We start from the raw sequence: 72,089 nt of genomic DNA, 5'->3' as shown, positions 1-72,089 counted from the left end.
TCGCTTAGGGCCCCCAAAAGCCTAGAGTCTTTTGCAATTGACTGCATATGTGGGTATGGATGTGGATATGCAGACCGAGTTCAGATTTTTTGTGGCCCCCATCCCCATCAAAGTTGCCCATACCTGGTTTAAACCAATTTGAGTAAAAAAAAATGTTTACAGGCTGTTTCTTTTACATTGGCAAAAGACTGTATTCTTAAGGATTGCAAAATAGTCACAATGCAGGCCTACATTTCTAGTCAGGACTATATCTGGCTTTAAATGGATTCCTTTGATTACTCATATATGTCATAATCTGTTAGTTTAATTTGGACAGACAGAGAGCCTCTACTAGACCTCTGTGGCCTCACACCTTCGGGTCACGAGAGCGTACCCACAGACCCTCTCACAAGGGGATGACATGCAAGACCACTGACTGTGGAAAACAGGATACAGAGACCGTCGCAACAGGAAATGTTGCACTCTTTGTCTATTATTTGACCAAAATTTCTCCAGATCAATGTCCACACTGTGCTGGTTTTGACAGCATTTACGTAATCATCCTCTGACAAACTCTCTTGAACAACTAGTGTAATTTAGCTTGAATAGTTGGAAACATGTTATAGCCCAGTAAAACATTGGATAACACTTTATTTGGATAGTGAGTTGGAAAATCTGGACTATGTTGATAAGCAACTGCTTGCTAAGGTTATGGTTAGGGTTAGGTTTAGAATAAGGGTTAGGATAATGGTTAGGATTAAAGCTAAGGTTAGTAGATAGTTGAAATGTTACTGATAGTGTCTGTAAAGCATCTATAGATGAACTATCCAAATAGTGTTACCAAACATTCTTCATTCCATTTATTATTTAAAGAGTCCTGTTATTAGTTTTGATGTGCTGACAACATATTCTAAAACAAGTAATTACATTTAGAAGAAACAAATTAAGACCAATGTGGATACAAAGTATTAGCTGCCAGTGATGACCATAGGTTTACTGCCTAGATAAATATATCTTTTAAAGGTACATTTTTACTCTTGATGTAAACCATTGACTCTGTCAAAGATAAAATATACTATTAACGATCAACAAGGGTAAATTAGCATTTATTTTTCAACAACTTATAACGCAAGACTATCAAATCAAATAATGGATAAGGATATAATGCAAACTGTAACCTAGTGATCTAGAAAGGCCAAATTGCCTCTCAAATTACCTCTTTACTCCATTCAATAAAAAGTAGCAAGAATACCAATACTAGTAATACAGATATATCTCTGAGTTGAAACCAGCATAAAAACATATTTCATAACATTACAATCTGTATCAAAGGATGCTCATGGGAAGAAACGCCTCCTGTCTCTCTCAGTCCAGCCAGCCTCACTCTTACCGTCCCTCTCATAAGTCTTCCAGGAGCAGCATCTATAGTAGCACGCTCTCTGTGAATGCAGGAGAATCTCACTGAGTCAGTTAAGCAAATTGCCACAGAGAGCAAGAAATCTGAGATTTCTATAACTTAACTAGGGAACTAAAAACTTCCTTAAATGTTTACCAATTTAACCTGGAACTCAAAAGATTTTCTTCTCCTTCTCCTTCTTCCTTAAACCAGATGGTAACTAAACAGCTTGCCACAAAGAAAAGCTTGATTAGAGGTAGTGGTCGAGGTAGTCATCTGTGATCTGATTTCTGCTCCCTCTGTGGAGCCACTTGCTCCTTCCAGGCCTTATACTGCAGGTGCAATTCAGTAGTATGCCATAGACTCCATTAGATTACCATATGATGAACTGAACACCAAGGGCCCTTATTGATTTGGATGTATATCAGAGAGTTGTTTATAGTTATCACGAATCAAGGTAAGACCCAGATGCAGACACTTCGAATTGACAATGGTTTAATATGCCAACAGGGGCAGGCAATAGACAGGCCAAGGCAGGCAGTGGTCAGTGAACAAGAGGTGGGGCAACGGTACCGAATGGCAGGCAGGCTCAGGGTAGGCAAAGGTCAAACAATACAGAGGTGGGGCAAAGGTACAGGTCGGCAGGCAGGCTCAGGCAGAGTGGTAAGGCAGGTGGGCTCAGAGTCAGGACAGGCAAGGGTCAAAACCAGGAGGGCGAGAAAAAGAGAGACTGGGAAAAGCAGGCGATGTGAACAAAAACGCTGGTTGACATGACAAACAGGCAACGGACAAACAGAGAACACAGGTATAAATATACAGGGGATAATGGGGAAGATGGGCGACACCTGGAGGGGGGTGGAGACAATCACAGGGACAGGTGAAACAGATCAGGGTGTGACAATAATTGAACGGAGTGGGGACACACTGCTATGGGAGTGGGTTATCCAAATGTAAGTCATAGCTATTTGTTTTGTCTACTGTCTACACAGATAATAAAGATGTATGTATGCATATATGTTGGAGGATAATCAGAATATCAGAAAAAACATTCTCGAAAAAGGGAGCAACTGTCAGGAAAATTATGGTTTTGAGGGCATGGCCTGTATAGACAGGCTGTAGAGAGGACCCTGACCCTGGTTTCCTGCCTGACTGACACCAGCAGTTTCGTTGGCCATCATCTCTTTCACAATGACATGGAGCCTCCCCTGACAGGCGTACAAGGGGACATCCAGATTTCTCACTTCTTATTCCCGATTCCTCATTTTCCCCAATGCACTCAGCTTGTCAAGATCCAACCATCAGACAAGGCTTGGATAGAAGACAAAGTTAAATCACATGGCCCATTGACAAGCACACACACACACACATGCATGCACACGCACACACTATGTTTTCCACAAACTCTGCTTCATGGGCCCTTGTCCCACCAACCATAAGTTCCTCTTTCTATATGCATTGCTCAAGTCAGCCAGGGATGACTCATAGTGCGGACATTATTCATGTTTTCTGTTATCTTAACCACTCACAAACAATCTGCATGTGTTCTCAAGGCCCTCGTGTGTCCATAGTGTTGCACAAAAAAAGTGTTGTTTTTTTCAAGATGGTAGGGATAAAAACAATGAACAGAGGACTTAGAAGGCACAGTATGTGGGTATATGCGGTGTATTGTGGTGGAAGGTGGGGTGTGTATTTTTGTGTTTGTAAAAGTCGGGTTAAATGAGTAAAAAAGGGAAATGGTTGCAAATGCCAGAGCCCATGTGTGTCTGCAAGCAGGAGTTATGACAGAGAGAGTTTCCAATTTTGTGCAGATATTGGATATACATTTTAAAATGATTTATACATATTGTCTGATCGTGATGAAGAGGTCCCCAACCCTGTACCCTAGACACCCACCTGAACGACCCTCACACGAAGGAGAAATCCTTATCTGTTTCATCAACGTACTGCAAATAGCCTATATCCAGCCAAGACAGAAAAATAAAGGTGGTCAGTGACCCACTAAAGCAGCACTGCCCCCTCAAGTGTCTGAGCTCGCCTGGCAGGGTTGGTCCAATAAAGCCAAAGCCCCCAGATGGCTGAGCATAATATACAAGGAATTTCTCAAAGCTGCTAATGAGAACCTTGATAACCTTTTACCTAGTAGGTGGGGATTACGGTGGGGTATCCCCACCCATGTAGTGGCAGTGCTAGCAACACTAGCTGCAGTAACCCATGGGGAGGGGGTCATACTTGGACAATCAGAGCAATCAGGACAAATTATTGTGGCCAGGGTGGCACAAAATAATGAAAAGGTCTGACTGCACAGAGATGCTTGGGAAAATGTTCACAACGGGGGACCAGTGTTTGTGTGTTTCAGAGTAGGGGGGGTGTATTTGAGCGCCATCAGCTAGGACTTGATATTGGTTAATCATATCTCCCCATTCTTGCTCAATTTTGCATGCCTTCCCAAACAGCTACAATTGTATATGCATGTGTGTGTGTGTGTGTGCCTGATGTCTGTTGCAATGATGTTAGGGACAATACAGGATGAATCACAATAATTGTTTGTCAAACTAATAAATACTTGCCAAAAATTACATTTTTGTAATGCCAATCCTGGTTGTAGGTAACAATCCTTCATATGAACTGACAACATTATTGCTCATATTATTTGTTAATTGTGGAAATAAATTAAGATATGCAAGATTTTTTAATATACAGTATATTTACCTCAAAAATATGGGGAATTGGAAATGATGCAGTCAATTACATTGATAGAAGCCACAATCTATCTGCAATATCAAAGCTGATCTACCCCTAAAAACATGTCTGCATCATAAAAAAGAATAGAATAAAAGAGTAGAAACGGTGTTATAGATTAATGTCATACCTTTTCTTGATACAAGTTTTGATTCTGAACACACAATCAGGCAGCTATTTGAAAGAGGCCTCTGCGCAATACTCATCCTTGGACAGGTGCTGTCTAAAGAAGTCATTGGCAGTGTCATGACGTTGGCCTCTTTGGGTATAGCAAGCCTCATCCTCCTCTCCCTGCCTGGCCCTTTCCTCCTTCAACTAAGTTGCTGTGGTCAGAGAGACGTCGTAAATTCCTGAGGATCTCCTCATGGACACACAGTACAGAGAGAGTACATTTTTATAGAGAACAAAGCAATTCCTTCCACCTCACAAAACTTGAGGTAGAACAAATTTCATGTTCCGGAGAAAGTATAAAAGAACGGTGAAGAATCCAGCTATGAACTGGTCCATTTGTCACAACTTGGGGAAGCTCATGGGAGACGGTGTGGCCACATTACCATAACGCTGTTTATATAATAGCCTCAGATATGAGGTTTACATCTAATTGTTGTAGAAGATGAATGAGTAAGTATGATACTGTTTCTATAATTGTGTCATATGATTTTGGACTGTTTAATGAAGGAAAATACAATTCCCTTTTGATTTGAACTAAATCAGAGGACCGCCCCTGAGCCCAGTTAGGGTCAGACATCCTGGGACAGCCCTTTTCGGCCCTTCCGAATAAAACCCCCACTCGGATTTTCGATCAGCAGACCGAGCTTACCTCAATTACGAGATGGCTAAAGGTTGCGGACCATGTTTTTCTCTATTAGGGGAGACAAAGGTTGTAGACCATTGCTGAATCTTTTAACCATACCACGTGGTTAAACTCTTAGACTATCGATACCGACAGAATAAGAACAAGTCTTTGATATTAAGGGAAAGAGAGTCTCTTTACGTTGGACGTTACTTCGAAAATTGAATGACAGGAAATTCAACGAGATAAGCGTTCACAAAATGTTTTGTGTTAGGCTAAAAAAAATGGATTTAACCGAACAAAAGACAATTCATTGTGTAACAATGAGCTTTGGGATTGCAACCAGAGCAAGATCTTCAAAGGTAAACTATTTATTTCAATGCAATCTGTGATTTTGTTACACAAGTGCTGGTTGAATAAGTAGTTTGATATGGGGGTCTGTGCTCAGATAATCGCAGCATATTCTTTCGCAATAAATATTTTTTTTTAATATGACAACGCAGTTGGATTAGCAAGATTCTAGGCTTTTGAAGCATGTGAGACACTTGTATTTTCAGTAATGTTTAATATGACTATTTGTGGCGAACACCGTATGTTGTCGAATTCAAACCCGTATCCGGGATCGGTAGATCAGAGAGGTTAAAGAAGAAGTTACAGGTCTGTGAGAGCCAGAAATCTTGCTTGTTCGTAGGTGACCAAATACTTTTTTCCACCATAATTTGCAAATAAATTCATAAAATAATCCTATAATGTGATTTTCTGGATTTTGTTTCTCATTTTGTCTGTCATAGTTGAAGTGTACCTATGATGAAAATTACAGGCCTCTCTCATCTTTTAAGTGGGAGAACTTGCACAATTGGTGGCTGACTAAATACTTTTTTGCCCCACTGCACCTTTCTAGGTTCTTCTAATTAAATGAGACACCTTAAACTTTGCAATAGTAACCCAGATGAACCAACTACCCAGGTTAATTTAAAGTTTAATACCCAGATAGCCTATCCAGGTATGATTAATCATTATCATTGATTAATTCAATTTGCTTTTGTAAATTCATTCACGTCCAACTCCCATAGTACTGTCCAGTACTGATGGTTCATTAACGTCTATAAATAGATTAAAATTGTCTTTGCAGCTCCCAATATATTCCAAAACCAAACTTTGGAAAATTAGGAAAACATTTTTTCCTTTCAAAATGTTCTAATAATGTGCAAGCTATCAGAGGGTGTAGTCCCCACTCGCCCGCTAATTAGTGAACCTCCACCCGCAAATGGATTGATCTCTGACCTCAGCAGCAATACCAACCCTAATTATGCCATTAGTGGAAAATCAGACAACAACGCTTTCCAAAATCAACCATCAGGTGGAGGCCTCGTAAAGGTTCTCTCCAGTCTAGCACTGATGACTTGTCTGTCCAATACCGCAGTGCACAGCTGAAGCACGAGCAGGTAATGGGAGACATAAAGGGACAGAGGGAGAGAACTGGGAAACCAATGACAAATGCAGAAAAGGGAAAATTCTGCTAGCTAAGGAACTGCGCTTTAAAACTGAACAATTAAATGTTGGTAATTGCAAAAACGTATGACGATGAACAAGCACAAGCTCTTCAACAAAATCGTCTTCTACAGGAACAACTCGATTTAGCCAAAACTAAATACGATGATGTTCACGCCAAACTAGATAAATCTGAAGAGTTATCTACAAACAGGCGCGCTCAACTTGATAATATGCATGCAGTTTTGTTGAACGTTACTCAGAGTAACACGGTTCCACTCAAAACGCTGCAGACCAAAGACGATCAGTTAATGAACACAATGACAAAGTTGGATGACAAATCAGCAGAACTCATTGAAGTCACTGACCAAATCAATGATGAGAGAACTCAGGTGATGAAGATGTAAATATTGATTTCTAAGCAAGTGGAGGAAATCTTATCACTAAATCTCTCGCTCCGTACTCAAGACCTCTATCTTCAAACCATGACAGATAAGTTTGAGACCGAAAGGAGCAGGTGTGACACTCACGTGTCCAAAAACAGTGCTCTAAGTGCTCAAGTGGACTCTGCAATGCAGCAGAATACCACCCTTAGGTACCATCTGGAGGAAGTCCAGAATGGTCACGCTCTACAGCGTGACTACCAATCCAAGCAACCGGAGCCCTGTACTCACAGGAGTAAAGACGATAGGTTTCAGACCTTGCCTCCCTCATGTGTCCCTCAGTCTTCTCCTCTTGGCCATTCGGCACTGAGTAAAATTGCACCTCTTGGCCAACAACAGCAACAAGGCTTGGCTTCTCCTCTTGGCCTTTCGGTCCCAATCTCTCCACAGGATGAAGCCAACCCTCTCCGCCCGCTTGGCACGGAATACCTTGATAAACTCATCAAGAATTTCCCCACCTTTGACCCCGTTCCAGGTCAGCCAAACAATACTGAGAAGTTCATAGCTGACATAGAGGACGCGTTGGATGGCTACCCGAACGCTAGTTTCTGACAGGGTTTACCTGTTGAAGCGAACATCGAATAGACACGTGACAAGGTTCATTCGTCTACAACAGCAACACATGCTAAATGACTATGCTAAACTTGCCACAGCTTTGAAAGTAGAATTCAGTGGTTCTACGACTCGCAAACACGATAGCTCGCTGGCTAACACAGTCAAACAAGCTCGGAACAAACACCCACAAGCTTACTATCATAGGCTTCGTTCTGCTTACTTTGGCCTACTCACTGAAACAGGCATGGAAGACCTGTTACCTTTTAAACAAATGTTCCTGTCAAACATGTATCCTACCTTCATTACCTACTTGGGCACTGTCGCCCACGTCTTACAACTCAGAGAGTTTGCAGCACAGCTTTTTAGGCATCAAAAGTTCACAACGCTAAGAGCCCTGACCACTCGGTTTTGAAGTTTGACCAGGAGCACTCACTCCAGTTAGAGGGTGCATTATCAGGTATTGGAGCATTGAGAGATGACGCAAACAACAGTTTCTACCACGAAACCATGATTCCAATAACCTCCGCGGTCTAAATAACTGTAAAGTACGTCGCCATCAACATGACTACCGCTACAATCGACCTGTTCGCTACGTTCCTGCACCCCAACCCACAAAAAATGTCAGAGCACAACGGTAACAAAGGGTTGAAGGACGATCAAAGCGTAGACCAATGTTCTCCAGAAGTTCCACTACGGGAAGAACTAAAGAGAGAACAACTTGGGAAAATGGTAAAAGATAAGTCACAAGGACGAGACGAGGAATTACCGGACACCAGGTCCGCAGGAATTAACACCCATAGCAAGGACGTTAAAATTCAAATTTCTCCCGCTCTCATTCAAGACCCTATCCAGGGCCCGCTTGATCAAGAAACTTTGTCTATAGACTCTGATACAAAGGTTGCGAAGAAAAAGGTCAAACTCTTCGTTAAAGCCAAGCCCACTCAAAATCGGAAAAGTCCATCTGCTTCCACCTTGAACAGAAATGGCACATCACGTCATTGAGAACGACCACTCCACTTTGTGGGGAGTATGTCCACTAACCATGAATCTAAATGGCCATACCTGGAAACAGTCTCGGAGGACTGCTTAACTTGTCATGCGCTAATTGATTTGGGTGCGACAATATCACTCACCTCTCAAACATTGTTTGATGATCTTAAAAGGGCTTTGAAGCCAACTAAACGTTGGTTAAAAGTGGAACGATGCGACACTACACTTCGAGGGGTCACTCAGACTACCTCGCCTCTCACATTGAGAGTCATGCTGAAACTACACTTCAAGGACGTATCGCTCGTTCACCCTGTATATGTTACCAGCCTCGAAACTGTAACCCTGCTACTTGGAACAGGCTTGATGGATCGGTTACTCCCATTGATGGGTTGGAAAACCAACCAGGTATGGTCACAGGCCACCGTGCCTCCTCCACTGACCACACTGTCTTCCCCTAACGCTAGCTGCAACGCAGTCATTCACGAGGGGTATCTGTCGAAAGCACCGCTTGGGAAAAAGATGTTTAAAAACCTCTTGTGGCAGAATCCAATTCAAGAAGATATTACGATATCTTGACACATTCCATCAGCCAACCTGATTGACCATTATTTTCATGATTTCGAGCCAGCTGTCTCTGTGAATAAGCAACTTTCCTCCTCCTTGCAGTCATGCAATATGGTAGTTGAGATGAAATCTTCTTGCCCTTCGGACACTTCCGCAAGCACTGCGGCGGTATCAGCAAGAAAAACATTGATGCGCAGAGTATACTCTGCTTCCGATGATACCCTTTCCGTTTTTTTAGGGATTGTCATTCCTTACAATGACACTAATGTCGTCAGTCCAGCAACTGACCCGATGACTCCCACTGGTGAAACACTTTGCGATATCACAGACTGATATCCTCGTCTCAGTTCGCAGGTACTGAAGAGGTTGCCACACGCGGACGTGGTGGTGACTGACATGCCTCTACAGCCACTGAGAGTTTTGAAGCACAAACACCAGGAGATTTGGTTGAAAGGTTACAGCCATTCTCATAACAACGCAGCCGCTGACAACTCGTACATAGGGTCCGACCTTTCCGTTTGCGCCCCCCACCCGCGGGGGAATATTAGCCCAGGCCCATGATGAGCCTCATCGAGGCCGCGGGGGGGGGGATCGAGACTACGGACAACACCGTACGAGGCCGCCAGAGTATAAATCAAATCTAGTTGTAAACTCCCCTATGAGAACAGTGAGAGGCAGGCAGGCCCCTAGACGGGGATTATCTTAGAACACATCTAAGATAGTACTGAGGTGTACCACACTGGTCGTAAAGGAAATCCAGTGGACTTGTCCACCTCCAAAACAAATGGCAACAATAATCATTCCTTGCCATGTGTAGGTTCAACTACAATACAATTAGTAAAATGCTCCAATCATGTGTTCCGGTAGTATAATATTTCAGAATAAATCGGTAGGATAACTGGTCCCTTTGAGCACCAGTACCAATACCAGCAACAGTCAGTGCAGCTACAATCAGTAAGAAGGTTAGAGACCTAATCAATCAAATTACCCTTGACAACAGCGACATAGGAGTCACTCCGAGTGCAACACGTGAAAGGGAATCTCTAGTGCACTCTTCCAATGGTTAACACACATGCCACTAATAAATATAATCCTCCATTTAGGAGGAAAATTATTAGAATCATTAACCACGATCACACCACGTACGACTGGTCTAATACTTAGAGTACTTTGGTCGTGAGGTTAGCTCCTCCGTGGATAACATAGCTATGAAATAGACTTCATACCTATCACCTCTGCAATAGTGGAAGACACAGTGACTTGTAGTAAAAACTACTACAGACTCCCTCGACACCAATTCTGACTGACCTCCAGGCATTGACCTGAAAATTACCTGACTACGTCAGACGCATTCTGAAAAAGTTGTAATCTGCCAGGATACTTGGTTTTCTTCCCTTGACATACGCGCTTGTGTAAGCATAAACGCACATGCACAACGGAACCGCACATGCACAACGGAACATCCAATTAGGATTTATGCTAGGATCACTTAAGGGTCCAAGCAAAATACCAGCCTTAGTAAAGTTGAACATTTACTTCTAGGCCTTTGACTCTACAGAACTCACCAGTTTTCTTCCCAGAAGTCCATAGGTCATCCCTGTAGACTGCCCAAAACTAGTGCCTTACAGCTGTAAACTTATCATATAGTTATCAACTTAGGATAGTGCCTAAGCAACACACCAAGTAGGAAAACCCTAGATATGGCATTAGAGAAAATGCCATGATAGTCATTTTGCCAGAGCATTGGACGTTTATAGAATACAGTCCAATTAGATGATTTTTGTGTGAGAACTATATTTTGTATATCTTTTGTTTATGCTTTCATTCCTTTTCGGTTTAGTTCCTTTGACACTTAGGAAGTGATAGAGCCATAAACAAAGTCCCCATACAACCATCACTTAGTGATTGGGAGTCCCATAGGGTGGCGTCCAACATCGTCCTAGTTTGGTCCCGGGTAGGCTGTCATTATGAATAATAATTTATTCTTAACTGACTTGCCTAGTTAAATAAATAAATACAATATTTTGAGATTACCTCATAGGCTACTACTTAAGGCAGAGGTCTAAAGTAACTAATTACAAATATATTCTCGTTACTGTAAATGAGTACTTGGACTTTTTAGATTTTTTTTCAGTCATTAATTGTACTTCTACTATCGTGAACCTTTCACAAATGAAACAGAAGCATTGCAGGCAAATGCCAAATCTGGGGTGTAATCATTGCAGCGTTGGGCGGCAGATAGTCTAGTGGTTAGCGCGTTGTGCCAGTAACTGAAAGGTTGCTGGATCGAATCCCCGAGCTGACAAGGTAAAAATGTGTCGTTCTTCCTCTGACTTGCCTAACTCAATTACAAAAAAATTACGTTTCGTCTGTTGCAAAACGTTTGGAAACAGCCACCGTTTACTCTAAACGGCAAAAGTGAGTTTCTATTGGGTAGGTCCGTCCCGTTTAAACGGTTTCCCTGATGAATAGACCCCATAAACCTAAACTACATTTCATCCCTCTCATCCAAATCCGGGCCATGCTGTCAGGAATAAAAATACACTTCCGGTGACGTGGCTCCTCTGGAAAAGTGGAAGCCGTGGCAGGAATGTTGGCTGGAGCAAACAAGTAGTTATCTGCAGCATCAGCTGGAGAGTGGAACAACGGCTCTATCTAGCCTGCCTCACGGAGCTGGATGGCAGGGACACACTGGTGCAAGAACTTCAGGAATCACAACAGGGTAAAATATATTATCGTTTTTTTATTATGTCACATAACTTATGTAGTTTTTCTTCTAATATGACTGCGTGATTATGGCAATCCAAACTAGTTTGACTTCAACTTTCAAGGCTTGAAATGCTAGGCTTGGCTAGTTAAGCTTGTTATAGAGTTTGTTTGTATAAAGCCAGAACTTTCCAAGTAGCAGGGCGAATTAAATATAACTGCTAGGCTACTGTTTTTTGGCAAAGTAAAAACAAAATTCACCTAACTAGCTAAATACATGCATATCTAACGCAGCAGATACAGCAGTTGCTACAGTGAGTACATTAACTAATGTTAGCTGGCCTACAAATTGTTACAATTCTTCAATGTTAAAATGTTTGGGCCTTTCCGGAACTTGTGCAACATTCGCTTGTGCTATGTCATAACTTTTACTGCGCGAGCATCATACAACAAGATATCAGCATCCTATATTTATCGTTGAAGTAAACATGCATTTAACTTGTTTCTGCAAGCCATGTTTGCGAAGTCTCCACAACAGCTTCCAACTTTTTAGTGTTGTCTTTCTCCCTTAAATGTGAGTTTCGTCGACGGTGAACAGCGCTCTGATGGACACATTCAAAATGCGACGCTGGCGTGTAGACAGGGTATCACACACAACCATATAAAGTTAATATAATAATATTTTTGATATTTGGTATAGTTCAAGACAAATTGCTGTGACATAGGGCCCCTTAGACACGTTTTCTTAGATATTAGCAGACCTAAGCAGTTGCTCGTGGAGCACTTTTTCCATCGTTTTTGTGGAATGACTACCCTACCAAGGGATGCATTTTGTCCTGTCCATTTTGAATCTATCGTCACCCATTAAATGTCTATACAAACTGCTTGGCAGTGAATGTGCATACAATTTGTTTGAGAAAGCATCTATGTTGAGTTAAGACAACATGCATTCTTATCTACATTCTATGATGACCTCTCCATCTTGCAACATTGTCCTTGTTGGTTGCAGGTGCTCTCTGGAACGAGGGACGGATGAAATCAGGAGGTGGTAGGCCCAGCTGGGCGTTGGCTGCACTGTTCACTGGTGTTGCCCTGCTGGTCGTCTCATCCAGAGGGGCATCCAGTGGTAAGAAGATGTCCCAGGCAGCCATGGCTCATGCCACAGCCACAGCTGCTGGATCAGGCCCAGGGCTTCCAGATGAGCTCCTAGGCTTCCGGGCCTTAGCCGACTTCTTTGCAAGTGAACGTGCCGATGTCTGGCTCTGCTCTCTGGTTGGGTCTGTTGCTATAGGCCTCACTGGGATTTTCCCCCTTCTTGTTATTCCTATTGAGGCAGGAGAGGCCCTCAAGACAGTGGGTAAGTTGTGACCTAAACTGATATGTGAGCCTTGCTGTTAGCCAGACTAATGTAGGCCTTCTCTTTCTTCTGAAAATGAGCCACACTGGATAGTCCTCGATCACCACACGCATAATTAAACAGTCACTGTAGGCTACCTCAGGGTGACTTACCATTAGGCAGAAGAGGCAAATGCCTCACATTATCAAGGGGCCCTTGTGAGCTGGACATAAATTTATCATAAAATATATTTTAAATAGTTATGCATCTTTTTTCTGAAGAGCCATTTAAATGTAGAGCAATAGCCCCTCTATTTTTCCCTGGTAAGGAAACTGCTGCTAATGAGATGAACCATGTGGTTTTGAACTCTGCATGACCACACCCTTTTAAACACAGCCTATATCGTGGCCACAGTCACTACCTCCAAAGCTGTGTTGCTGATTTCTTTTTTCTTTCTTGTTGCCTTGAGTATTTAACCATGTGAGATACCGGTACTATTTATGTGCATATAGTGTTAAAAACTGTTAAATTATGGTCAAATCTCACTGATTCATTTGCCCTGTTGGATTATCCTTTTGGCTCACCCAAATCCTGCTGTTTGTTTTAGGACAAGTTTGTATTAAATCAGTATTTTTATTTTTTTGTTACCTACAGAATTACTTTCTCTGGTATCACTGACATAAGCCTAGACGGACAAATGTGTCAATGGAAATGGTGCTGAATTGGGTGTGTCCTCATTGCCATGCTGTATTCTAAACTCTCAAAGAAGAGAAACCAGGCCTCTGTATTGCATTTCAACACATCTCAGAAAACACAATTAACGTTGAAGGGCACTGGCTTTTGCCTGTCCTGGTCCTTTGTGCTTATTAGTATTGGTAAGGATAGAGAAGTCAAATCACTAATGACATCTTGTAATATAATTGCAATGGCAATTGCATTCTCTGAAGCTGTTCGTTCAGAAGTTTGAATATATTGGATCTATTTTTTTCTATCGAGAAATTACCCAGTAGGCCTATTTCTTTAATTCAGTCATAGTCATCATTAAGTCATACTTCATGCAAAGATGAAAATGTTTAAATAGACAAACATGCAATGGCTCTTAATTTGAAAGTTAAAGTAGAAAATCACTTATTCCGTAGGTTTATTTAAATGAAGCCTGTAAATGTTTTAGCTCAAACAGGAAAGAACCAGCACTTTGTATGTCATGGATGATACAGCCTACCTCAACTAAACTTTTCATAATTACCATCTCTTGTTACACTCTCTTTCCAGCTGGCTGTCGGAAGCTAAAGCAGCTTCTGAGCTTTGCCATTGGTGGTCTGTTGGGTGACGTGTTCCTCCACCTGCTCCCGGAGGCTTGGGCACATTCCCACTCCTGCAGCCCAGGTGGGTCAACTTTCTCTCAGGCACCCTCCTGTTCTTTCTATCCCCATCCTTATCCCTCCTGGAGACATCCCCATTCAAATTGCCTGTGCTTATTTCCCCCCACCAGTATACCTCTTCTGAACCTTCACACAGACCAGTGGAATTCCTGTGTGTACATAGGCTTGCATATCACTTTTCTGACATGTCAGCAATATTGTGTAGATAGGGTGTTTGCGAAAACCGTTGATTTCGACACTTTTCAAGCTGACAGAGCCAGACAGGGAATGACAGCTAACATTCCCAGGGTACCACATTTATTTTTTTGAATAAGTGAATGTTGGAAGTGCAGAAATTCTCGTCAATTTAAAAAAAAATAGTCAAATATAGCATTTTACAATGACTCTTCAAAGCAGTTTTAGTGCAAACATATAAACTAAACTAAAATATAAATGCAACACTTTCAAATACTTTACTGAGTTACAGTTGATTTAAAATAATTATAATAATCTATAGATTTCACATTACTAGGAATACAGATGTGCAGTTATTTGTCACATCCATCTTTAAAAAAAAAGTTAAGGGAATGAGTCAGAAAACCAGTTAGTATCTGGTGTGATACTAACCATTTACCGATTGCAGTGCGAAACATCTCCGCATAGAGTTGATCAGGCTGTTGATTGTGGCCTATGGAATGTTGTCCCACTCCTCTTCAATGGCTGCGCTAAGTTGCTGGATATTGGCAGGAACTGGAACAACGTGTTGTAAACATTGATCCAGAGCATCCTAAACATGCTTAAAGGATGACATGTCTGGGGGTATGCAGGCCATGGAAGAATTGGGACATGTTCAGCGTCCAGGGATTGTGTACAGGTCCTTGCAACATGGGGCTGTGCCTTTTCATGCTGAAACATGAGGTGATGGCACATGATGAATGGCACGATAATGGGCCTCAGGATCTCATCACGGTATCTCTGCATTTAAATTGCCATCGATAAAATGCAATTGGGTTAGTTGTCCGTAGCTTATTGCTGCCCATACCATAACCCCACCGCCACCATGGGGCACTGAAGGTGAGCATTTTCCCATTGAAGTCTGTTACGACTGAAAACTGCACTCGGGTCAAGACCTTTTGTGAGGACAACGAGCATGCAGATGAGCTTCCCTGAGACGGATTGTGCAGAAATTCTACTATTGTGCAAAACCACAGTTTCATCCGGTGGCTGGTCTCAGACGATCCCACAGGTGAAGAAGCCGGATGTGGAGGTCCTGTGCTGCTGTGCTTACACGTATTCTGCATTTGTGATCATTTGGACATACAGCCACATTCTCTAAAATGATGTTGGAGTGTTGGCTTATGGTAGTGAAATTATTAAATTCTCTGGCAACAGCTCTGGTGGACTTTCCTGCTGTCAACATGCCAATTGCACACTCCCTGAACTTGGACTGTGGCATTGTTATGACAAAACTGATGATTTTAGTGGCCTTTTATTGTCCCAGCACAAGGTGCACCTGTGTCATGATATGTAAACAGACATGCCACTCTGTCATCTAGAGCACTGTTTCCAAACTCCAGTACCCCAACAATATATTTTTTATTGTAACCCTGGAAAAGTACACCTGAGTTAACTTGTTAACTAATCATCAAACCCTCAATGATATAAATATGGTGTGCTTGTCTGGGGCTACAACAAAAATGTGTACTTTTGGGGGTACTGGAGTTGAGAAACACTGATGTAAATAGTAAGGAATCATGTCAGCTCTATTCATGGCATTTCTATCTACAACGTTTGGCAACTTGATGTGGCCCAGGATTAAGTTTCCCTAACCCGAGGTCCTCTGGTTGTCATGTAGAAATACACTTTAAAATGCTTTGCTGACTTGTGATATCCTCAGTGGTGATGATGAGCAAACCTAAGCCATGCCTGAATTCCACTGATCCATGTGGAAGGGGGTCACCATGCAATCCTAGAGAAAGTTTTCCAATTAGATTGTCATCCCTGTTAGTGTGAGAGAGGCTCCATTTTTATGTCTCTTCCATCCTCCCTGTGTTCAGATGAGAGCCAGCTCCACTACAGGACCCAGGGCCTGTGGGTTATCATGGGCATGCTGTCCTTCCTTCTCCTGGAGAATATGTTCCCAGATGAGAACAACCAGGAGGACTCCATTGGTAACAGCCAGCATGTCCCTGTGAGTAGTTCAATGCTGTTGTATTATCCATGTTGTCTGCATGAAATGAAGCGCAACAGAGTGAAGTCAACTCTTTAATAGCCCAAAATTATTTAAAGATAGTGGGCATGTCTTTCCAAAGAAGGTGAATGTCAGGCATGTAATTACACACCTCATCTTATATGCTGAAACCCTCATATTTGTTTAGGTGTGTCCAGTGCACCAATGCTCTTTAATCCCTTCACTGGTACCAAAGTGGCACTGCTCTTCCATGTGGTGGGGTGGCTAGTGGATCAGTTGGCTCTATCTAGGGCTTTCTGTTTGATCTGAGCTGGTCTTCAGTGGATAACTCTGATCTAAACTTAAACAAGGAACATTAGATCATCTTGTTTGATAATGTTGTGGCTGAATAAACCACAATCAGTTTTTATTCTACTCTTCAGTGATGAATCATTAGCATTTTAACTTCAACAATCTTGAGGTAATGAATAAACAGTGCTGTATTGACACATTCTGGCTGAATGGAAATCTCCCAGAATGGTCTTGTTTATAACTTTATAAGTGGAGTTTGAGTCCAAATGGAAAATAAGTGAGTCAAACAAATGTCATAAGCTAGGTTTCCATCCAATTTGTGACAGATGTTCATGTGAATATTATAAAATATGCATTTAAAATAGTTTATTTTTCACATTTTCCCTCCAGAGGTTTGTTTCTATCAAACGGTTGTGTTGTGGATAAAAGGCTGTGATGCAGTGTACATAGAAACCCCTTTGGTGCTAAAGTTTGTCATGTACCGACTAAAAAAACAACTTTAACTAGGAATGGAATGTCAGTTAAGAACAAATTCTTATTTACAGTGACGGCCAAACCCGGACGACGCTGAGCCAATTGTGTGCTGCCCTATGGGACTCCCAATCAATTGGCAGCTAAACACAGATAATCTCACTAGCATACAAAATAATATCCTCAATATTTATTGGAAAGGAGCATTAGCCTCATGACTGTGCACTACCCTATGAAGTTCATAACTTCTTTCATCTGAAGCCTAATAAACTGGGCAAGCTTTTTCTAGTTGTAGTAGGAGGACCATTCAACATAGCATTGCGTGACTTCAAATTTACCTCGACATTATGGTAATTCTCTCAACAATTACTCAAGAAATTGTTTCCACCGCAATTTGAGTAATTCATTTTACCGACACAAAAAGATCCCCACCTTGTCGAACAAGCAATAATGAAATTGTACCGACACTTCCTGTTTCCATCCCAGCTGTCATTATTATTTTTTGTATACAGTATAACTTTAATCTGGATGGAAACGTGGTTACTGATGCAGTGACCCATTGTGCCATAGCCCTGAGTGTCTATCTGCTAGACACGCTTGGGATCAAAGCTGTATTCTCTCTCTCCCCTCCATTTCTCTAATACCAGTGAGACCCTTTTTCATATGGGATTTGGAGTGGGTATTAGTGCAGAGTATTCGCTTCGGCATTCTTTTGATGTTTTGGCATATAGGGGTATGGAGTGGTTTTGGGTGGTGCATTTTCCCTGTCTGACAGTGTGGATTTAGATAAGAGAATATGGAGATATGGGAGAGCTTCTTGTGGAGTATGTAAAACAGAGGTACACAACTGCAGTCTTTTAAAGGCCTTAATGTCTGTAGGCTTCCTTTTTTTATAAATTGTATTTCACTGATATAGTCAACTCTTAAGTTACTGATGGAAAGGTAAGGATGAAAACCAGCACTTTTAATCATACTGCATTTGTGATCCCATATGCTAAAATGTTCTGTTATACAAGAGAATTCTTAGTTTAATTTCAGGTATTTCTGTTTCTTATCCTTGTGCCCCATACATCTCACAAAAGGTGTGTGTGTGTGTGTACCACTTTCCTCTTCCTTCTCTTTTGCTCAGGAGGAGGAAGATTGGCATCCATGTCTGGGCTCATTCATTGTAGCTATTTATAGAGATGGGGAGGAAGCAGCTGCTACATCTACTTCAGAGAGGCCAGAGGAGAGTGTTCAGGGGTGGATAGTGAGACTCAGGGTAGATCAGTGCTAATTCCACAAATGGAGTCTTATCAAGCATGTTTCGATGTCTATCAAGATGCCGCAACTATTCAATTCAGAGACATGGGTCATGAATCACGATCTCACCTGGTGTCAAACTCTCTCTCTCCGATTAATTAACCAGCCCACTCACACATTAGGAGACAGATTGATATTTGAGAAGATATTTATAGTTTGACTTCTTGCTTGTGGTTCGGTTACAAAAGTGGAAAACATTTCCCAGCCACATTTAGAATACAGCAGGATATTTCCCTCATTTAATTTGACTATTAAATGCCACCGTACTGTAAATGGCTCTAAACGAGGAAGGAACAGGGAAGTCAGCCCTGAGGTAGAATAAGTTTGTTTTTTGTTTAAAGCACGCAAATTCAGTGGAAGATGTGATGACTGTGAGTGGAATTTTAGCATGTACTGTGCAGTCAGTGGTTGGAGGAAAGAAGCTATGGGTGACATAAAAGAAACACAGTACTGTGGGTTGATTCAATGGAATGTGTAGTGTACTATGTAAACCTTTGCATGCTATGGAATTTCCTGCTGATTGTGCTAATACCTGTTTGTTTTTTTGTCACCCCTTCCCCTCAGACCTCCCATAGCTCAGACTCCAGTAGTGAGGCGTTGTCCCACATCAATGGGCACCATTCTGATATGTGGAGCTCGCCCTGCAAGACAAAAAGCAGCTTGCAGCAAGTGCCAAAAAAAATAAAGGTAAGTTGGGTAAAGTTTGTCTGACGGGATATTGTTCATTTTAACAAGCCATATGTAAATGGCAAAAGGGAGAAGAATCTGGAAGTCTCCATTGCTTAAGAGCCACCAAAATGAAATCCTCTGTACTAAGTAACCCCTTTAGCTTTATGTATATGACTTCAGCGTGAGTCAGCTGTGGGATCCTTTGAATGTTAACCTGTACAGACTTGGTTCTGTGTGTCTATCTGGCAGACGAGTGGGTACCTGAACCTACTGGCCAACTGCATTGACAACTTCACCCATGGCCTGGCTGTGGCAGGGAGCTTCCTGGTCAGCAGGAAGGTGAGTTAGTCTGCAGAACAGTCTGTCCAGGTGCTCTATATTAAATAGTCACCATGTGTGGGTTTTTAATACATGCGAAATAAACCTAATAGCACTTACTAATTTCAATGCAAACATTTCAACAAAATGCAACTTGGTCATAAACAATGCATACAATATTTCAACATAGAGCCGACTCAGTACAGACTACGTACAGTATGTTATGGAAGGTGGTTATTTTGGCATTTGAGGCTCATGCCCATCTCGTGACCATGATTGAAATATGGCCTAAACCCTTTGGCAGACTTGTAGATATCTGTATCAGCTTGCACTTAGCCATAACATTCACTATTCTCAGCTCAGTCCACTATGGGTATGATACTGCACCCCTGCTTAAGAGACAAGTTTCAACAACACAATTCTATGCTTTTAATACTAATTACGGTATTGTCATTATTACAGTACAGAACATTGAGTCAGGACATTGGACACCATACCTCGCTATTTTCTGATATATAAAAATGATTACATTATCCACGGTTGTGGGGGAGAAAGTCCAGCTGGAGAGGCATAAGGCTAACAGCATGAGCCAAAGGGAGAGTTTGCCAGAGAGGAAGTAAACTAGCTAGATTTCTCTACATCGCTCACACACATGGGCATCCCACTTATTTTCGTTTCTATCTGCACTCATATTTCTATATGCAGGCGTGATGGTGTTTATAAAAGTAGAAGCTCAGTTGGATCCATGAAACAAACATTCATGTATCACACTGTAATGTAGTACAGGAGAGGCGTTATCAGTGTTTGAGTAGTTTAGAATCGGAAACATGTCTTGTACAGTATATATTTTTAGAGCCTGATCAGAGACATGTTATGTGTATTTCCTGACAGGTTGGGTGTCTCACCACCTTTGCCATCCTGCTCCATGAAATCCCCCATGAGGTAAGTTCAAACTCGCTATTTTTAGGGGATGTGACCTAATTTTTTTCAATATATTTTTTTAACATACTTCATGCCATTGAAAGCTAATTTTGACTGTTTTTTTTTTTGAGTCATGAATTGAATAAGTTCTAATTGATATCCCCATCTTTTTTTGCTTACATAATGGGCTCTGTGACACATTGCTTATATGTGAATCTGTGACGCATTGCTTACTACATGTTTGCTCATCTCTAGGTGGGCGACTTTGCCATCTTGCTGCGTGCAGGGTTTGACCGCTGGAGTGCCGCCCGCATGCAGCTATCCACCGCCCTGGGAGGGGTGCTGGGGGCCTGTTTCGCCCTGTGCGCCCAGTCTCCCAGAGGGACAGGTGAGCCACCTAGCATCCTCCATATACAAAACCGCAGCAGAGCACTGGAACTACAGCACCACACCAAGTGCTCGACTTTGACTGAAATAAGGATCCGTACTTATTTTGGGTGCCGGTACTGTTTTATATCTATGTGCAAGAGATCCACAATACTTCTGATTTAATATTCTATAGGAGGTGCAGGAGCTAAAGCAGTAGACCAGTAAGTGCTGGTACTCCGCTCCGGTGAGCTGTCCACACCCTTGGTATAGGCTATCAAGGAACCACATAGCCTTCAGTGCTCTGGCCTCCAAGCAGCATGAAAAGTTTTTTTTTAAATGAAGCCAAACCAAATGTCTCATTCATTCCACTTTATCCTGTGTAGAAAATGCAACAGCGTGGATCTTACCATTCTCCTCGGGAGGCTTCCTGTACATAGCCCTGGTCAACGTGGTGCCTGACCTTTTGGAGGAGACTAGCCTCGGGTATGTACACTGGTCAGTCTGGACAGCCACTGACCACCATGCAAATACCCACTAAGATACTAAATATGCAGAGGGGGAAACAGTGTTACACTAATATGAAAATGAATGGGCAAACACTGAAGCAAAACAATAATAAGAATCTGTTTTTCCAGACACTCCCTGTTGCAGATCCTGCTCCTGTGCTGTGGCATTGCCGTCATGGCCGTCTTGTCTGCCGTAGTGAATTGAGCTCAAAAGACATGTCTGTGTTACCAAAATATAATTGAAAACATCACAGCAACATTCACTGGACTGGGAAACAATCCCCCTTTCTATACAGTTTTAAGTCCTCAGATTGTACTCCATTGCCTTTTTTTTTATGGAACTATTTTTAATACTCCACCTAGTGCCAAAACATCCTATCATCAACATGGAAGTGATCTGGCAATCAGAACGGCACCTTGAATCATGATACTTGCTTTTTCTATCAGGACTCTAGACCAACTGTGTCCACCTTGTCTGCTGATCTCTGACTACTGTCTGTGTGGACACTAATGTGCTAAACCCAGAGACAGACATTCTGAAATTGCAGGAGAGCCAAAGAAAGCTTGTTGAAGCTTTCATGGAAGTGACTGGACTATCTGAGAGCATCAGACCATAATGGGCAGACACTGTCTCATTCTGTTCTATTCCATGTATGCACATACTCACAGGTCTTTTCAGACACATATGAGCAGCCCATGCATACTGTATAAACTTAATCTCACATGGCTTTACCATACTAAAATGCATACACATTTCCTTACATTCTTCAAATTGTATGCTCATGTGTTGCTTTTTATTTGTTTTCCTCTTTCAGGCTAATTTATATTTATTGTATCTTATTGGTTTCTGTATCTGCTTGTACTGCCTCGTATTTATTGAAGTATTTCAGAAAGTAACATGGCGCAATGTGTTTGGCAATGTCAAATTCTGTTATGATTTCCATCACACACACACCATTTGCTTTTTGTGTAGGGTTAATCTGTTACACCATATTTTTGCTTGAATATACATCAATGTATTTTCCATTGTATACAATGCTAATTTTGATGAGACACTCAGACAGATATATTTGGAACTTCTTAATTATGAGAGCTTAATTGTTAAGGAAAATATGATTTAGAAATGTAATAAAATATTTTTGTGTGGTCTTGATTTTACTATAGACAGTGCTTTCAGGAAGTATTCACACCCCTTGATTTTTTTTCACACTTTTGTTTCAAAGTAAATAAATATATATATGAAAATTAAATCACTGTCTTGATTATATAAGTATCCAATCCCTTGAGTCTGTTAAACAAATTTGGCAGCGATTTACAGCAGTCTCTGGATAAGTCTAAGCTTTGCACACCTGGATTTGCCCATTTCATTTTTTTTTTCAATCTGTCATGTTGATAATCGTTAGACAGCCATTTTCAAATCTTGTCATAGATTTTAAATTAGATTAAAGTCAACTGTAACTAGGCCACTCGAACATTCAGTGACGTCTTGGTAAGCAACTTGTGTAAACTCAGCAAAAAAAGAAACTGTCAACTGCGTTTATTTTCAGCAAACGTGTAAGTGTATGACTAAGATTCAGCAGCTGAGACAAACTGAACAAGTTCCACAGACATGACGAACAGAAGTGGAATAATGTGCACCTGAACAAGGGGGGAAATCAAAAGTAAGTCAGTATCTGGTGTGGCCACCAGCTGCTTTAAGTACTGCAGTGCATCTCCTCTTGGACTGCACCAGATTTGCCAGTTCTTGCTGTGAGCTGTTACCCTAATCTTCCACCAAGGCACCTGCAAGTTCCCGGACATTTCTGGGTGGAATGGCCCTAGCCCTCACCCTCCGATCCAACAGATCCCAGACAAGATCAATGGGATTGAGATCTGGGCTCTTCGTTGGCCATGGCAGAACACTGACAGTCCTGTCTTGCAGGAAATCATGCACAGAAAGAGCAGTGTGGCTGGGGGCATTGTCATGCTGAAGGGTCATGTCAGGATGAGCCTGCAGGAAGGGTACCACATGAGGGATGAGAATGTCTTCCCTGTAACGCACAGTGTTGAGATTGCCTTCAATGACCACAAGCTCAGTCCGATGATGCTGTGACACACCGCCCCAGACCATGACAGACCCTCCACCTCCAAATCGATCCAGCTCCAGAGTAAGGCCTATATGTAACGCTCATTCCTTTGACGATAAACGCAAATCCGACCATCACCCCTGGTGAAACAAAACCGCGACTCGTCAGTGACGAGCACTTTTTGCCAGTCCTGTCTGGTCCAGCGACGGTGGGTTTGTGCCTGTAGGTGACGTTGTTGTTGGTGATGTCTGGTGAGGACCTGCCTTACAACAAGGCCCGACAAGCCCTCAGTCCAGCCTCTCTCAGCCTATTGCGGACAGTCTGGCACTGATGGAAGGATTGTGCATTCCTGGTGTAACTCGGGCAGTTGTTGTTGCCATCCTGCACCTGTCCCGCAGGTGTGATGTTCGGATGTACCGGTCCTGTCCAGGTGTTGTTACATGTGGTCTACCATTGCGAGGATGATCAGGTGTCCATCCTGTCTCCCTGTAGCGCTGTCGTAGGCGTCTCACAGTACGCACATTGCAATTTATTGTCCTGGCCACAGCTGCAGTCCTCATGCCTCCTTGCAGCATGCCTAAGGCACATTCACGCAGATGAGCAGGGACCCTGGGCATGTTTCTTTTGTTTTTCAGAGTCAGGAGAAAGGTCTTCTTATAGTGTCCTTTGTTTTCATAACTGTGACCTTAATTGCCTACCCTCTGTAAGCTGTTAGTGTCTTAATGACCCTTCCACAGGTGCATGTTCATTAATTGTTTATGCTTCATTGAACAAGCATGGAAAACAGTGTTTAAACCCTTTACAATAAAGATCTGTGAAGTTAATTGGATTTTTACTAATTATCTTTGAAAGACAGGGTGCTAAAAAAGGGACGTTTCTTTTTTTGCTGAGTTTATATTTGTCCTTGTTTAAGGTAATCCTGCTGAAAGGTGAATTTGTCTTCCAGTGTTTGTTGGAAAGCTGACAGAACTAAGTTTTCCTCTAGGATTTTGCCTGTGCTTAACCATTCCATTTCATTTTACCCTAAAAACTCCCTATTCCTTGCCGTTGACAAGCATACAACATGATGCAATTGCCAACATGCTTGAGAATATGAAATGGTACACTGTGTTGTGTTGGATTTGGAGTAACTAAAGTACAATGTTGTTGATCCATCCTCCATTATCTCCTGTCACAGTCATTAAACTTTAAAAAAAATCACCATTAGCCCCATGGTGAAATCCCTGAATGGTTTCCTTCCTCTTCGGCAACTGAGTTGGGAAGGGTGCCTGTAGTGACTGGATGTAATGATACATCATTCTAAGTGTTAATAACTGCATCATGCTCAAAGGGATAAGTAATGTCTGCACCCCCCCCCCCCCACCCTATTATTGCGCAGATTCCATGCAGTTTACTTGACTTGTTAAGCACATGTTTACTCCTGAACTTATTTAGGCTTGGTTGAATAGTTATTGACCCAAGACATTTCAGCTTTTCATTTTTAAATCTTTTGTAAATATGTTTTTTAAAATGTTTTATTCCACTTTTACATTATGGGGTATTGTATGTACATCAGTGACACGAAAGTGTTTAATTCAGTCTGTAACACAACAAAATGTGGAAAACGTCAAAGGGTGTGAATACTTTCTAATGGCACTGTATTTACCCTTGGTATTTGCATGCTTACAAGTTATGGTAAGTGAAAGCTTTGGCGATATGGAGATTATGCATCAATATGTTATGTAATCAAAACAAAATTCCACACTAAACATAGACATTTTCTGTAAGCACATGTTCTGCAGCAAAGAGTCCGGGCTTAAAATGTAATGGGAGCCAGAGGAGGGGGGTATTGATTGTTTGTTCACTCTTGATAAGAGCCCGTTGCCATAACGACTCCCCTGCAGATTACCTTCCTTAGTCCTGTGAGAAGCCTACTGTCTGTGGGAGCCTTCCTGTGAGTTAAGACACTGAAGCTCTGTTCATACCTGGTTCTAACATGCACCATTTATCCTGATCTTGTCCACATTCCGATTGTGCCCACATCTTCAGACAGGTGTAGACGATTACAAGACGCACTGTGATCTGGTTGTGATCAGATCTTCCTGACCACCTCTGGAGGTAGTCAGGCAAACATTGGGAGAATCTCAATTGAATACTCCTCACATGCTTTTGCCTTGCCTTCTTAAAACCCATTGGATGAGAAAGCCAGAGGTCCCTCCACTCTGACATCCTCCAATGGGTTTTGAGGAGGAGGCGAGTAGAGAGGATGCAATTGAGATTCTCCCATAGTATCTGGATATCTTACAAATGTAGATGGATCTGGACAGTGAAACCATTTTTAAATCATCAGTATCAGACCTTCTAAAATCATTGACATGTGGAACCATTTACTTATGGCATGTATTTGTGTCTTAAAATAAACAAACACTATTTTAAAAGAAAGTCTGTTAAATAAGTTACATTTGGGGATTGACCAAGACATCTAGTCACAATGCGGACACGGTGGACAGATATGAGAGACATTTTAATTCCATGTGTAGAATGCGGACAAGACCAGGACAAAGGACGTATGTTAGTGCCAGGTATAAACAAGACTTGAATGACAACCTATACTGCAAAGCGAGAAAATCCATGAACTTAACACCGTTGACCTTGAACATAAATTGCCTCTCTGATCATCTATCGAAACATTTCACAACATATCTAACAGGAGATAGATAGATCTTGATCCCTCTAGGTCTTAGGAAAGACAAGTCCAGTTCAAGATCAGCAGACCTCCAAACTCAAGTCTGGCACACTTCAAACAAGGCTTATGTATCATTTGTTCAATGTAAATGTTAGATATCTTGTTGTATTTAAAGGGATCACGTATTGCACATAGTATACCCAGAGAAAATGAATGCATGTAAAGTCTTTCAAGGACATCTATTGTTGCACTATTGGCACTATTGAACAAAGTGCCAATTTCCATTGCTGTCTTTACCTCCCTTTACCTCAGATGAACAATTGAGACCCATATGTACAATTTTGAATATAGGAATATGTCCCCAAACTTCATTGGTGACACTTTACACTAAATTGCTCTTATACTTGTGTAAAAACAATGTAATTACTCTATTAACAATGTAATTATTCAGGTAATAACATTTTATTAATATTTTTATAACCTTATTGCGTTGTATTGTAAATGATAAAACCTATCCCTAAGTGGATATAGCATAACAGTGCTGAAGTACTGATTGAATGTCTCTCCAAAGTTGTGTAAAACGTTTCTTTGATGTACATTAGCAGTGTTTTTGGATCAGCTGAGCCTGAGTAAAGGAGGGATACAGTTTGATTCATCTTAAACATTGATGTTGTTATCATGTAGCCCAGGGGTCTCCAACCTTGTTCCTGGAGAGCAACCCTGCTGTTGGTTTTTACTCCAATCCCAGTTGTGACTAACCTGGTTTAGTTTATCAAGCAGCTAATTCTTAGAATCAGGTGTGCTAGATTAGGGTTGGAGTGGAAACCTACAGCTCTCCAGGAACAGGGTTGGAGAGCACTAATGTAGGCCTTGGGAATCCCTTAGTCAGTGTGTCTACATGTTGTTTTATACATTGAAACGTTCACTATATTGAAAGGCTGTGGGCTCAATTCAATCAAACCTGGATTGCGGTAGTCTGTAAACAAAGTCACCAATTATTGCTCTGGTGGGTTCAATTGAATTTCAGCTCGCACCTGTCTCAGTGCGTTTGTGTCAACTGTGCACAGAAAAGGCTTGTAATGAAATAAGTTGGGTTACAAATAGGTTTTGATCCAGCATGTGGTCCATGTGCATGTTTCTTCATGATACATAAAACATGGCCCAATATATACTGAATATGATAGTAAAACAACTGTGTCAGGTCCTTACAGTTGTAGCAGATCACAATGTCCCAAATAATAACAATAATACTACTAATAATACATATGATATAATTTTGAATACATTCGTAATGTATTCAAATTTAATCAATCATACATATATACCCCTTGTATTATTATTATGATTCTTATTATTATTGAACAACCTGCAGTAGATATATTGCCAGTGCTTAGTTTCTTCCCATCCTACTGAAACCCGAGAGGAGAGAGAGTGCATTGCATCACTACCCACTCCTCGCAGCATTGGTCGCCATCCATCCACCTCTCCTCTTTCCAGTACCAAAACAGATGGTGGAAAAATCATCACATCTGCCGGGACGCAGGACAACAATAGACAGCATCTAGCCCAAGAGAACCGGGCGCCCATCATGTTTGCTGTCAAGAGCTCCATGAGGCTGTGAGCGCCGTCGTGATTTTTGACACGGGGTACCATCACGGCAGCCGAGGATTCTTCTCGCGACTGTCTGGGCTCTCCATCGAGTGGGGAAGATGGCCGCCATGAAAATTTTAACCAGCAGTGGGCTGTTCTTAGCGTTCTGTGCGTTGGGGTTGCTAGCCATGGCAATCTGCACCGACTTTTGGTATGAGACAGATGCGCGGAGACACCGAGAAAGGTGTAAAAACTACGCCAACAAGAGAAACGACCCGGGGTACATATATATCTCAAATAGCAATCTCCCCCTCCAGATGCCCCCAAAGGGCATTGAAAGGAAAGGTAACAGTCCAAGTGCCGGAGCCCAGCCTCTTATTAGGGAAAAACGGCACTTTCTGGCTGCAGCATCAGCTATGGAGTCCCACTGCAGTCGCCAGTTCAATTCAACCATCTCTGGGCTCTGGAGAAAGTGTCATCGAGACGGATTTGACCTGGAGACAGAGGATCTCATATATAAAGGTAAGGATGCTACAGCTAATAGCTTACCAGGCCCTGGTGTGATGTGGTACTGATGCAGCTCACTGAGTGTAAGCATGATGCTCAGATCCAAGCTTAACATGATTTTATTGATACACTTGGCATGGGATTAACTGATGCTCGTAACTGTCACTGGGCCGTTGCCATAATAATATTTTACAAGAGGGGCTTTTGTTCATCATTGTAAACTTCAGTAGCAAATAAATAATCAATAAATGATTTAAATGGGAATGCCAGTTGTATACGTGACGCCGAAGACGTGAAACCTGCGTATTTTTTTTATGCTTTGTGTGTACAACGCTGTCCATGGTGCTGAATTTCTTTCTGGCTTTGCGCCCAGCCCGTTCGCCTAGCAGCAGCACGCTATGGCGGAGGAAGGGGGTTCTTCCCTTGTAAAAGCGAAACGGTTTTTGTCTCAGGTGCTATTTGGACTGCTCAATTTTGATGAGTGCATTTGGCATCTGTTACGTTAAAATAGTAGATAATGTGTTATGGGTGATGCGTCGACTGCCACGGGGGAGATCGAGAGAAGACCAACGACTGAATTATTGATAAACATCCTGGTTCGTGGGAATTTTGAGCTGCATGAGAGAAAGTCACAGTGCATGGAACTCTCGCAGAACGGCCTCGTCCGATACATAACAGCAGAGCTTTCTGTGCAATGCCATGAGGCGTTCATGCCTGACTACTCGGAGATTCTGACGAATAATGAGAGAACAACAGCATCAATTTTAGCATAAACACAGTACCTTCGTTTAAGGAAATTCAGGACACTGAACATTTTGGAGAATTTCCCACACATTATAGCGTGTTTGTTTACCAGGATTTTTTCCTTATGTATTCAATCAGATTCGAACTGTCCAGAGTAGGCCTAGAGGACAGTGAAAACATACATGTTCATGGTTTGTTCCAAGAAAATGAAGTTCCTTTTGCATCCCGTTGATATTTTAAGTAGAAATTGTGCACCAATGTTGAATTTTAAAAGCCTGTTATATTAAATGAAATGGAGAATTCAATAAATATTTACATTTGTAACAAGAATAAAGACTGTGGTGCCAATATTCAGCATTTTGACATGTCACTCTATGCACCCTCAGTGACTTCTAGGAAGATTTGAACCCACTTAACCCCAAAACGTATCCAAGTTTTCAGCATCATTGTAAAGTCCTAATTATTTTGTTGCTTTGAAAAAGTCATTTCTGAAGATTATTATTTATTTATTTAATGTGATTAGTGATTCATTTACGTCCGTCCCTCATTTTAAGGTCAAACCTGTTACGTGAACTGAGCTATTTTTTTATATGGGGAAACTATTCATATTTCTAAAGAAACACTGAACACCTAATAGATGGGTTAGCTGACAACGTCACGAAAACGATGCTCGCGATTCAATGGGGCAGAAATATGTGTTGTTATTCTGGATGGCCAACTAAGAACAATGACAAGCTGCAATGTGGGGAATCGTATGTGGCTCGTTTCAACTAGTTGTATCTTGTTCTTGATACCATGTCTTGTTTTGACTGATGTCATGTCTATGCTAATATGGCTCAAATTTGCTAGCTAGCTAACCAACAACTGTAACGATGAGACAACAAGTAAGTGCCCATTGTGCAAATGTATTTGTTTTCAGTAAATATGGGAGAGGAAATACAGTTTACATGTTGTCAACAATCTAAGCAAACCCTGTATGTTTATGCCACATAGTTGCGCATGCATCGGTTTTGTTAATCAACCAACACATCTATAGTAAAACCATAATGTAAAATCAGGTGAGTTGGTTCTCTTTTTTTTGCCTGTTTTGTGGTGGGAAACTGAGCGGGTCGAGCATAACACGTAACCCTAGAAATGTTTTAACAATGTCTTTTTGGTGGGTGAAGCTTGCATTTAATTGTCATTCTGTTTCATACAACAATCTTCCATTCCCCATGTCATAAATGGATTTACGGCTGACTTCAACCCTGTTAAGGTCAACCCTGTTACTTTATTTGGCACTTACTATAGTCATTTTTTTATTTAACTTGAGATGGAAAAATTCAGTTGAACATGTGGTCTTTATAACAGAATGTTAAAATTAGGTGAAAGCACACAAAAAATGTCAAAAGGCACTGAATTGGTGGAACGATCCTCATGCTGAGGTAAACAGTTACTGTTGTCAGAATTGTGGGAAAGTGAGCTGCTTTCTTTGATAGAATAAGGTCATCTGTAGCATATCATAAATCGACAACAAAATCCACTACATCCTCAGGTTGAATTGCATTGAGACACATAGGCCCACTGGACAACATGATATTCCCTCTAGCTGCTCCCTGGACAACGTGATATTCTCTCTAGCTGCTCCCTTGTTTATCAGAATGATGAGTTGGTCTGCATCTGCAGACACCTCACAACTCAAACCTTAAAGTGTCTCTAAAGTGAAGTTAATGAATATATGTTTGTGATTCAATGCTACATCTATGGCATGAAAACAAATGACAGATCTGGCTACCACCACACTATGTGACCAGAGCACATTGAAAGTGATTCATCTGGCCAATGCAGATTCTCCTCAGTAACTGGGACATGGACCCCAATCCAGAAATGTCTATTTCCTCTCTCAGGCTGCTATAGTTCCATATGGGGCTGTGAACTGTTGGCTCCATGTTTTAGCCTGCATACAGTACTTTTTACTTCCTTTACTTCCACGTAGTTGAATGTTTGCAGCTGAAGTTCAGGTGTTCTAAGAGTGTTCTAAGAGTGGAGCTTCACACTGTGACTTTTGACAACTCTATCACATTTGGTAGGCCAATAACAATGTGTTGGTGATATACCTGCCTCAACATTGGGTTCTCACATTTGATTACCTGTTTTTGCTGCCTTTGACCTAAAATGTATCAAATAATATTAGCAAGTAGGTAGTCAGATCTGCTACTGAGCAAGTGCTTAGTAAATTGGTCTCCATCCATTGTTCTTGGTCTTGAGACTCACACAATGTTAGATTTTGCAGAAGTAGTCATGGGACATAAATGTCTCACCGCTCATCTGGATGTATTGTGCTTCCCCAACGAACATGAGAACAATGAATTATGTATTTCTGTACTCTGAACTGAGTGAACTCAATATGAAATCCTTGTAAAACCCTTTTTTGAACATTCACACTAGTTCATCTTTTCTTTTTTGATTCTTTCTCTTGTTTATGCCAGAACCATATAGCCTTTTCCATTCATGGTGACTGACTAGGCTTCATGACAGGGGTCTTCTTCCACACTTACAAAACCACGTCATTAACATATTCCAGCATAAATCTCCCTTCTCCCTGATCTAACAAGTAACTGTTGGTAAATCAACCACAATGATTACAGTACACAACATCCAGGAATATGTGAAGATCTTTGCAATAATCATATGTCATTTGAGAATACATAGGTGGTCTATCTCATCGCAGTGATATGATGAAACAGTAATGCAAGATTCGTCTCTTCCTGTTGTTATAATTGGTCTGGATACCCACCTCGCACTGAGACATAATTAGAGGCTGGTCTACATGAATGATGCCGGATGCTGTTTCTGCTCTGAATCACAGCTAGCTGTCTCTCGCGTTGAGGCACACTGAGGATATTGCATGATGACATCATTCACAGTGACACAAAGGACTCAAAACAATTTTCCTCTTTTAAAACTACTATAGTGTCTACATGTTTAGCTGAGTCACTATATTCAGTGTGGTTGAGTTTATTGTCTGCAAAGCAGCCTGTTTTATCAAGGTCTTATCAAGACTGTGTTTCTATCATAATCATAAACTCTTTTCTTCAGGTTTGATTCAGCGGTGCATCCCAGTCAAGTATCACTACTCTTCCTCCATCCTTCCGCGCAATTTACCCATCAACATCACCAAGACCATCCGTCAGGATGAGTGGCATGCACTCCGTAAGTCTGAGCCTGTCTGTCTGTCTGTCTGTCTGTCTGTCTGTCTGTCTGTCTGTCTGTCTGTCTGTCTGTCTGTCTGTCTGTCTGTCTGTCTGTCTGTCTGTCTAATGGCTGTCTTACTGGCTGTAGAGTATGTCTGGACTCTCCCTGGGTTCAATCCTTTTCTCTCTCTCTGTCTATCTCTCTAGTTCTCTTTCTCTCTAACTGTTATCTCAGGATCAAATACATTTAAAGTGGCGGCCATTGAGAGCAATTTCAACTTCTTGTTATCGCTGTTCACCCCTCCCTGTCGCCCTCTCTAGTTCTGATATCCTTCAAAAAGATAAGGAAGATTACAAGTTTCCATGAAGGAAGTGACCGGGATTTGTAAGGGTGTATGGCTCTATTTGTGTCAGGAATATTTCAGTGTATCATATGCCGTGAATATGATTGTGCAGACATTGCATTTCTGTGATGTGCATGCTATAGATCCCACTGGGCCTCCTGCTCTGATCTCCACTGTTCTTTGTCCACTAAAATGACGGAGGTGTGTGTCTGTTGGTGCAGATCTACGCAGGATGACGGCTGGCTTTGTGGGCATGGCCGTGTCTATCATCCTGTTTGGCTGGATTATCGGAGTGCTGGGCTGCTGTCAGCAGCATGACCTAATGCAGTATGTAGCTGGACTACTCTTTCTCATGGGAGGTAAGAGCTGGCTCCTCTCTCTGTTTGGTGTGTGTGTGTGTGTGTGTGTGTGTGTGTGTGTGTGTGTGTGTGTGTGTGTGTGTGTGTGTGTGTGTGTGTGTGTGTGTGTGTGTGTGTGTGTGTGTGTGTGTGTGTGTGTGTGTGTGTGTGTGTGCGTGCGTGCGTGCGTGCGTGCGTGCGTGCGTGCGTGTCATTTTGCTGTTTGCTTGAGTAATTGGAGATGTCTTTGTTTGATGTATTGTGTAGACTACAGTAGTTGTGGGTATATGCGCTTGTGTGTGAGAGAGACCTATATGTGTGAACACATATAGGTTTATATAATAAGATGTACAAGAAACTCATGACATGGAATGTGAAGATGTTACCATTTATTGTCTGGCTGACCCACTAGGCCTACCAACATAGGAATGACATAATACTGTATATAGTTCATTGAAGTTGCTGTGAATCCCATACATTTCCGTTTGTCTCCTTGTCCTCCCTCAGGAACGTGTTGTATCATCTCCCTGTGTACATGTGTGGCGGGCATCAACTTTGAGCTGTCGCGTTACCCACGCTACATGTATGGCCTCCCAGAGGATATTAGCCATGGCTACGGCTGGTCCATGTTCTGTGCCTGGGGGGGCTTAGGCCTCACTCTGCTGGCTGGTTTCCTGTGCACCCTGGCCCCATCTCTAAGCACCCCCTCCCGTACAACCGTCCACAAGCCCAGGCAGGAGAATGGAACCGTGTGATGGGACTGTGTGACTGGCCCACGGGGGTGGCACAAATAAGCAACACCCATCCAACTTCGTCCAATGTTTTTTTCCAACCACCATCTCACCTCATCCCTCTTCCTTGTCCATACCACCCGTCATCCATCTGAATCATGAGTGTACCAGAGAAATTGTACATGGGAGAACAGAGCAAAGACAAACCACACCAAGCTGTACTCTTTACTGTACATCTAAGACACACAGAGCAATGGCCCCCAGAATACTTTGGGACATGGCAAGACCTTTTAGTTGTTAAACGTTTGACTACTAACTCTATGGAAGCCTAAAGGCGACTGTTTGTCTGTTTGTTTTTCCCAAGAGGAATTGTCTTAAAATGGTGCTCTCTTTTAACACACACAACAAAGAACAAAGTCCAAGAGCTTAGAAAGAAACAACAAGCATCTCTAAATGGAACAAACCAACAAACAAGAACATGTGGCAGAGCATTCTGTCATCATTCCTCTTTTAGTCGGGTGGTCTGTACTGTGTTTGTTATTGTTCGCAACAAAATATTATGCTGGCATAAACTGTCCATTGTTTTGAATCAGCTGACTGATGTCAAGCATTATCCCTAGGAAGGACTTTACAGTTTAAGCCTAAAACCTGCTTCATGCAGCAGAGGACCAAGTGCACAAACTGGAAATGGCAGGGGTGGAACAGCAAGATACAATTTTGAAGAGCAAATCTTTCAACGCTTCTATGATTCAGTATGTACAAATGCATCTCTAGATTCAGGTCATTGTTTGTATAAAGTAACTCTTGAATAAGAAAAAATCTTTCTGTTTGTTTCGAGGTAACAATGGCAATTTGGGTCTTCAGTGATGTTGTTTGCTGGAATAAATTGTACGCTTCATGATTAGAAGAATAAGAGTGATTGCAAGGAACATTAAATACTGTTTGAGAGTAGCTGAGGCAGTTAAAGGTCCAGTGCAGTCAAACATGTGATTTGTCTGTGTTTTATATATATTTCCACACTATGAGGTTGGAATAATACTGTGAAGTGCTGATAATGCCATTTTAGCTAAGAGCTGATCAGTTTCCCCTCCCCACTCAGACCATTCCCAGACAGTCCTAGCAAAATTCTTGCTTGAGAAATTGCTCTTTGCTAAGAAGATGTTTTAATTGAAAACAATCACAGAAAGGTACTTGATTATTACCCAGAAATGATTTGATATTGAAATAAAAACGTCTGCATTGGACCTTTAAGGATCAGTAAATATTGTATGTTGAAGGATGGGGTTCAATGAATAAAAATGTAACCTTCTGGTAACACATTCAAACTTAGAAACAATGACAGACGGTAATTTACAGTTATAAGTGACAATACCTGCCTTCTTGGATTTGGCAGGAATTGAATGGCAGACACCAGTGTTGAACTTGCATTTAATGTATTCTGTCACAAAAACCTTCACATAGCACAACACATTGTAGCAAGTATCAATGCATTGAGTGATTTGTTTTGTGTGAATTGCTGCAAAATGCAGGTATTTGCACAGCATAGATTCCCAAAGCTGATGTTAAAGTTTATCATTGAATCCATGTCTTATTTCAACACAACATTTCTGTTAATATTCTTCTGTAAGTGAAAATGGGTAATGTTGAGATTTACATTGAGAGAGAAGTAGGGCTGTGAAAAGTCATACTCAATGTCATGTTTACATCAGTAACACCACTGGTATGTTGTTTTTTCCTGTCTATCAATCCTTCTCTCCTCACGTTTAATGCAGGGGTGTCTGCTCTTGCACATAGCTGTTCTCTGTATTCTTCCTCAGTAGGGGAAAACTTGGAATCAGCTCAGGTCTCTTGGAGACAAGACCAATAATGTGGCAGCTTGTACGCAGACAACACGATGTCCTGTTAAAGCATCAACTGCATCACTTTAGTATGAAGGATCCCTTTTGAGTCGACCACTTTCCTGCAAGTGGGCTGAATGAATTGAGGGAGCTCACCATTTCTAATTTCAGTGCCACTTTTGCCCCAGGCAACAGGCAGTCATACTGGCCCTTTGCAGTTTTCTGAGTCCCCTTCGCAATTCATAGGGATCAGGAGAGGTCAAAAGGCCCTCATTTGTAACATTTGATTAATGTACTCTTTAAGTACCCAGTTCTTGCAGGACTTGAGAGGTGTAATAATGATACAAGCACACTTGTGTATTACATAAAGGGTCTGGGATGAAACTCAGGCCATGTTATTTGTGGCAGGTCTGGGTTCTCAGACAGGCTTCGGAGGCTAGCACTACACATGAATTAAGACGGAATTACAGGTAAGATGGAATTTATGTATTTTGTGAGTACAGAGTACTCAAGGAACACCGTTTTGTTACCTATATTAAAAAAAGCACACTCATTGTGACACTTTTTCAGCAGTGTTATGAGGTGAGGTGATGAGCTATAACCTTTCCAGTGAATTAGTGTTTGACTGTAGATAAAAAAACATTGCCTCAAAGTGACTACAAAGTGAAACATCCAAACATTGCTACTACATGTAGCACCACCTCAGACTTGTAAAAGAGTTGTGGATATTGGTGGTGTTCTGCTGCCATGCTGAGTTCATCCACAGTCTCCTCCAGTTTATATCAACACACATGTACAGGTTTTGCCCCTTAGATCTCTAAATTGGCCAATGGTATTGAATGCATGGAGAATTGCTACAATAAACAATACATGTATTGCAATTGCGTTGTTTGAATAATGATAAAGGTTTTGTTGCTAATCTGGTTGATAGAGAAAAATCTGATGGCCACGTAAAGAAGCATGAGAGAAGGGGTAAGCACAATATACAACTTGTATGCAAAAGTGACAGCAAAGTAGTTCTCTTATTGGGACTTCTAGTGTTTCATGAGGAACTGGAAAGTGTTCAGTGTGAGCAATGTGGGACACTGTGTACAAATGCCACAATTTCAAGTGGCACCTCTTTAAGTAGCACTGCTATGATTTTCTACACGTCATTTATACTGGTTCAACCACGAGGATGGAGAAAGACGATTAAAAGACATTATAGTCTCGCATGAGATCATTATGGTTCATTTCTTTTAATGTATTCAAACTTGTGTCCATTTTTTAATCTAATTTATTTTACTGAAATAAAATGTAATTAATATACTATTCTGAAGTCAAATGTGTCTGTATATTTCATGTATTTAAGATGTCTATGTCATCTTATGTCACAACAGAAAAACACTGAGCTTAGGTAAACCTCTTCCTGTGAACTGCCCATCTGGGCTTACATCTACACTATTTCACACTCATAGAGAGTATAATCAAATAGGCTATTATGGTTATTGCAACCACTGCAGTAAAGTTTTGGTTGGACATGTGGCACATTTTTCAGAGGAATTACACGAATGCCATGATTTGACAATAAAAAAAAGCACCATCATCCATCTCAGTTTGTCTTTCATCAGTATGTAGCACATATTCATTCTCCAAACTTAATACAGCATTTATGAGGTTTTAAAAACAATCACATGGATGTTGCCGACATCTGTCAGTTAGTGAACTGACACTGATTTAGTCCAAATGCTAGACTTACTTTAAGTGGACCTCAGTGGATGAATTCCCTGTAATAATATTAGGCTGCATTTAGACAGGCAGCCCAATTCTGATCTTCTTTTCCACCAATAGGTATTTTGACCAATCACAGCTCTTTTCAAATTAGATCATCTTAAGGCTGATTATCATAATTGTGGTGCATGTCTAAATTCAGCCATAGAGGCTAAGAAACCCTGGGCTAATTGTTACTTGTACCATCTATTGCTTATGACACAGTGCCACCTAGAGGAGAGTTGTGTATTTTCTGGCTGTGTCATCAGTCGTGTTAATTCCAAGCAACTGAGTCAAGGCTGCAAGGTAATAGCTAACCATCGAACATCTGACCACAGATAAATTGATAGTTCACATTTTTGCCCTTTTTCATGCCCATGTGATGTCATTACATGATATTCAATCAGAGTACATTCCAAAATATACATAAAATAATGAAAAATAAACATTTCATAACTGATCCCTATATCGTCTTCTCTCAGGGTTCTAACAAAAATATTTTATAATACAATAAACCAATTCTTATAGAGAAATGACTGGACAGTCTTCAGATGAGCCCTCATCCAATGTAGTAAAATACAATTCTAAATGCCATTACCTCTCAGCTATACTAGCCATTCTGAATCAACTCTTTTAAAGACTACAGGATCGATTTTTACAGGTAAGATCACTTTTTCAAACTAATCTTACATTTTTTTATTTTACTAGGCAAGTCAGTTAAGAACAAATTCTTATTTACAATGACGGCCTAGGAACAGTAGGTTATTAATAAGTGCCTTGTTCAGGCAGAACGACAGATTTTTAGCTTGTCAGCTCAGGGATTCGATCTAGCAACTTTTCGGTTACTGCCCGAAAAGTAACACCATACCCGAAAAATAACACCATACCAGGTATTTTGTTGAATTCCTTTAGATGATAAAATATACCTTTCTACATATATGTGAGCCACTAAACCCAACTTCACCAAAGATAAATCTACACACACACACACCGCTGGTCACTAGGCAATAGCTTTCATTCAAATAAATCCCCAGAAAAAAACATCATATGCTCAGCATAACCAGGAAGCTTCATTACTAGGTTGTGGTGTCAGTTATCTGTTATGGTTGAACAGATTCATGTTTTATTTCTTGGCACGGTAGTGTGCCCCCACCACCATGTAGCTGTCTGGTGACAGTGGTAAGAGGTCCTTCATGTTGGGGGACTTGCCTTTGGCCCAACAGGTCCTGACCGGGGTGACCGGTGGACTCCGGCAGGGGTCATGCTTCAGCAGGTAACATCCCAAGGTCTCCCAGCCTCCCCCGATGCGCACCATCACATGACGTTCATTCAGCATCTGCAGGAAGAACAAGATGGAGGGGATAGTCAGAAACAGCAGGTACAATAAAACCCATGACTGCTATTCCATTTCGTCCACTCCACTGCATTTGAGCAAATTAACCAATTCAACCATATCACAACAAATGTACTTGTTTGTTGCTCAGTACCTAGCTTGGTTTTGAATCCCCCTTCACCTATGTCTGATTTCAAGTATGCCAAGGCATAGTAACCTTAGAAAATGTTATGATCCACTCCCCAGACTGAAACTGCTCTTTGTATGACCCCCGACAAGAAGAGAAGATACCCTTCTAATCAAATATTGACCAGTTCCTTCTGCCTGTGTAACAGCCCTCATGAAAGTCAAATGATCTCTGATCCATAGAAAGAGACAGATTTGTCAAAATCTCATTAAGCCAAATGAAACACTGCCTCATGACACCAGCTGAGTACATGCAGTGGACTAATCCACAGACACGAACGCACGGGCGCGCACACAGAGGACACAGCATTCATAAATAGTACGTTGTTGTGAAGTCACCATGTACATAGTTACACTTAGAACACCTGTGATAGCAGGCAAACACTCTGAGATATCAGCACTCTTTAAATCAAGCCCTCTGACAACATACTGCATAGACACCTTCCTCTACACATCACCCTCTGGTCTGGTACAAACCTGACGCTACCATGGCAACAGCTCTCAAATAATACAGTCGGATTGTAAGAAAATGAAAGCAGCAAAATAGAGATCGCTGTCTCTTTACAAAGCTGTAGCTCCACACAGACGTCTAGATTCCCAAGAGGCCTTGCCTGGCGAGCCGTCCTTCTGTCAATACCGGCCCACCCCCTCCTTCCTTATCGCCCATAACCCCTTCATTATGGAACCATTAAGAATGTGATAATACAAGCAGATTTACACCCCTGCTATACGCCTCCTGTCCTCCACTATGCATACTAATGGCGAGATGGACGGTGGAGGGGTGTAAGTGAATACACACACGCACATACACAAGCAACCACGTGCACACAGACAATGCCTGGTAGTCCCATTTACCAACCAAAGAAGCCCCCGAGACGTGATCTGCCTCAGCTGTCCACCGGCAGATTAAAATGTTATTGCTGACAGCGGGGTCAAGTTTGACATAACACACGAACACAGGGTAAGAAGGAGGGAGGGGGAGCAGGAGCAGTGGAGGGAAACACCTATATGTTTTTCCCACTCATCAACATTAGGTTAGAGCTATCCATACAAATGTGGACTAAAATACAGTAGGCTAAGGATTTGTCTTATAGCCTACAGCAATACATTTCAAGAGCTCTATGAGGAAAATATATTTGGGTTACTGTATTTATTTAATTTCGTATGTAACAGAACACTAGTCAACACAGAACACTAGTCAAAATATGTTATGACTCTCAAAACTCAATATTCACATAGTGGAATTATGCAAGTAGACTTTCTCAGGAATTGTGCACACAACCCCCTGCGGCAGACATCTTCTTCTATATAATCAGATTCATTCTAACAGCCCCTGCCCCCCCACACGTGTGCCGTTACTCCAGCCCATAAGCTGACTGCTGGATTCCCCTGTGCCTTCCTTCCCTGGCAGCTCTATTGATTCTCTCTCCTCCCGTTTGTTGATGAAAGATTCATGAGAATGCTAATGGAGGAAGAGGCCTTCACCCATCATCCACTAGGGGCCATGCTTTAACCATTCCCTTCTGAGGAAAATGTATTGTGATTGCACTGGTCATTACATGAGAGATGGAGTAATTGTATTGTAGAAATGCACATATATCTCACTCTATGGGAGGATCTTGTCACATGCAAAAAGGGCAGGGCCTTTAATATAACCTAACCACCATCTCCTTCTTAAATTAAACTGCTTTTTCCTTTTAGGTGATCCCATAGAACTTTAATGATTGCTCAAATGGAGATATGTCTTCTTTTTATAGCAGTCAGACCACTGCTAAAATATAAAGCAAACCAAACAAAGCTACTATGTTTCTGATGGAAATAGGAAGTAATGGAAGTGAGATGATATTGTGAGAGGTTTTAATGTCTCCATTCTCTTCAGTGCCAGACACAGTTACCATCCCTGCTATAAAGCCTGGTGCTTAATTGGGCTTGGAGAAGAAAAGCCTTCCTTTCTTCAACAGCTGAGAATGCTGCATGGAGCCCTCCAGGGCTAGCATGATTGAAAAATCTCCAGTGGAGAGAGGTGGTGTCATACCAGGCCAGGCTTCAATGAGCTGTCTGATTAAATCACACCACTAATGACTTGGTTTTAGTAATCAATAGATTCTGCTCTTTAAAAAGGCAAGCAAACATCACAGGACTCATACAGACAGACAGCCAGACAGACAGGGGTTATCAGGGCCTGGTTAATGGGCATCACTTCACACATTCACAGGTAACATCTTTACAGGGGAGTGCATTGTAGTGTTCTATTCATACAGACAGACAGACAGACATACAGGGGTTATCAGGGCCTGGTTAATGGGCATCACTTCACACATTCACAGGTAACATCTTTACAGGGGAGTGCACTGTAGTGTTCTATTCATACAGACAGCCAGACAGACATACAGGGGTTATCAGGGCCTGGTTAACGGGCATCACTTCACACATTCACATGTAACATCTTTACAGGGGAGTGCACTGTAGTGTTCTATTCATACAGACAGCCAGACAGACAGACATACAGGGGTTATCAGGGCCTGGTTAATGGGCATCGCTTCACACATTCACAGGTAACATCTTTACAGGGGAGTGCACTGTAGTGTTCTATTCATACAGACAGACAGACAGACATACAGGGGTTATCAGGGCCTGGTTAATGGGCATCACTTCACACATTCACAGGTAACATCTTTACAGGGGAGTGCACTGTAGTGTTCTATTCATACAGACAGACAGACATACAGGGGTTATCAGGGCCTGGTTAATGGGCATCACTTCATACATTCACAGGTAACATCTTTACAGGGGAGTGCACTGTAGTGTTCTATTCATACAGACAGACAGACAGACAGACATACAGGGGTTATCAGGGCCTGGTTAATGGGCATCACTTCACACATTCACAGGTAACATCTTTACAGGGGAGTGCACTGTAGTGTTCTATTCATACAGACAGACAGACAGACAGACATACAGGGGTTATCAGGGCCTGGTTAATGGGCATCACTTCACACATTCACAGGTAACATCTTTACAGGGGAGTGCACTGTAGTGTTCTATTCATACAGACAGCCAGACAGACATACAGGGGTTATCAGGGCCTGGTTAATGGGCATCACTTCACACATTCACAGGTAACATCTTTACAGGGTAGTGCACTGTAGTGTTCTATTCATACAGAGAAGAGAAGTGTGTTTTTTAGTGATTGAGAGAAAGGACTGTGTATCCTGCAGATAGTGCTGTACAACAGGAGTCTTCAACCTTTTCTTACCCAGGAACCTCCTCCTAGGCAACTGACAACACAAGGACCCCCATCATACCTTAGGCGACATTAGAAAGAAAATATATCCTCTTTTCTGGTGTGGATGACAATAATCATATTTTCTGTTATTCACAATGTATTCATTCTGTTGTTGCTAGCAATATTCTTAAAAACGTTGAAATCATAATTTTTTTTTTTTTGAACACCTCTGTTGTACAGTAATAACAGTTAAGATGGAGATGTTGGGCACACAGACAATCTAAAGTGAAAAAGGTAATGTAGCCTGGCACAAGTCCATGCTGCTGTAATTAAATCTGTAATTAGCAGTTATTCTCAGGAAACCACAGAAGACTAAAATAAGCCAAAGTGTGTTTAGGGGAGGGCATCTGGAATATGAGGAAAATTACAGAGCTTCAACAGACAAGCGGTTCACATGCAACCGAACCCCAGTCATATGACCTTGGTTGCCGAGAAACACTGAAGGATGAAAGATAGGAAAGATACCATGAAACCGTCAGGGCATATTTCTCCACTTTGTCAATGTTCGTCCTAAACATACAGCCTCACTGAACTTGCCCATAAACCAACAACATCCCTTGGCTATCCATTTTTATGACCTCCATTTTCTTTGAAGTGGCGTAAGGGCATGTTTTCCCCATGTTAGACATTTGACTATTACTGAGAAACAGGTGTTCAGTGAGTCTAAAGCAGCCACTATATCTAAATGGGCAGTACAAATAAGGCCTCTGTTGCTCAGGGAAGAAAAATAGGAATGCAGTTGTAACTCAGCGTGTCAGCTTATTGACAAAGACAGCTAAATCACGTACTGTTATTGAGTAACACATTCTAAGCCAATGGATTTCAATAACATTAACTGAGCATTAAAACGGTCTTCTGTTGGTGACCAATTGTCCCCAAAAGATGAGAAACAACATATGGTTTGGTCTGTCAGCTCAGTGTGGACAGAAGACAGACGATGCTACAGTGTCAGTCAAGGCCATATAGGGAACGCTTCCACTGAGGAAGCAATTGATGCATTTCTGGTTCGTTGAACCCATAGAGTGCAACCCCATCCAATTGTTGATAAATGAACTATGGAATTGAATAGTCCATTTCAGAATATATTAGATATGGAGCAACTAAAGGCAAATGCACATTTTACTCAATCATAAATGTTAATTTTACATTATAGCTAAGATTTCACTTTTTGTTAAACAAAATAATATACAATAATTTATTTGTAAGACATTCAATACATATTAGGACAAATCAAGTATTACAAACCTGGGCATGTTTTAATAATAATTTTCCCCCATTAGAACTCAGTCTACTGTTGCCAAGCAACCCTGTATCCCATGGGGCTTTGCCTGGAACAAGTCCTTCTCTACAGATTCCCACTTATTGCAGCAAACACGCCCTCATTGCTCAATATTCTGAATATATGTCAATCAACATTCTTAAATATCACTTGATTAAAAAACAACCACATAAAAAAATGCAAAGAATGTAATATGTTGGTATTAAGTCAATACCAACAAATTAAATGCTTTATATTTCCTCATGTGGTTGTTGTATAGAACAATATAAATATAATCTACTTCCATGGTTTCACGCAACTGCCTGAGGTTTATTAACCCCTTACAATTAGGGTGAAGGAAGGGGTTTTGACATACTCGTACGTAGAGGATCTTCTCCCCGACACGGTAGCATCCTTTAGGATGCTTCTCCACAGGGAACTTAGTGGGGCAGCTGCATGGCGTGTCCCTGATAATGTTTCTCACCTGAAACACAAAACATCTCTCAGATAAAGCAAGCAAAGACATAACCTCCTTCTTCCCATATGCTATACCTACCCGCATTATCACCGCTAAGAATGTTTGCTAAACAATTGGAGAGGAAGTCTGGTGTGCTAGACTAGGTCAATACTTAAGATCTTTCCTACGATACAGTCAGTGGGGCAAGATGACACTGATTGGCTTCTGTACTTCTCATTATATTGATGGGTAATTCATGGTTACTTTAGGCCTATTTGAGAGGAGGTACTTACAATGTCATCCAACATGTTGCATGTGCTTGGAGTCTTCTTAGCAGATGATTTACTTGGACGACGCGCCTTGGGCTTAGGTGAGGGGGAGGGTGAGGGTTGGGATGGAGGTGACGGCAGTGGTGGAGGATGTGGAGATGGGGAGACAGGGGTCTCTGTAAGGCTCAGGGCTGAGATAGTATCTGTGGTTGGTGTTGTGGGAGGGGTCTGAGTGGAAGTTGTGACAGTGATAACAGATGAGGTTTGAGTGGAAGTTGTGCTAGTGGTGGTTGACGAGGATGAGATGGAAGTTGCAGGTGTAGGGTCTATTGGGGCTGGGGAAGGGGTGGGCTTGGACTGGGAGGTGGGGTTACAGAAGCAGGGGGTGTAGGAGCATGGATCAACGGTAAGATTAAGGGAAGAGTTGTGGGTGAGGGGAAGGCCAGAGGTGACGATGGGGTGAGAGACCCTCCCTCCTCCCTCTCTATCTCTCTCTCCAGTTTCACCAAACCTGGGGGCTCCACACCATACCTGAGAGCGAGTCAGTGAGACACCACGACTGTTAGACGGTTGGTAAAGAAAGATTCCGTGAACTGGGAAAGCGCAGTTGTGCAAGTCTGAGTGAATGATGTACACAGAGTCGTGACAACTCACCTGGCTGCAATCCTTCCCAGCTCCATAAGACAGAGACACACCTCCCGAGGCTGTTTGTGGAGCACTGCCCATAAAGCACACACAACTTATGTCATGGCTAAACAAATACTGTCATATTAATGTATTATCTTTATGTATAAAGCCTGATGACATGAACATCAGCTAAATGTGTAAATGTAAACATGAATGTCCATGACAAACCACAGTGTCAGAATGTCAGGACACACAAAAACAACCTTCATCCTGCACCAAGCTATTTGAATATGAGGATTCACACAGACAAAGTTGAATAAGGATCAAACCAATGTGTTTACATTTCAGGAACCACAAACATCACACATGCTACCGATTAACAAGGAGTATCATTCAGCTGCCAATAGAGATGCTTGCAAAGATAAAACAGGACATTCTCTATGAGGAAAATGAAAACAAGAGCAGCATTTTGAATACGGGTGAATGTCAGTGAGGACTCAGGAGGGGTTATGCTTTTCTCCAGAGTCCAGCTGTCCTTTAAGCTGAACTCAAATCCCTGCAGGCACCAGACACGTGGGTAAAGAAAACGTGGGCATGCAGGCTAAACACAGCACGCTCAATGCCTGTAATCATCAGTAGTCTTCAAAGTTAGGCTCTCCAAGGTGATTCAAATACATATCAAAACATATCTTGTTCTAAACATGTAATTTCATTTCACAGGGACAGAAGGTGTGGTTTTGTTTTGGAGGGAAAGGAATCATGGATATACTGTGTATTGAACTTAACTTCTCTCAGTAGCCTAACATGAAAATTAAGCACCACCAAAACACAAACAATTGGGAAAAGTTATGGTATTATAGTTCAAATGTGAAACACATTGGACACACCTCCCGACTGTGTCCATAGGTAACCTTTGATCTTTGAAATTGGCAATGAAGTTCCTTTGCTCTTTGCTCTGGTCATTGCTCTATTCTGTAAATCCATCACTACACCAGAGATCAGAGATGCAGCAGGGAAGAGGGAGGAGAGAAAGCAGGAATAGAGTAGAGCGGACATAATGCCACAAATACACAGTATACACTTACACGTAGTTGTACATTGAAGTACAACAATTTAAGCAATTATGTACGTATGAAAATATACAGTATGAATGACTTTAAAATTCCTGTGTCAAACATAAAAATACAGTAGTCATCATGTACCTGTCCTATCATTCTGAGAGAAAATTCACCAACAAGCCAGTTTAGTCAGACTAGGGGGCAAACTGACGCATATGGTAGTTAAACCTACACATTAACTCTCTCAGTGTCATGCATGCCTATGCAGGAACATGCCCAGGTGGATTAGGTATACCGCGCACACAGTTAATATCACTAAATGTGGTCAACATGCTATAACTAGTCTCCCGTGTTCCGCAGTACTGAAGGCATCGAACAGAAACAGAGGTGAATGAGTGATACATGATCCTAAGATAAGACAATCCAAGTCAGAAGAAAATATATCATCCTTATTTTCAAGGTACAGAGTCAGGTAGCACTGTGAGCTGACCTGCTTTCCAGCTCCACCTAAACATCTGTCTCTTTCATTCTCTTTAAACCATCTCATCCACTCGCTAAATCCTCTACAGCTAGTGAGGAAGCATGGCTGGCATTCTCATAGTGACAGTCACAGATAAAAGCTAGAGAGTCAGTGTGGGACAAAGACAGGTGACACTGGAGTGTTTTCCCAGTGGGGCCATGCTTCTTCAGAACAGAGAAGAAGACTGAATGGGAAACAGCACAGTTTTCTACAGCGGACAGGCTACTAATCCAGAACAGGCACAAGGAACCAGAGACTACGGCCAGAGGCCTCCCATGGTCTGATGAGAGGGTATGATAGAGTATATATACAGTTAAAGTCAGAAGTTTGCATACACTGAGGTTGGAGTCATTAAAACTCGTTTTTCAACCACTCCACAAATTTCTTGTTAACAAACTATAGTTTTGGCAAGTCGGCTAGGACATCTACTTTGTGCAAGACACAAGTAATGTTTCCAACAATTGTTTACAGACAGATTATTTCACTATCACAATTCCAGTGGGTCAGAATTTTATATACACTAAGTTGACTCTGCCTTTAAAGAGCTTGGAAAATGTCAGAAAAAGATGTCATGGCTTCAGAAGCTTCCGATAGGCTATTTGACATCATTGGAGGTGTACCTGTGGATGTATTTAAAGGCCTGCCTTCAAACTCAGTGCCTCTTTGATTGACATCATGGGGAAATCAAAAGAAAGCAGCCAAGACCTCAGAAAAATAATTGTAGACCTCCACAAGTCTGGTTGATCCTTGGGAGCAATTTCCAAACACCTGAAGGTACCACGTTCATCTGTACAAACAATAGCACGCAAGCATAAACACCATGGGACCACACAGCCGTCATACGGCTCAAGAAGGGGATGCCTTCTGTCTCCTAGAGATGAACGTACTTTGGTGCGAAAGGTGCAAATCAATCAACCGAAAAGGACCTTGTGAAGATGCTGGAGGAAATAAGTACAAAAGTATCTATATCCACAGTAAAACGAGTCCCATGTCGACATAAACTGAAAGGCCGCTCAGCAAGGAAGACGTCACTGCTCCAAAACCACCATATAAAAGCCAGACTACGGTTTGCAACTGCACATGGGGCCAAAGATCACACTTTTTGGAGAAATGTCCTCTGGTCTGATGAAACAAAATAGAACTGTTTGGCCATAATGACCATCATTATGTTTGGAGGAAAAAGGGGGATGCTTGCAAGCCCAAAGAACACCATCCCAACCGTGAAGCACGGGGGTGGCAGCATCATGTAGTGGGGGTACTTTGCTGCAGGAGGGACTGGTGCACTTCACAAAATAGATGGCATCATGAGGGAGGAAAATTATGTGGATATATTGAAGCAACATCTCAAGACATCAGTCAGGAAGTTAAAGCTTGGTCGCAAATGACCCCAAGCATACTTCCAAAGTTGTGGCAAAATGGCTTAAGGACAAGAAAGTCAAGGTATTGGAGTGGCCATCACAATGCTCTGACCTCATCCTATACAAAATATGTGGGCAGAAGTGAAAAAGCGTGTGTAAGCAAGGTGGCCTCCAAACCTGACTCCGTTACATCAGCTCTGTCAGGAGGAATGGGCCAAAATTCACTCAACTTATTGTGGGAAGCTTGTGGAAGTCTACCCGAAACGTTTGACCCAAGTTAAACATTTTAAAGGCAATGCTACCAAATGCTAATTGAATGTATGTAAACTTCTGACCCAATGAGAATGTAATGAGGGAAATAAAAGCTGAAATAAATAATTATCTCAGCTATTATTATTATAATAAAGTGGTGATCCTAACTGACCTAAGACTGAGAATTTTCACTATGATTACATTTCAGAAATGGTGAAAACTGAGTTTAAATGTATTTGGCTAAGGTGTACGTAAACGTGAACTGTATATACAGTGCCTTGCGAAAGTATTCGGCCCCTTTGAACTTTGCGACCTTTTGCCACATTTCAGGCTTCAAACATAAAGATATAAAACTGTATTTTTTTGTGAAGAATCAACAACAAGTGGGTCACAATCATGAAGTGGAACAACATTTATTGGATATTTCAAACTTTTTTAACAAATCAAAAACTGAAAAATTGGGCGTGCAAAATTATTCAGCCCCTTTAAGTTAATACTTTGTAGCGCCACCTTTTGCTGCGATTACAGCTGTAAGTCGCTTGGGGTATGTCTCTATCAGTTTTGCACATCGAGAGACTGAAATTTTTTCCCATTCCTCCTTGCAAAACAGCTCAAGCTCAGTGAGGTTGGATGGAGAGCATTTGTGAACAGCAGTTTTCAGTTCTTTCCACAGATTCTCGATTGGATTCAGGTCTGGAATTTGACTTGGCCATTCTAACACCTGGATATGTTTATTTTTGAACCATTCCATTGTAGATTTTGCTTTATGTTTTGGATCATTGTCTTGTTGGAAGACAAATCTCCGTCCCAGTCTCAGGTCTTTTGCAGACTCCATCAGGTTTTCTTCCAGAATGGTCCTGTATTTGGCTCCATCCATCTTCCCATCAATTTTAACCATCTTCCCTGTCCCTGCTGAAGAAAAGCAGGCCCAAACCATGATGCTGCCACCACCATGTTTGACAGTGGTGATGGTGTGTTCAGGGTGATGAGCTGTGTTGCTTTTACGCCAAACATAACGTTTTGCATTGTTGCCAAAAAGTTCAATTTTGGTTTCATCTGACCAGAGCACCTTCTTCCACATGTTTGGTGTGTCTCCCAGGTGGCTTGTGGCAAACTTTAAACAACACTTTTTATGGATATTTTTAAGAAATGGCTTTCTTCTTGCCACTCTTCCATAAAGGCCAGATTTGCGCAATATATGTCTGATTGTTGTCCTATGGACAGAGTCTCCCACCTCAGCTGTAGATCTCTGCAGTTCATCCATAGTAATCATGGGCCTCTTGGCTGAATCTCTGATCAGTCTTCTCCTTGTATGAGCTGAAAGTTTAGAGGGACGGCCAGGTCTTGGTAGATTTGCAGTGGTCTGATACTCCTTCCATTTCAATATTATCGCTTGCACAGTGCTCCTTGGGATGTTTAAAGCTTGGGAAATCTTTTTGTATCCAAATCCGGCTTTAAACTTCTTCACAACAGTATCTCGGACCTGCCTGGTGTGTTCCTTGTTCTTCATGATGCTCTCTGCGCTTTTAACGGACCTCTGAGACTATCACAGTGCAGGTGCATTTATACGGAGACTTGATTACACACAGGTGGATTGTATTTATCATCATTAGTCATTTAGGTCAACATTGGATCATTCAGAGATCCTCACTGAACTTCTGGAGAGAGTTTGCTGCACTGAAAATAAAGGGGCTGAATAATTTTGCACGCCCAATTTTTCCGTTTTTGATTTGTTAAAAAAGTTTGAAATATCCAATAAATGTCATTCCACTTCATGATTGTGTCCCACTTGTTGTTGATTCTTCACAAAAAAATACAGTTCTATATCTTTATGTTTGAAGCCTGAAATGTGGCAAAAGTTCACAAAGTTCAAGGGGGCCGAATACTTTCGCAAGGCACTGTATATGGATGAGAGTAGAGATGGGATGGGGGTCGGGAACGTTTTAAAACCAGACATCTTGAGAAGTGTATGAGGACTGTTTCTCAATAAGATTATCTCTGCTAAGTCTCTGGACGTTGCACATCCTGAGCACAGATTTACAACAAATTAGAATCGGCAGAAGTGTGTTAATGATCTAACTGTAGGGTCTGTTGCCAATTAGCCACACCATTTCAGTGTTCATGAGTTAATCTGGTTGACTCTGACAGAGATTTACAGATTCTCTCTTAGACAGACAACTTGATGGACATTGGCTGTTTAAGGGCAGATTTGTGTCCTGTCAGTTGCCAGGCGGAAATGAACAAACAAGTAGGCACTCACCCAAACCTTCAGACTCAAACAGGCAAGTCTCATCCACACCAATCTTCCGACACCAGTAGAGGAAGTTGGCAGCGTTGTCCCGGGCAAAGAAAGAGCCAGAAGCAGCATCAGCTCGCCAATTAATCACCCTGCGGACGAAGGGCTGGGGAAAATACACAGGGATAATCACCAAGCCAATGTCAATACTCTAATTCAGCTCAATACACGGAGTATACCAAACATTAAGGACACCTTCCTACTTTTGAGTTGCATCCCCCCTTTGCACTCAGAACAGCGTCAATTTGTCAGGACATGAACTCTACAACCCCGATCAAAGGAACATACATTTCTTGTCTTTCCCATTCACTCTCTGAATGGCACATACACACAATCCATGTCTTCTTTATCCTGTCTCCTCACCTTCATCTACACTGATTGAAGTGGATTTAACAAGTGACATTAATAAGGGATCATAGCTTTCACCTGGATTCACCTGGTCAGTCTGAGTCATGGAAAGTGCAGCTGTTCTTAATGTTTTTTTTATACTCAGTGTATAACATGGTATAATTAGTGCATTATAATTATTAATAACAGCTAATTTGGGGTCAATCCCACTACATTATCCTCTTAGCATCAATTATTTTCTTAAAGGCCCAATGCAGCCATTTTTAGATCAATATCAAATAATTTCTGGATAACAAGTATATTCCTTACTGTAATAGTTTCCATAAACAGTTTCCAAAAGAAACAGAAATAGCTTTTTAGCAAAAAAAAAAAAACATTTCTCAAGCAAGAATTTTGCTAGAACTGTCTGGGAGTGGTCTGAATGGGGAGGGGCAAACTGAAAACTAACTGTTAATGCCAGAGACGTTTTGGAACTTTTTGTTATTGTTCTATTAACTAATTTACCACCTGATAAACTCCATCCCACCAAAACAGGCTGAAATTTCAGGCGGTCTTTTAAAACAGCTCTTACACTAAAATGACATTATCATAATTTTCACAATTTCACAGTATTATTCCAATCTCATAGTGTGGAAATATATATAAACACAGGAAAATCACGTTTTTGACTGCATTGGGCCTTTAACTAATTAACCGCCTGGTGATGTGTCCTGTGTAGATTGTATTTTCAACCAGCAACTATCAGGAAATACACTGATCAAATGTTTCACTTTTTTACATTGATAGTTTTATCAGTTGTTGAACAATATTTTAAAAACGAAAAACAGTAAAACATAATTCTGACAGCACTGGGCCTTTAATTAAATTCCCTCCAAATGTCTAGTCAGATGTGAACCATAGAAAGTAACTCCAACAGCCAGCACTTGGGAAGATTCTGTGTAAGATTATAAACAATATTGAGTTATTTTTGTATAAATTTAGGAAACAGTTAGTAGTAAACACAATTCAAGAATGCCAATGAAGCGGGGGCATTATGCAGTTCTCAGTCAGTACCAGCAGTAGCAGAGAAGTGGTGAGGAGAACCACAGATGGTGACTTCAAAACCAGAGACTCTCAGTGAAACATTCTGTCCTTTATTGTCTACTTTCAAGTGATGGCTAGGTTTCATCATAATACTAAAATACACCAAACGTACATCAGAGACGGCTCCATTCCAGTGTCTTAGACTACCATTCCAGTGTCTTAGACTACCATTCCAGGGTCTTAGACTACCATTCCAGTGTCTTAGACTACCATTCCAGTGTCTTAGACTACCATTCCAGTGTCTTAGACTACCATTGCAGTGTCTTAGACTACCATTCCAGTGTCTTAGACTACCATTCCAGTGTCTTAGACTACCATTCCAGTGTCTTAGACTACCATTGCAGTGTCTTAGACTACCATTCCAGTGTCTTAGACTACCATTCCAGTGTCTTAGACTACCATTCCAGTGTCTTAGACTACCATTGCAGTGTCTTAGACTACCATTCCAGTGTCTTAGACTACCATTCCAGTGTCTTAGACTACCATTCCAGTGTCTTAGACTACCATTCCAGTGTCTTAGACTACCATTCCAGTGTCTTAGACTACCATTGCAGTGTCTTAGACTACCATTCCAGCGTTTATTTGCTATATTGTAATTACTTTGCCACCATGGCCTATTGATTGCCTTACCTCTCTTATCCTACCTCATTTGCACATGCTGTATATAGATTTTCCTACTGTATTATTGTTTGTATGTTTGTTTATTCCATGTGTAACTCTGTGTTGTTGTATGTGTCGAACTGTTTTGCTTTATCTTGGCCAGGTCGCAGTTGCAAATAAGAACTTGTTCTCAGCTAGCCTACCTGGTTAAATAACGGTGAAATAAATGTTTTAAAAAGACTGAGCCACTGAAATATAGACATCTGTATGGCATAAGTAGGTTGATGAAAGATCGATATTCTTAATTGGGATCATGTAATGTGTGTTGTCTATGGTCATGTATGTTTGTATGTTACCTTGCCATTGCTGCATTGGATCATCCTCTCCTGTAGCTCCTCGGCCAGCTGGCACAGCAGAACCCCATTATCCAGCCTGTCCATCAGGCTGTCAGCCGTGACCCCAGTGTCTGTGGTGAGAAACGTCAGTCACCAACACCATGCTAAACAGGCCACAGAAAGGGGAGCCCATTTCACATCAAATAGTTGTCTTATATCACTGTGTGCTTTACATCTAATAATAATGTTTTATTTACTTATACCCTGTTTCAAAAAAAATGATATGTACATGATAAGTGACTATATAGTGACTACATACTTATCATGTAGGGTGTTATATGTCATTACACAGGTGTTTTTGTCCTGAGGTTACTACTCACTGTGATGACACAGATGTACTATACTGCTCTGGCATTATTTGTGAATAATGATAAGGGTGTTGATCTGGAGTAATGCATTTTTATTATGCCATATTAAACTGAAGCATTTGCCTTATTAATGGGACCTTATTATTAACGACATCATTCTCATGCAAACTTCCTGCTGGTCGACCTAGAAAATACTTATGCGTGGCTTGCATTGTTGCAAGTCGATCCCTATGTGTGAGTGATGGATATTATCTAGTCGTCTCCCCGACCCAGACACACACAGGCTGTGACATGTTCAGGCCCTTCCTGACTTCCTTCCAACAATATTGTTCCCCTGGAATCTTAACAGGGTTCCTTTCAGTGACCAGACATGCAGGGTTTTTAGGTTCATGTGTGCCTTTCCAGTTCAGAACACCAACCAATAGCAAGGTCCCCCTTATCCAATATAAAAAGTATGATCCATTTTCATGTCCTCGCATAACCTGTATGTCATTGGGTGACATTTGTATTGATGTTCAGAAACTACAAAAATAAGCCTATGTTACACAAGACTCTAGCGAAACCAAATGCATCACATTATCTTAGTCATAGTTCAGACACATTCCTTGTTAAAAGTGTTTTAAAAGACCCAAACCCCAAGATGGTTACAAGTTTGTTGCAGGTGCTTTGTAACAACATAAAAATCATGTGAAGGTCACCCTACCTAGAAATATGTTGAGCCAGAGAGCCAGGTCCTCTCTCATGGGCAGCAGGCTGGCCTCGTGGCGGCTGGGGAGCCATTTGGTGTACTGCTGTGGGCTCTCCAGACCAGGCCCATCGTGGTGCTGTTTGGGACTGAGGAGGCAACATATTCCGAGTCCAGTGAGATGTATTGGACTGTATTGGTCGTCCTCTGTTTCTACCGGACTGTTCATGGTTCCCTCCTCTTTTGCCTGCAGGACAAGAGGAAAATAAGCTGTTAATGTTGTATTTAATTCATATTTAAAATATTTTGTATTGTCACTTTTCTAGATTTGCAACATTTGAATATGTCACATCAGAGGAGGGAGTTGGAGAGCTTATTTGTGGTGCGGCATTTCTATCTGTAAATCAGCTCTTTCTCAGAGGGGCGTCGACCTGTCTGTCAGCCTCTGGTGTTTCAATATTTTCTGTACATTTCTAGTTGTATACATCAGGACAGCCATTCTGTTTAAAGTTTTAATAGCCTACTACAGCAAGAGTTCAACCCAACTCAAACAAGCTCTAGCCTCTAGTTCATTTGACAGTAAATCGAATGGTGTGGAACACTCTCATTGACCCTAACCAGGGCTAGGAGCACTCCACACCTTCCTCCCGGAGAAGGGGCCAGGACAGGGACATACAGCTGAGACAGGAGCCAAGCGTGGGCCAGATCGGGGGGGGGGGCTATGAGAGACAACAGAGCACAGTAGGAGTACTGTCCACCAGACTCCCACATGAGCGGAAAGGTCTGGAGTTGGTGGAGGTCCGGGCAGGAGAAGGTTTTGGCACAGGTAAAACTCGTAATGGTCTTCAGTGTGGAAAACAAAAGCATGGATGATACACATCCAGCAACATACTAACCCACACAAACATACAAAATACATGTACTGACACAATAGATCACACACAGAGCCCACATACACACAAATCTTCACACAAACATGAACACACATGCACCAACCTTGTGTTATAACTGTTAGTGTAACTGATGTCAGGGAATGATTTAATAGACAAACATCTAAAGCCAAGAGCCAATCCCCTGGCACTATTCTATGCCTCATTTCTCCTCTTTCCAGACAAGTATTCATCATAAAGGCCAACCCCATGCAGAGACATGCTTTGGCTTCCCGTAATCCCCACAGTTAATCTGCAGGGGTAAGAAAACAACACATGCACCGGGGTTGCAGTGAAAGACAGATGAACATATACTGGTCAACTTCAACAAACTCTAGAGTGGAGTGTTACCATAAGATGCCTAGATTCTGTGGTATGTACATCTTAACGTCAGATGTGTCGTTCATTTCAATTGCCAAGAAAATGTGAGTTCTGTTTAAAGTCCCAGACTATTGGAAGGTTAAACATACTGACTGCTGACAGGGATGTAACCCCCACAGAATCCATCACTAACTACTGAAACTAGCATTTGTTGATAGGATACACATGTACAAACAGTATGTTTTCAAGGTAATGTCCTATTGTAATGTCCTATTGTCACATAGGCACCCACATGAAAAAATACCAGTTTACTATAGAATTCTATAATTAACTGTAGTATACTGTAGAATACTATACTACACTGTAACGGCGTTCTTCGTTTGTTGAAAGAGAGTCGGACCGAAATGCAGCGTGGTGGTTACTCATGTCTTTAATGTAGAGGATAGCGATACATGAAATAACTTAAATAAATACAAAACAACAAACGGAACGTGAAAACTAATTACAGCCTATCTGGTGAACACTACACAGAGACAGGAACAATCACCCACGAAATACAAAGTGAAACCCAGGCTACCTAAATACGGTTCCCAATCAGAGACAACGAGAATCACCTGACTCTGATTGAGAACCTCCTCAGGCAGCCAAGCCTATGCAACACCCCTACTCAGCCGCAATCCCAATAACTACAAAACCCCAATACGAAATACAGCAACATAAACCTATGTCACACCCTGGCCTGAACAACTAATTAACGAAAACACAAAATACTAAGACCAAGGCGTGACATACACACTGTAGTATCCCTCGATCATGTGTAGTACTTACTATAGAATTTTGTAGTATACTATAGTATACTATAGTAAATACTACAGTATTTAATTTGCATATACCTTGCCCATTCCCTTCCCTATATCACAATTTGTGCCAACCATAATTGACAAACATACATGAAAAGTATAGACCATATACTGTATTCACTACAAGTTATAGAAAAGAGCAGAAGTGCTGAACTATCCGTTCAGTATTTCTCTAGTAGGTTTCCTAAAAGGAGAAAGCTTCCACTTCGATGTCAAAGATAATAAAACAAACACACTATAGTAAATACTACGCTATTGTCCTCAAAAACATCACAGTAAATACTACAGTATACTACAGTCCGCAAAAACACTACAGTAAATACTACAGTATACCGTACTACAGTCCGCAAAAACACTACAGTAATTACTATAGTACATATTATAGTTCTCTTTTACTGCAGTATTTATGCAGTGCCTTCGGAAATTATTCAGACCCCTTGACTTTTTCCACATTTTGTTAAGTTACAGCCTTATTTTAAAATTGATTAAATCATTTTTCACCCACATCAATTTACACACAATACTCCATAATGACAAAGCAAAACAGTTTTTCATACATAAAAAACAACAGAAATACCTTATATATGTAAGTATTCAATGCAATGAGACTCGAAATTGAGCTCAGGTGCACCCTGTTTCAATTGATCACCCTTCAACTTGATTGGAGTCAACCTGTGGTAAATTAAATTGATTGGACATGATTTGTAAAGGCATACAACTGTCTACATAAGGTCACAAAGTTGACAGTGCATGACAGAGCAAAAACCAAGCCATGAGTTCGAAGGAATTGTCCGTAGAGCTCCGAGACAGGATTGTGTTGACGCACAGATATGAGGAAGGGTACCAAAAAATGTCTACAGCATTGAAGGTCCGAAGGAACACTGTGGCCTCCATCCACCATCCACCAAGACTCTTTCTAGAGCTGGCCGCCAAGCCAAACTGAGCAATCGGGGGAGAAGGGCATTGGTCAGGGACGTGACTAAGAACTCGATGGTCACTCTGAAAGAGCTCCAGAGTTCCTCTGTGGAGAAGGGAGAACCTTCCAGAAGGACAACCATCTCTGCAGCACTCCAACAATCAGGCCTTTATTGGTAGAGGGGCCAGACGGAAGCCACTCCTCAGTAAAAGGCACATGACAGCCCGCTTGGAGTTTGCCAAAAGGCACCTAAAGGACATTCAGACCATGGGAAAAAAGATTCTCTGATCTGATGAAGCCAAGACTCTTTGGGCTGAATTCCAAGCGTCGCATCTGGAGAAAACCTGGCACCATCCCTACGGTGAAGCATGGTGGTGGCGGCATAATGCTGTGGGGATGTTTTTCAGTGGCAGGGACTTGAAGACTAGTCAGGATCGAGGGAACGATAAATGGAGCAAAGTACAGAGAGATCCTAGATGAAATCCTGCTCCAGAGCGCTCATGACCTCAGACTGGGGCTAAGGTTCACCGTCCAACAGGACAACGACCGCTAACAGCCAAGACAATGCAGGGATGGCTTCGAGACAAGTCTCTGAATGTCCTTGAGTAGCCCAGCCAGAGCCAGGACTTGAACCCGATCAAATATCTCTGGAGAGACCTGAAAATAGCTGTGCAGCGTGGCTCCCCATCCAACCTGATAGAGCTTGAGAGGATCTGCAGTGAAGAATGGGAGAAACTCCCTAAATACAGGTGTGCCAAGCTTGTAGCATCATACCCAACAAGACTCGAGGCTGTAATCGCTGCCCAAGGTGCTTCAACAAAGTACTGAGTAAAGGGTATTATTTGCAAAAATTTCTAAAAAACAATTTTTGGTTTGTCATTATTCGGTATTGTGTGTAGATTAATGATGGGGGGAAACTATTTAATCAATTTTAGGCTGTAACGTAACAAAATGTGGAAAAAGTCAAGGGGTCTGAATACTTTCTGAATGTACTGTACTATAGTTAACTGTAAATACCAAGGCATACACTACAACGAATACTACAGTAAAGTCTGCTGAAACACTACAGTCAATACTACAGTATTTATACCATAGTAGGCTGTAGTATCTTTTCAGGTGGGCAGGAAGGCCTACATAGTTTGCGCAACACAAGCCCCAGTTTAAGGGAGACACCTAGGAGACCTGGGAGCTGTGTGGAATCCAGGCAGGTAGGAAGGGGGAGGAATGGCTAGATGGCACAGCAAGCACACAACCTATAGCAATAGTAGTAGTTCAATGTACCAACAAAGCCCTCAACCATGGACAGATCAGATTGATGATCTTGTAGACTCACGGTCCCTCTTTGTTCGTCATAGTGACTTTAGTAGGGTGGCTTTGTAAATTCAAATGTAGGTGAGTAGATGGAGGCCTTTCTGCCATGTATGTGGCTGTTTTTCAGGCTGACCGGCCCGGGGCTGGGAACCTCACGCTCTAACAGAACACACAGGTGCCACATTCACACCTCTACTACAGGACGATCCAGGGCTGCGGAAAGAGTGCAAAGATCCCTGACCTACCTTTTTAGACACAAGGGGTCTTTATACTCAATTCCGAAAATACATGTACACCCACACACACATGCACACGTACACAGACACCAAAACATGCAACCATACAGTACACAGGTATACACAGACGCAAACAAGCCCATACCTGCATTGATATTATGTAGGTCTCCACTACCTCATTTATCTAGCCCTACAAGATTTCCTTCAGTGACATTTTGGAGCATGTTACTGTGCTGCTTATTCATTGACTGTGTCTTAATGGGAGGGAACAACCTCACAGGGCAGAAAACTACCTATTACGGGGAAAAAAGTTTAGAATTCTTCTGGTAATATCAAATTTAAGAATGTGTGTAGTATGTTCCTGTAATGCAAACGTGGGCCATTCAAATTTAAATTGACAAGACTGATTGATGGTCTGGTTCCCTTTGCCCGAGCTGGCCCTAACCTGGGCTCTGTCATTGGGATGGGTCTGATGGCTCTGATGCTGTCTCACATCTGGCACAGGTAAACAAGTGTCCTTTCAACAGGCTGAGAGAATGTTTTCATCTTGAAATTATAGTACCTCCTTTCAAGCTTCAAGAGTTTGAGCAGAAAAGACCTCAAACTGACAATGGCTTGTCCTGACACAAAGTCAATTGCCAACAGCAGTGTTTGTCACTGTGTTGTGGTACGTACTTAGAGCCCCTTTACTACTGTCAAGTGGAACTAATTGACCACCAAACAGCCAGCAGGCTTTTTGTGGCAACTATGAACACATATCTATAGATGCTTTCAGAGACTTCCCCTGATCTAAATATCAGTTTTCCAAACAGTTTGAATGAACAATATAGAGAAGAAAAATATGGGCAATTACAATTTGATGTCCAACAGCATTGCTGGAAGCTACACCATTCTGAAACAGCATTTGAACAGAAATCTGGTGTCCCCAATTATCGAGTCTCTGATCAAAACTACCTAACTGGGGTAATGCGCCTCTACTGAACACAGATATTCAAAAGGGTTGGTTGGAGGGTAGGTAGGCTACATCTTGCTGGGCTCCAGGCCCGGTACATGGCTCTGTCTCAACTGATTCCAGACTAAATAAACCCCAGACCGGAATATAGGATTGTAAGGTCAATTGCCCATTGCTGTTTATACACCTTGAACAATGGGGCTTTACTTTAGAATTCCACTGGACTTTTTTTTTTTACTAGGCCACTATAATCAAACAGAAAAAAAGGAATTTTAGCATGGATGGTTCGAAGGAGACATTTATAAAATAAACAGTGACCACAGCACAAGCTGTTCATTAAGTACAATTTTAGGCACATCCATACTTATTCAGTTCAAAAAATGTATTATATTTTTTTATATATGAAAATATATTATATATATTTTTCTATATTCAGGTTCAAAATGAATATTAAGGTTTGGCAATGCAGCTGTCGGGTTACCATCTATTACTTAGGATGTATCACATACAGCTTGAAATCGTCATTAATTCACTGATATTTCAATGATAAACTAATGCATTTTGTAAAATACATACATTTTATCTATAGCTTCCCTTTTTAGATACCAAGTCACAAAGTCAACAACTGTTTTTTCTAGTAGGCCTAGTGGTGAGTAGTAGAAAATACAATTAGTGGAGATAGTGGTCAAACTAAACAAAAAAACACAGGCTATTTATTAATCATGTACAGCCATCACCATCCTCATCAATGACCTTCATTATTAAATATTCAGAATATCTTAATCAACTTTCTGTATAGGAATAATACTTTATAAAGGAAATACTTACAGTGTCAATGAGTTAAGTAAAACTGTTCAATAAATCCCCCCAGAGACTGTGTGTGTCGGCACAGCAGCACCAAACATCACTTACAGGTTCTCTTCTCAGGTCCGCTAAATGGAAAATGTACAATAAGAACGTAGGCTACCTCCACTTCTCAATGAAACACCCCTGTGTGCCTTGTGAAAGCTGCTGGTGTCATCTTACAAGCTGTAGGTGTTACCGCTGTCAATGACGTTGGGACAAGAGGAAAGGCAGACTTGTATTAGTCACAGTGCATGTTCCTATCATTTTGTATCTGGATTCCACTATAAATAATGTAGAACTCTTACATTAGTCATCGCTAATGTTAACCTGTCTCATGGTGAGTACTGGACATTCTTGCTTTGAGCACTCAGCACCACTGTTTTGTCGGTCCTCCACCAGCAAGTTTCCTGCGGAGACTTTAATCATCTCCATCTGCCATTAAAACATGCAGGGGTTACTTGTGTGGGTGGTCTTTATGACTACTATGTGCAGGCAGTATCTTGACATGTCAATATGGGTGGCAGCTCAGCTACCTAAGTGAAGAGGTAATTCAACAAATTTTGGACTGTGGAAATTGATTAAAAAATATATATTTTGTAAAAAAGAAACCAAGGCATTTAGTCCCTATCCAGTCTTACCTATGTGTTTTACAGATGAATGGTGCTTTTTACATTTTTTTTGTAAATGGCCTCATAGGATTCAGGGACATAGCAGCGGGTAGTAAGGGTGCTGAGGGTGCTGCAGCACCCCTGATAAATAAATAAAATAATTAATATTAACAAATATTTGCAAATAATTAAACAAAATATATTACTCCTGTATGAGAGGAGCCAACAACTCTTCAGCAGATCAGGGAGAAATGCACTCAGGTAGCATCGGTAGAGGGCACTGTTTATCATTGTTAACCATCAAGTGGAATGAGATCATACACTTCATGACCAAAAGTATGTGGACGTCTGCTTGTCGAACATCTCATGCCAAAGTCATGGGCATTAATATGGAGTTGCTCCCCGTTTTGCTGCTATAACAGCCTGCTATAACAGCCTCTTCTCTTCTGGGAAGGCTTTCCACTAGATTCATCCACAAGAGCATTCTTGAGGTCGGGCACTGATGTTGGGCGTTTAGGCCTGGCTCGCAGTCGGAGTTCCAATTCATCCCAAAGGTGTTTGATGGGGCTGAGGTCAGGGCTCTGTGCAGTCCAGTCAAGTTCTTTCACACCAACTGCAATTTCTGACAAACCATTTCTGTATGGACCTCCCTTTGTGCACGGTGACATTGTCATGCTGAAACAGGAAAGGGCCTTCCCCAAACTGTTGCCACAAAGTTGGAAGCACAGAATCGTCTAGAATGTCATTGTATGCTGTAGAGTTATGATTTCCCTTCGGTGGAACTAAGAGGCCTAGCCCAAAGCATAAAAAACAGCCCCAGACCATTATTCCTCCTTCACCAAACTTCATAGTTGGCACTATGCATTTGGGCAAGTAGCATTCTCCTGGCATCCGCCAAACCCAGATTGCCAGATGGTGAAGCTTGATTCATCTCTCCAGAGAGCAGGTTTCCACTGCTCCAGGATTCAATGATGGCAAGCATTGTGCATGGTGATCTTAGGCTTATATACAGCTGCTTGGCCATGGAAAACCATTTCATGAAGCTCCCGATGAACAGTTCTTGTGCTGACGTTGCTTCCAGAGGCAGTTTGTGACTCTGTAGTGAGTGTTGCAACCGAGAACAACGCTACGCACTTCAACACTCGGCAGTCCCGTTCTGTGAGCTTGTGTGGCCTACCACTTCTCGGCTGAGCCGTTGTTGCTCTTAGACATTTCCACTTACAGTTGACCGGGGCAGCTCTAGCAGGGCAGAAATTTGATGAACTGACTTGTTGGAAAGTTGGCATCCTATGACGGTGCCACCTTGAAAGTCTCTTCAGTATGGCCATTCTACTGTTAATGATTGTCTATGGAGATTGCATGGCTATGTGCTCAATTTTATACACCTGTCAGCAACAGGTGTGGCTGAAATAGCCGAATCCACTAATTTGAAGTGGTGTCCACATACAAACAGTCTTGACAGTTTAGTTCTTGATTTATATTGCAGGTCTGTCTGTAACCAATGACAATTATGGAGTGTACCAACTGTATGCTAGCCCAGTACAAACCTTTCTCCCACTATTCCCACTTCCCTGTTTCCTGACGACATCAGCTGGTAAACCAACTATATTACATCCTCTCTCCCGCCCCTGTTACAGGCTCATTAATATCTTGTTTATTGGTGCTGAAGCAGGGGGGGGGGGCAGAAGTAATTGCACATTTTGTCAAAGAGAGGGAGGGGTGGGGGGATGCAGCTTAAGGGCAGCTATCCATCTCGTGTGGCTTAGGCTCTGACATGCCAACCCCTGTGAGGAGGAGGATAGGGTCACAGGTGTGGTTGATCCACCAGTCCTTCCCAGGGGATAGATCTCTTGTGCCCATGAACCTCCTCAGACACAGCCCTTCCCAGTTGCCACTTGCCCATTCCCTAATTTGCACTGCTTAACATTCAGCCCATCAGACTCCTGTATGTGTGTGCTTGTTACTGAGAGAGAGAAAGAGAGAGAGAGAGAGAGAGAGAGAGAGAGAGAGAGGGGGGGAGAGAGAGAGAGGGAGAGAGAGAGAGCAAATCTTATTTACATAAACAAATGTTTGTCTGAATGATTGCTTTGAAGGAGATTTGAAGAAGCTGACCTCATGATGGACAGATTGAAGTTGGGACTCGTCTCATGTGAACTGAGGAATCAATCTGTGTGTGTGTGTGTGTGTGTGTGTGTGTGTGTGTGTGTGTGTGTGTGTGTGTGTGTGTGTGTGTGTGTGTGTGTGTGTGTGTGTGTGTGTGTGTGCGTGCGTGCGTGCGTGCGTGCGTGCGTGCGCGTGCGTGTGTGTGTGTTGGAGTGTTGTTGGAGTGTGTTAAAGGCATGTTAAACCCATTTAACAATGACTCAGAAGCACCAACAGAGTTCATTAACAGTAGCACGTCTGGAACTAGACTTGAACAGGAAGGCTGCTGTTGTTCTTTCATTGTACTGCTACTGTATTATACAGTAGAAAATATGTACTATAATACACTTCTTTTAAACAGCATGTGTTCATTGTGGATTCCAAAATGTGTTTTGACAAAATGTCAGATGTGAAATCCTTCAAAGTAAATTAAATTTTCTTCTGTAATATGTTTACTACAGTATTTGTGCTTCAGATGTGTTGTCATAGGATAATTTATTGGAAGTGAAACTACCCTGTTCAAAACATAAGCTCATGGTTCTCTGTTTTTACAATGGCTGAGGGCGAACAGAGACGGTCTTAAAAACAATGTTTCAGATACACTACATGGATCAGTGAGCAGGACCCTGACAGATGGCATCACATGTTGCCAAGACAACCAGAACCATTAGTGTCTCCCCAAATATGGTGTAGGGGGGTGATGGAAATCCAGTAAACCACTCAAATTGGTCCCCAGGGTCAAGAGAACCCATGCACCATCAGATGGGTTCACCCGTATTATGTATAGACCAACGTTTCATCACTCTGTCAAATTAGAATAAACAGATCTCCTTTTCAGGAGTATATTCTGCGCTCAAGTAATAACATTTTTACCATAGAAGTTAAATGTGCAATGTTTTAATATGTTTTAATAATCATACATTTTTGTTTGAGCATGTAGTTCCAGATCACCCTGTGTATGATGACTGGACCCTTGAACTTGTTAGTAATGTTTCACACACTAAATACTGAACACAATCAGTGGAAAAACATTGCCATATTAAATGCCAGTCAGAAAGTATTTTCTATCTGCCGTTGTAGAAAAAATTAAGAAGTACTTTATTATTTTTCACTCTGACTCTCAAATGAACTTATTCATTTTAAATCAGCTTGCTGTCCTCTTCTTAATTAACCAGAGCTGGAAAATTCAATCAAACAGCAAAGGAATGGGTGTGAGACGTTCATAAAAATGTCTAATGGATAATGTGTCAGTCCTGCCAGACAAATGAACCTAATATTGCTGGAGCCTGGGCTGCCAGGGAGGCAGGTCAGTAGCTGCAGGGTACAGTTGTAAAGTAATTACACTGGCTGTCTGCTTTGTCACAGTATAATGCTGATCTTACATGGAAAATGAGACGGCGGTAGCCTTGGACTGGAAATTACAAATATTTCAATAGGGATCGGAATTTGACAAACTAAACTATCCAGTGGCATTATTTTGGTGATTGAGTCATTAAGGTCTGCAGAAATATAACAATATGTTCTTCTCGATAGCATCTGTAAGATATTTTAGAAACAGTAAATAGTATGTTCATGATCCTGCAGTGTTTAAACCAGCCGCCAGGGGGAGATATAGTTACTTACTCAGTAGACTGCTCAGCATACTAGCCAAGAAAAAGGGAGGAGAATTTTGAGAGGGACAGCATCATATGATATGCTGTGTAGGATACAAACAGTTCTGCTTGGATTATCCTTTCCTGCCAAAAGGGGATGTATTGAAGTATATTGGTAAATCATTTTAAGCAATTTCTTTCCAATACATTTATCCATTGTGGCGTTCAAGTTCCAGCCTCACCCCGCTTGCCATTTTAATGACTTCATCATAATGGAATATTAGATTTGATTACATTATAATACAACCAACACATCTAATTCAAGTTACATTTCAGCTTTTCCCTTTTCAGTGTATTCTTAATCAAACATTAACCAGACTTTCAGCACAAATATACAAGGATTAAAAGATGAGTGGACCAACCACTGCATGACTGTTGCTCTCCAGCACCAAGGTTACTCAACAAAAGCTTTACTCCTCCACATTGTGCAGAAATTCATTCATTCATTCAGACAGACATTGGCTGCTCCATGAGCCTTTGTATGAGAGAGGCTGCCTGTTCTCTCTGTCACTGGGATGCCAACCACTCGGTTTTAACAAGATTATCCTTAGAGCGTGGAAGCAATGGAGTGCCACTGAAATGTAATTATCATGTGATGGAGTGCTTGTGATGGCTATATTATCACTCCTCAGTCTCTTAACCCCTGTCATCAGGTGAAGGATTAGACACCTGGTCCCTGAGTTATGACCGATGATGGAAGCCTGTTTAAACATGTTGGAGGCTACCTGTTCATGACGAGCAGACACAACCACAGGCTCCAGGGGAAGGTCCCAGCCAAGCCTCCTCAGGACTGGTGTCTGTGTGCATGTGCATATGGTTTCAACTTGTCCTCTTATCTACATTTACGCCACTTGGCCTGAGCAGAGAAAGGATAGCAGGATTTCAGCTGTGCCTGTGGTTTCACCACTCTCTGTCGCTGTTGCAGTCTTCCTGCTCTCACTCTCTCGCTCTCACTCTCACTCTCATTTTCTCTCTCTCCTCGACCACACAATCTCAGAGTATCTGATAACAACTAGATTTCTCCCTTCTGCCTGTTTCCTTTTCCACGTGCCCCGGTCTCCATGACAACCTATCTCAGCTTTGAAAAGATGGACAAAAGGTGTATAGAAAAAGAGAACTAGACAAGGACACACAAATATTCTACATGCACACATACACACCTAGTCATGTGCTGGATGTGCACTTCCATGGCTAATACAGACACACACAGGTACACTGAGTCAGGAGTTCTGATGAGCATCCCAACACACAGGGACACAGACCCTCACTGAGTCTCACAGAGCCAGGGTTTGTGATGAGCATCCCAACACACAGGGACACAGACCCTCACTGAGTCTCACAGAGCCAGGGTTTGTGATGAGCATCCCAACACACAGGGACACAGACCCTCACTGAGTCTCACAGAGCCAGGGTTTGTGATGAGCATCCCAACACACAGGGACACAGACCCTCACTGAGTCTCACAGAGCCAGGTTGGAGTTTAAAACTAGACTCCCTCACAAGGTAGAGAAAGACCTGTATTGTTGTGGTCTGTTACAGACACCGGCACATATTCACTTAGTTTTACATCAAACTAACACTGACTGCTCTGCATCTTCCCAGTCCCCTTTTGTCCGCCCTTATTATGTGCTCTGTTTCCTGTCCTTAGTCAATGGGGAGGGGAACACATATACTGCATGTATGCTGTGCCACAGCCTTCTGTTCCAATACATTTCTCACTACTAATTTCAATTATTCGCACTGTGTCATATCATTTACTATGTTTCTCAGTCTCTGTCTCTCTCTCTCTCTCTCTCACTCACTCACTCAGTCACTCGGTCACTCTCTCACTCTCTCACTCTCTTCCTCTTTCTTTCCCTCTCCTCCTGCCATCTCTCCGTCTGTTGTCTGTGGTCCCCTGTGTTCCTGGCTCCCAGACGGCCTACTCGTTGGCTAGATTTCAGGAGTCGTGTGACGTGGCGTCGTGCCACAGCCAGCCACATATGACACAACCCACTTTCATGTGGGCGCTGCATCGCTACTCAGGGAGCAGTCAGATGGACTAAACAGGCTTTTCCTAACCACACCTCCTCCCTCCTCCTTACTTCCTGCTCTTTCTCCCTCTCCCATCCCTCCTTCTTCCCCCTCCTTGCTCCCCACTCCTGCCTCCTTCCTGTCTCTCCTCCCTAGATCTCCCCTCCCACCATCATTTTCTCTCTAAACAGCACAGACATGTCTGCCACTACCCGTTCAGGGGACATGATTTTATCTGCAACAGTAACAAGACACTTAAGCATTAGGTCTGTGAGAACAGCGTGCATGTTTATTTGAAGGAGGGGAGTGGCATTAAGTAATCAATTTGCGAGGGCACTTTGAAGAGCTTGTGCACCAAGCTGTTAAAGCAACATCAACCGCCCCAGAGTGCTCATAATGTCATTGAAAGCTAAATGACAATGAGTGTCAAGCATTCTTCTCAGGCCTATCTCTGTAGAACAGTTTTCCTTTCATGGTCACATTCTGTCTGTGGGCAGTGGGCACTTTATTTTCAATAGAAGGCCTGTGCTTGACTGACTTGCTGAAGCCATTCTAAACTAAAGAAAATACTTTTAAAAGACTGTGCGGTTTTTCACAGCTGACATACCAACCATGCAGTGCTGACTTTCAATTTGAGAGAGAGAAATGGAGAAAGAGACAGAGAGAGAGCAGGATGTCTCTGAGGGGAGGCGTGTGGATTGACAGCCTCAGCCAGTCTGGGCATTCATCCTGTGTGATGTGTGGTCAAGGCAGTGTGAAGAGAGCATCATTAAAATCAGTTTATGTATTTATTCAGGTGTCTAGGTACATTGGAGGAGCATAGTCTGGTAATGGAGTTTCTATGATAAGTACACCAGCTCACTGTCCGTGCCAGGCTGTTAGCGGGCCAGCTGCAGAGGAAGGATGGTAGTGAGTACTGAGGCTAAATGCTTGGTGTGTGTGTGTGTGTGTGTGTGTGTGTGTGTGTGTGTGTGTGTGTGTGTGTGTGTGTGTGTGTGTGTGTGTGTGTGTGTGTGTGTGTGTGTGTGCGTGTGCGTGTGCGTGTGCGTGTGCATGTGCGCGTGCGTGTGTGTGTGTGTGTGTATGTGAGAAAGAGAGCTAGATAATGTCCGGTTGCAGCGTGACTAATTTCATATCATGTAAGACCTAGCAGTTCTGCAGTGTCTGAGTCACCATGCAGTGACAAACAGAGAGAGGGGGGGGGGGGCAGATGAACAGGGAATGGACATAATCAGAGAAATACAGCGACAGTGGTAATACCGTTATCATATTATATCAATCTGACTCATTTTGACATTCATCTTGACCCTTTTCTGATTCTGTCCCCCACTCAATACATTATGCTCTGACACCTTCTTTATCTAGCAAACTCTGTGCTGATTTCTATAGTTCTGCCTTGGTGCCGAGACGCTATATTGTGGGGTTTTCTGTCTTTGTCTATGAGAGAATCAGACTGCACATATTTTTTTCTTCCGTAAATGTCAAGGCACTGTCTCTCATGTGCCTCCCCTTGTATGCGTTCATTTTCTATGGTTTGTTCCCTCTCACTCATCACAAGGTGTCTGCGCTCACACCTCTCGCTCTTAAAGGGACAGTACCCCCCAGCAGTGAACACCATGCTCATTAAAGCAGGACACAGAAAAAGGAAAGTGAGCGAGAGATGAAAGAGAGTTGAAAACCGAGGACAGAGGAAGAGAGACAAACAAAATTGGATATAAATCCAGAAGAAATGAATGAACATAGATCAGAAAACTCACTGAATCGCCCAGTGAAAATTGGAATGCACCGAAACACTCACATTAGAATTGCAAGAAAGATGGAATCATGAAGCTGAAAAGACAGAAGACAATTCAAATCCTTTGGCAGCACATAGTGTATCTGCCAGGAGGAAAGAGCTAGCCATCCATCTGGTTATTCGAGTGGCTGTAACATTGATAGGGTTTAGATGATAGGCCAATTGGTATGTGTGTAATCTTACAATGAGTGAAATGACAGGGTTGTTGAATCCCCCATTCACTGTGTGAAACGGTCAATTACAGGGTCAGTGACGTGACGAATGAGCAGTGTTCAAAAGAGGACCAACTGCACTTACAGAGACATACACACAACATTGGAAATCAGCACTCAGTCAAGTTTGTGGAAACAATATCATACAGTATAATATAACCATTCAGTCCCTAAGTACGACATTGTGCTCCATCTTAACACTGAACAAGATGGGAGACTGTGATACTGTCACTCCTGTGTTGTCCTCTTCCTTCTCTGAGATCCCTCCACCTGATGTGTCACCTCACTGTGACTAATGAAATCCGATAGAGAGGTGTGGTGACAACATGAAATCAATAAAGCATAGAGGGAGAAAGTGGAGGAAGGGACTAGGGTAGGTGGAGGGGACCAGGGACAGGGAGGAGGGCAGTGTTTGTGAGTGTGGGTGGTTGTGTTGTTTGGTTGAGAAGTAAAAACATGTGTTTGAAAGGAAGAGAAGATCATTCTATGCGGCTCTGTACAACTGGTTGACTTGCTGGTGTGTAACACAAGTCACAGACAGTCTTGTTTTGTGTTTGTCATGATAAAATACGGCAGTTTGTAAAATGTCTGTAACATTGTGATGCGTTCTTTATTTCATAACAAATGTCCTTCAGTAGCTGAGGTTATTGAAGACCTTTTGTGGATAGAGTGAGTTACGGTGGGGGCAGATGTTTGTGATTGAATCCAATATGCAAGCTTTCACCATGTATTGTTATTAGAAAGCCTCCTAAAGCCTCCTTCAGCCACTCCTCTCACTTTTTAATGAGATTTGCAATGTGCCTGCCTGTGTTACCCCACTGTGCTGCCATCGGTGACAGCCAAGAGGACAAAGGGATGCCTAATACTTGGGGTTCAGGAGAGCCCCCTACCCTCACGACCCTCCACCCCTCCCTACCTCCCATCTGGTGAAGAGCTACTGAGAGGCTGAGAGGCATGCAGGGCAGAATGAGAAACTCTTGGCAGTAGACCCCCCCCCTACACACACGTGCCTAAGCTCCATTAATTGAAACCCCCCTTCCCGCGTCTCACACTTTCTACTCCGTCTACTTTCCTCGTCATTCTCCATCCTCTACACACATCTGTTTTTTCCCCTTCCATTCCTCAGTTGGCATTTTTTGGCAGGTTGGTGGCAGTGGAGCTGTCCAGTGATGAAACAGATCATTATCTCCATCACACAGAGACTTTGGTGCTTTTCTGACATGCATTGGTTGTACATGCAGGTTTTTGTCTTTCATCCCATCTTCTGTAACATGCTACCACATGGTCATTTCCTTGGCATGAATAATGCAAGGATGTAGGAAGCATTTGCCTTTTATAGATTTTGAATGCTTTTCAGATGTTATCGTAGAAAAACCTTTTCATTTTCTAATCGTCTGTTGCATCCTCTCCTTTTTATTTTGTGGTGCATTTTTATGTGATTTCATTTATAAGTCAGGATCATCACTCACACTGAAAAACATCCCAAAATCCATATTCCCAAACCCGCTGTGTCTCAAAATGAATGCTTCTAACGCCGAACCGATGTCCTTGAATCCTCTTATGAGAATATAGTGCGAAATATTCATATTCATTCTCACTTTTACCTTTCCTCTTGATAAACATTTCCCTTCTATGTTCTCTTCTATCCTGTAAACATCTCCTTTGATGCTACTCTAGATGCAGGGCTGCACTACAGACACTGGCATATCCTTTGAAGACTGCATTCACTGACATTCTGAAAACAGTACGAGAGACAGTATTGTGTGCAACAATATTACTAATGGAAAACTAAGTACAGAGGTCAGTTCTTTGAGCAGAGAGAGGAGAGCACCTGTCCATTTGTCTGTGTGCGTGCGTGTGTGTGTGCATGTGTTTGTTTGTATGCTTGTGTTTGTGCTTGTGTAGGCAGGTCTTGTACAGTTTGATCTGAGAGGAAGCCAGGTGAAGAGGAGTGCGTGTGTCTTCAGCCCTCTAACCATTATCGTGCCACGGTTTCATACCTGTGACGCGCATCTCATATCTCACACAGACGAGGGGGGGCCAACACCTACCAGCTGGGGTGACGCAATTCAGCAACACGTGCCAATCCCCTCCACTCTCTATTACGTTGCCAGAGCCAGAGGCGGGTTCTCACCCAGCCAATCCATGCCTCTCCCCTGCCAAATACGCATCCTGTCTTACTATAATCATTCATGTAACACTGTGAAAACGTCCCATGGCTTTTCATGACGGAAGATGGCTGGGGAGAGGACATGCGATATGAGAGTGGAATCATATTTCTTGTCCAGGGATGCTAGAGGAAACCGGGACATTACACTAATAAGATTCTACATTCTATTGTTCCAGTCTGTAATCCAAACGACAGAGTTCATTCAATAAAAAATCAGTCGCTAGCTTCGTGTGTTATTGCACCAATGTAATGAAACCTCCAAATTATAGATGAAATCTGTAGCAGTGGTCTATTGGAGAGGGGGTTGGGCTATGTGGGTTGTACTCTTCATTGCGATTTACAACCGACAGTTCATTCATTCGTTCAGCACAGAGATGCTGAAATGCACGATAGGTGTGCTTCACATTATCGTCTCTGGGGGTGTTGTGTCCTCGGACAATGATTTCAGTAGCTCCTCCGTGTATCATGGAGGCTGTATGTGGAGAACAGGGTGTTATTTATAAAGCCCAGAGGGTCTCATGGGCCCCAGTGCTGCCCCAGTCATCAAAGAGTGATTTTGGCATCACATAGCCTCCCCTCATGGTCCCCCGGGGTCGCTATATCACCTGCCCCCCACCCACTGATGAGCAGTCATCTTTAAACCACAGAGCATATGGACATACACTCTGTTATGTAACTACACCCTCTGATATGCACTTACACCACACACACACTTGCATAATGCATACATGTATTTATGCATTATGCAAGTGTGTGTGTGGTATAAGTGCATATCAGAGGGTGTAGTTACATAACAGAGTGTATGTCCATATACATGTCAGAGTGTATGTCCATATACACACACACACACACACACACACACACACACACACACACACACACACACACACACACACACACACACACACACACACACACACACACACACACACACACACACACACACACACACACACTTCCATTTTGCTCTCTTGCCTTAATACTCATATAGGACAGAATAGGGATAGACAGTTTAGTTATAATAGATGGGTTGATGGTCACACAGAGGGTTATGGATCAGTTCCCCTGTTTGCTATGAGATGAGAACCGTGACCGTTCTGGCTGGTTGGCTGGGAGAAAAATATAATTTAAGGGGCTGGTGACACATTTATCGAGCCTGTCAAATTAATGAAAGCAATGGGCTGAGCCAGGACATGGCTCATGGTGTAATTGCAGGGTGTCTGTGTCTACACGCTCCCTCCCCCTTGATTGTTTATCCTCTGCTGATCCAGGTGCCATCAATCAGCAAAGGAGCTCCGCCCCCATGACTTCTGCAAACATCCTGCTGTTTAGCAGAGAAACAAGGAAATACGACGTCACTAGTGTAGAAAAAACTCTCTAGTCCTGTCCCTCTGTACTGGTACCTGTCATCGGGTGTTAATTGCTGTTGAGCAGCAGCTGAAGATATATTTGATTTAAAGGTGGCAGTTTGGTTTTCTCCAGGGCTCTCTAGTCCTGTCCCTCTGTACTGGTACCTGTCATCGGGTGTTAAATGCTGTTGAGCAGCAGCTGAAGATATATTTGATTTAAAGTTGGCAGTTTGGTGGCAGCTTGAAAATGTGACAGAACTACGTATTGACAGCTACCGAACTATAGGGCAATTTCTTTTGTTTATTATAAAAATGTACAAAT

At 42.0% G+C, this 72,089-nt stretch overlaps 2 protein-coding genes and 1 pseudogene across 2 annotated transcripts; 2 read left to right on the top strand and 1 right to left on the bottom strand.

The window, feature by feature from the left end:
• The first annotated feature begins 11,492 nt into the window (after positions 1 to 11,492).
• On the top strand, positions 11,493 to 22,641 carry LOC135550251 (zinc transporter ZIP13-like). The gene is made up of 10 exons (XM_064980878.1): positions 11,493 to 11,672; positions 12,666 to 13,013; positions 14,265 to 14,378; positions 16,411 to 16,544; positions 19,173 to 19,295; positions 19,527 to 19,616; positions 20,487 to 20,537; positions 20,772 to 20,904; positions 21,269 to 21,368; positions 21,521 to 22,641. The coding sequence occupies exons 2-10, from the start codon at positions 12,689 to 12,691 to the stop codon at positions 21,594 to 21,596; spliced, it is 1,146 nt and encodes a 381-aa protein (XP_064836950.1). The 5' UTR covers positions 11,493 to 11,672; positions 12,666 to 12,688; the 3' UTR covers positions 21,597 to 22,641.
• Positions 22,642 to 27,564: 4,923 nt separating this feature from the next.
• On the top strand, positions 27,565 to 36,698 carry LOC135550243 (transmembrane protein 178B-like). The gene is made up of 4 exons (XM_064980865.1): positions 27,565 to 28,234; positions 32,042 to 32,155; positions 32,702 to 32,839; positions 33,326 to 36,698. Exons 1-4 carry the CDS (start codon positions 27,832 to 27,834, stop codon positions 33,571 to 33,573), a joined length of 903 nt encoding a protein of 300 aa, XP_064836937.1. The 5' UTR covers positions 27,565 to 27,831; the 3' UTR covers positions 33,574 to 36,698.
• A 12-nt stretch (positions 36,699 to 36,710) lies between these two features.
• Positions 36,711 to 53,696, bottom strand: LOC135550234 (growth arrest-specific protein 2-like; annotated as a pseudogene).
• Between the last annotated feature and the right edge of the window lie 18,393 nt (positions 53,697 to 72,089).

This window comes from Oncorhynchus masou, chromosome 1 (assembly GCF_036934945.1).
Source record: "Oncorhynchus masou masou isolate Uvic2021 chromosome 1, UVic_Omas_1.1, whole genome shotgun sequence".
NCBI classification, from domain to species: Eukaryota; Metazoa; Chordata; class Actinopteri; order Salmoniformes; family Salmonidae; genus Oncorhynchus; species Oncorhynchus masou.
The sequence above is the reverse complement of the archived record's forward strand: the minus strand, read 5'-3'. Positions and strand labels throughout refer to the sequence as shown.

Bases quoted from the DNA above. Each gene is read 5' to 3' on its own strand.
- LOC135550251 (XM_064980878.1), top strand. From the start codon at position 12,689: ATGAAATCAGGAGGTGGTAGGCCCAGCTGGGCGTTGGCTGCACTGTTC. The intron at 13,014-14,264 runs GTAAGTTGTGAC...CTCTCTTTCCAG, and splicing joins AGAGGCCCTCAAGACAGTGG to CTGGCTGTCGGAAGCTAAAG. The intron at 20,538-20,771 runs GTAAGTTCAAAC...GCTCATCTCTAG, and splicing joins TCCATGAAATCCCCCATGAG to GTGGGCGACTTTGCCATCTT.
- LOC135550243 (XM_064980865.1), top strand. From the start codon at position 27,832: ATGGCCGCCATGAAAATTTTAACCAGCAGTGGGCTGTTCTTAGCGTTC. The intron at 28,235-32,041 runs GTAAGGATGCTA...TCTTTTCTTCAG, and splicing joins AGAGGATCTCATATATAAAG to GTTTGATTCAGCGGTGCATC. The intron at 32,840-33,325 runs GTAAGAGCTGGC...GTCCTCCCTCAG, and splicing joins ACTACTCTTTCTCATGGGAG to GAACGTGTTGTATCATCTCC.